At 40.6% G+C, this 72,089-nt stretch overlaps 2 protein-coding genes across 4 annotated transcripts in view; one reads left to right on the top strand and one right to left on the bottom strand.

Moving 5' to 3' along the window:
- LOC142159136 (cytochrome P450 2D20-like) overlaps window positions 1-30,888 on the top strand; it is a 32,131-nt gene extending 1,243 nt beyond the window's left edge. Inside the window, exons 2-10 of one of the 3 annotated variants that reach the window (XM_075213761.1) lie at window positions 481-698; window positions 11,615-11,777; window positions 16,987-17,139; window positions 22,241-22,401; window positions 24,286-24,459; window positions 25,563-25,704; window positions 27,967-28,154; window positions 29,975-30,116; window positions 30,482-30,888. In XM_075213761.1, coding sequence (XP_075069862.1) covers window positions 516-698; window positions 11,615-11,777; window positions 16,987-17,139; window positions 22,241-22,401; window positions 24,286-24,459; window positions 25,563-25,704; window positions 27,967-28,154; window positions 29,975-30,116; window positions 30,482-30,660 — 1,485 coding nt within the window. In that variant the 5' untranslated portion in view covers window positions 481-515 and the 3' untranslated portion in view covers window positions 30,661-30,888. Of the gene's footprint in view, window positions 1-352; window positions 699-9,001; window positions 9,096-11,614; window positions 11,778-16,986; window positions 17,140-22,240; window positions 22,402-24,285; window positions 24,460-25,562; window positions 25,705-27,966; window positions 28,155-29,974; window positions 30,117-30,481 lie in introns of those variants that run through there. The other 2 variants (XM_075213760.1, XM_075213762.1) reach the window with 2 other exon arrangements.
- Window positions 30,889-35,087: 4,199 nt separating this feature from the next.
- On the bottom strand, window positions 35,088-70,498 carry LOC142159135 (Y+L amino acid transporter 2-like). The gene is made up of 10 exons (XM_075213759.1): window positions 70,348-70,498; window positions 63,496-64,033; window positions 56,195-56,320; window positions 53,738-53,882; window positions 51,592-51,715; window positions 50,375-50,478; window positions 48,935-49,031; window positions 47,227-47,376; window positions 40,416-40,599; window positions 35,088-38,809 (listed from the first exon to the last, which is right to left on the bottom strand). Exons 2-10 carry the CDS (start codon window positions 64,007-64,009, stop codon window positions 38,736-38,738), a joined length of 1,518 nt encoding a protein of 505 aa, XP_075069860.1. The 5' UTR covers window positions 64,010-64,033; window positions 70,348-70,498; the 3' UTR covers window positions 35,088-38,735.
- Window positions 70,499-72,089: the final 1,591 nt, after the last annotated feature.

Raw genomic sequence — 72,089 nt, 5'->3', positions numbered from 1 at the left:
ATCCTTCACTTTCCCATTGAAAATCACCCATGTCTACATGTCAGTAAGTTTAATGTTATTATACTTTATAATTGTAAACGTCCCGTGCTCGGTTTACCTTTCCTTATTAACTAAACAGTCAATTGGACAAATAGTTCTGATTTGGTTCATTTCAAACTGTTTCTATTAACAGCCTTCAACTTCTGGATATTTCACAATGTAAACATATCCCCAGCATTTGGCAGAGATTTGTAATACAGCTGGAAACAGGGCTGGAAAGTGGCCAATTAGAAGAAAATATTTTACTGTTTAGCAGTCTGCACGTCATCGTGTGCTGCTGATAAATGTGAGACTGCGCAGGGCAGGGTGTGTATCTGACTGGGAGTATAATGTAGTATTGTTTCCTAGTATTGAGCAGCATTATTTTGGGGAAATAAGGGCACATACATTGTATATTTGAGGAGGTGCATCTTACAGGAGTTCTATTTTGCCATATTACAGTGAAAACCAGCACCAGAGGGAGGTCAGACTGAGACATGGAGCTTCTGTCAGTCTGGAATACAACTTTTATAGGACTCGTCGTTACTGCCATTGCTCTGCTTATTCATTGGGTGAAGAACAAAAGAAGAGTTAACTACCCCCCGGGACCCTTCCCGCTGCCTTTGGTTGGAAATATATTCCTTCTGGATTTCAACAACTTTCCTGAAACTTTATCAAAGGTAAACCTACTTATAATGCTGTAATCTGTATTTATTAGGGATGTGCACCGGCCACTTTTGGTGTCTCGTGTTTTGTGTTTTGGATTCGGATTTGCCTGAGGTTTTGGGTTCGGATTTGTTTCGCAAAACACCTGACGAAAGGTTTTGGATTCGGATTTATTTTGAAAAAAGCATAAAAAGTGCTAAAAACCACAGCACAGCACAGCACGAGATATAGCAGGACAGAGGACCACCTAACACAACCTCCCTCTACCCTGATCAATGCCCGAGTGAAGATGGCGGCGGCTAGCGGGGAATTTATAGAATACGAGTATCGCGAGATCCGACAGCGGTTTTATGACTCGAGCCTCGGTTTCAGTTTTGCAATTGGCGGGAATACCCGGATCTGTCTCGGATCCGGCTCGGATCGGCAATGTTCGGGTGGGCTCGGATTTCAGATATCCGAGCCCGCTCATCTCTAGTATTTATACAAAGAACATTTAAGCTTTAAATTGTACTTGTGGCTTACAAAGTGGCCAGACATTTGTGGGCTGAACTTGTAATCATGAGAAAGATGTCTATCCATTCACCTTGAGTCAGAGATGGACCTAGCGAGCTGTGGGCCCCGATGCAGGGAGGAGGGAACCAGGGCCCTGACCCACTGTACCTGCCATGCAGTGGGACCCATTATCTCCATGGGCCCCCGAGGCAAGGAGGTGGGAACCGGGGCCCCCGACCTTCTGTATGTGCCATGCAGTGGGCCCCATTATCTCCATGGGCCCTGAGGCAAGGAGGAGGGAACCGGGGCCTCCGACCCTCTGTATCTGCCATGCAGTGGGCCCCATTATCTCCATGGGTCCCGGTGCACGGCACCTACCGCACTAATGGTAGTTCCGCCACTGCCTTGAGTGGAACGATTATGACATACGTTGGGAAGGAATGATATATCATTAAACATCAAAGAGTAAGGGGCCAACAGAAGGGCAGGGTACTGCCTCCCTGTGCCTTCCAGGACAAATAAGGCTCTGTCTATGCCCCAGAGAAGTCACGTGTGCCTATCGATAGGCTAAATATTGCTACAGCTCATTAAATGTACTCGTTCCCTAAAAGGTGTCACTAACAGCTACATTGGCAAGCGCAAAATTGGAAAATCTTCCCAGGTACCTCTGTTACTGATTAATAATAGTATACATTTACTACACTTGCACAGAAAAGGAATTAAACACGAGCACATCCGCATTTCCACAGTTTAGGTGTTTAGTTAATCCTAATGTGTAGATTTGTTGTTGTACTTTGGTGTTATGTATATAATTATACTGTAACTCTGTTAGTAGGAGCAGAACATTACATTGGAGCATTAAAACAATATGTTGATGTATTGTAGAGAAGATTGAAGTTAATGTCTTGCCTCCTACAAGAATGTCAGAACTGCTGTGTTAAAGAAAAATCATTCAGCAGTTGCTCATTGCTTGCTGCCATATTTCCTTGAAAATTCCTCCCACTTGCAAGTGTTTTGGCTTAGACTAATAAATAAATTAGCCTATTAGCAGTGAATGCAACTGAAGACTTTGGTGCTTATGAAGTGTTGGACGTATGTCTGTTTCTTTGTTTTTTTTTAATATAATCTGTTTTTATTGAAGTTTAACATCGTATACAAGTATATGCAATAACATTAGCTCAAAATTCCAATACTTCAAACTTTACATTGCACTTCAGCAGATTGCGTTTTCACCCATGGTGAGGTGCATTCGCTTAATTTTTCTCAAAGGAGAAAATACGATAAGTCTGTTTTTGTTTTTGCATAAAATATAAATTGTTTATTTGCTGCACATGAACAATATGGAAAACACATACATACATTTTGTTTCATCTTACATTTACATCTCTGATTGGAGAGGCAGAATTGGGGAGGGAAGGGACAGGTGAATATAGGCCGCGTACAGTAAGTGGGTGTTCATGCAGATACAGAGACACCTGGCAGGAGCTGTATCTCTGGTGTGTGCTGTAGGGCTGGTGCGACAAAGTGATGATGATGATGATGACTATCAGGGGCACTAACTAGCCGCTTATGATAGGCTGATTGCGGACTGACGACTCCAGCTAATTTAATTTATTAGTGTGCCTACTATACTATATGAAATAACTATTGGCAGAACATATAGGCCGATGTCTGGAATAGGTGCCAGCGGAAGGTGAGAAGGATATTAGGCCACATTGGTGTGTTTGTAATACAGGATACACTGGATAGAGAAGTATATGTAACTTTGAGTGTACATGATACACAGGGAAGCAGGATACATAGGGACTTCCGGGCCCTAGACCACCAGGGGCCATGGAGACGGAGCATAGTGTTCCCTATTTAACAGTCTGACTGCCATTTATTCACATTACTTAATTGATATTTCCACTTGGACTGCAGCAAGAAAGATGATTACTACTTGATTTTTAATTTGTATTTTAATTATATTTTATATGGTAAACACAACTTTCCAGTTTATTAGTAACAGGGAAAAAACTTTTCTCTCTTTTGTATATAACCCTTCATTACATTATTAGATTGTGTAAAAATTTGCATCATGTGAAAGTCACATTTACTATTAATGATGTACTGCTTGATACATCCTGAATTGCGTATAAGTCTGCCAAACTCTCAGGAGCGCAAGCCATTCTCTCGCAGCCTGCTCACTTCCTTGTGACGCTCCATGATGTGATTAGTCATAAATCACATCATTTTTGCCCCAAAGGAGAAATGAAGATATTGCTGCAGTTCGTATCAGGGAATGGGGCAAATGACACAACAGACAATGCCCTGCCTCCTTCTGCCTTTGTACTTCTGCTGATCCCGGAGGGGAGGAAAGAAAAGTTGACGTAAATGCGCTTTTTCATGCGTCCGACTCTTCCTGTTTGTGTTCAGGGTGCAAATACGTCCAACTCTACGTGAGACACTTCATAATCCTCTTATGTATAAGAAGAGATGGCTCTTCCACTCAGCATGAAATGAGTTGTACACTACTAGGACAGATATGTATTAAAAATATTAAACTTTATTGCGTTTAAATAAAGAAACAACTAAAGCATCAGAAGAGTTAAACTAAGTAAGGAAGTGTTGCAGTTAAACGGACCACATCAAAAATTGGAGATATCCCAGCGAATTTTGTATTAATTTTTTTTTTTGTACCAATTCACTGAACTGGTTGGAGAGACGATACACGGCATCTTCAAGCATTTCTAGGGATGAACGTGTGCCATTTCAGTTGCCAACGTAGATACAAAACATAAGATCATCAGTCATTAAAGAGTTTCACTTTAAGACAACTGCTTTCTCCATAAAACGTGCACCTCCTGTACAGCTAATGGGGTACCCCTCATTACCTGAAGCTGATGAATGCTACACATTTATCTGCAGCACGTTGCAGTATGGGTTCATCCAGAATTCTCCAGTTGAGTTCTATGGAACCGCGAGTCCGCTCTCCGCTTCAGGTAAGGTTTGTGTACCCCATTTGGGGAACCCTCTGTTTGCTGGAGGAAGTGTCATGTTTTATTGAATAGGAGTTTTCCAAAAGTGACAACCCCTTTATCTGTAGGCATGACATCAACCCAAGGTCCCATACATTAGCAAATCTGTCCAGACAAGGTAAGTTTATGTTGAAATATGTACAACAGACTATGGGTTTATTTATATGCATGTAGTTACCATGGAGGGTCAGCAGATGGCGCTGTAGTCATACAGAGGTGTATTGTTTGTCTGCTGTATATGCACGTACTTGTTTGTTTTTTTTCTGTCTCAACTCTCTGTGTTCTAGAAGAGACTCTCCGGGAAAAGGAGGTGAGCTGAGCAGCTCATGTTACTGATATGTTATGTTAAGAAGCTATTACTGAAAGCTGTTGTTATACTGATCCTGGTACTTAGTACTATATAAAGAAGACCTACATCTCAAGACTCGTTCTGTCTGAATATAAGGTAACTCCTGAGGTGATTCTTTATCTATGAGACCTCCTGCTGCACACCTATGGTATCATCCATCGCAGAATGCCAATAGGTTATGGGCCCAGACTGGAGTCTATACAAGATAAAGTTATCAGGAGTGCATCCTAAGCAGCATCCAGATCACGAGCTGCACTGCAAGTCCCAGCAGGCACAGACAGCAGACTGTGTAACGTACACAAGAAACACCCAGGAGAACCTTGGAGAGAAAACTGTGAGTAAAACAAGTTTAATACCACAGAAGAATAGAGAGATTCATACAAGGAAGGGTTATGGCCAATTACACAGATCTCAGACTAGCTGCTAGCAAGCTTTCTAATGAGAACTATCAGACATGGAAGTTTAAAGTAGAAATGCTATTAACCAGAGATGATTTATGGGAAGTCATAAGTGCAGACAGACCTGAAGGAGAGGATCAGCAGTGGATTAAGAAGGACAAACAGGCAAGAGCCACCATAAGTTTACTGGTGGAAGATGATCAGCTTATATACATAAGACAAGAGAGTACAGCTAAAAACATGTGGATTGCATTACAGAGGGTGCATGAAGGATCAAGTTTGAACAGCAAACTATTCCTATTAAGAAAACTATACCAAATGAGATTTAACAAAGGCAAGACAATGCAAGAACACATCAGTGCACTACTAGAGATAACCATACAGCTCCGGTCAATGGGAGAAGAAATCAAAAGCAACCACATAGTAGCTATCCTCCTGTGCAGCTTACCAGATACATACAGTGCACTAATAAATGCACTAGAAATGAGACCTGAAGCAGAAATCACACTAGACTTTGTGAAGAACAGGCTTATAGAGGAGTATCAATGCAGAAAGGAGCTTGCAGAGTGCAATACTGAGAGTGACATAGAGAAAGCACTTAAAATGGTGGACACTAAGCCACACACCAGGGAAACAAGAGCATGTTTCAGATGCAAGAAAGTGGGTCACCTGAAAAAAGATTGCACCATATGGAAGACAGAGCAGCACAAACCACCAGAAAGATTACACAAACAAAGAGCCAAAGCCACACTTACAGATACAGGAGCACACAATTGGAATGGAACATTTAAAGCGACAGTAACCCAATTGTTGGAAAAGTGGTATGTCGACTCAGGAGTGACTAGTCATATGACAAACAACAAGGACTTCTTTACTGAACTTGATTTGAACCATAAAGAAACAATCTACCTGGCAGATGGAACAAATATCATTGCAGAAGGGAAAGGGAATGGTCAATTCCTATGCTCCAAGGGTAATGGCAGCTATGCAGAGATACCCGTAACAGATGTGCTATATGTTCCTAAGCTTGAAGGAGCACTGCTGTCAGTAAAGAATCTAGTAGAAAAAGGACTTACTGTAAAGTTTCAAAATAATAAGTGTTTTATCCAAAATGAAAGAGAAACGCTAGCTACAGCCAGAATAAGAGAACATTTATACTGTCTGGATATCGCAGAACAGCAGGCAAAGCTGAGCGCACAGAAAACACGCTGACTGTATTCACAAGTGGCATAGAAGATTAGGACATAGACACCCAGATTGCATAAAGGAAATGCAGAGGAGAGACCTAGCCAGGGATCTCAGTGTCAGACTGTTCGGAAATGATGAAATGCCAATGCTGCATAAAAGCAAAAGCAACAAGGATGACAATTCCTAAGAAAAGTGAAAACAGAGCTTCCAGACCACTAGACCTGGTACATAGTGATGTATGTGGACCTATGAAAACGCGAACCGTAGGAGACAAAAGGTATATGCTGACATTCATTGACGACTATTCCAGGTTCACAGTCACTTATCTAATACAAAGTAAAGATGAAGTCTTAGAAAAGCTGCAAGACTATGTGACCATGACCGGAAACAGGTTCAAGAGGAATATGCTAACTCTTCGCAGTGACAATAGAGGCGAGTTCACAGGCCAGAAAATAGAACAGTACTTAAGAGGACTCGGTATTGAGCATCAGAAGACAGTACCATATACACCAGAGCAAAATGGTGTATCTGAGAGGAAAAACAGATCACTAACAGAAATGATAAGGTGCATGCTTACAGATTCAGGACTACCTGACAAATATTGGGGTGAAGCAGCAGCGACAGCCACCTATCTTCAAAATAGACTACTTTCCAAGGCAGTAAGGAAAACACCATACGAGCTGTGGCGTGGTAAGAAACCCAGCTTAAAGCACATTAGAGTTTTTGGATGCAGAGCCTTCGCCTACATTCCCGCTGAAAAACGAAGCAATGCAGAACCGAGCAGTAGAGGGTGTTCTAGTTGGCTACAGTGAACATTCAAAAGGCTACAGAATCTTAAATCCAAAAACTGGAAAAGTAATTATAAGCAACAGTGTGACATTTATAGAAGAAACGCGAAATGATGTCATAATTCCAGTAGACTCTACTGAAGAAGAAGGTACAGAACCCAAAGAAACAGATGAAGTAGAGATCACTCAAGAAGTTGAAGTACAACACAAGACAGATACCAGCGACACTCGGGAGAGTACATCTGAGGGGGTGAGACGCTCTTCAAGAGAAAATAAGGGAAAACCACCTGCACGTTTATCTTACAAAGCAAAAGCTATTAACATACAAGAACCTACATCATGGGAAGAAATTGCCAATTTTTCAGAAAGAGAAGCACAGAAATGGTTAAGAGCCGCAAAGGAAGAAATGGAATCAATGGAAGACAACCAGACATGGACATTGACCAGACTACCAGTAGACAAAAAGGCCATAGGATGTAAATGGACTTTTAAGGTCAAGTATGATTCTGAAGGAAAAATAGAAAGATACAAGGCAAGATTGGTCGCTAAAGGATATTCACAGAAATTTGGAGAAGATTATGATGAAACGTTTGCTCCAGTTGTGAAGCACACTACCATTAGAACCTTACTCCTAACAGCAGCCATAAAAGGTTTGCAAGTGAAACATTTTGATGTAAAGACGGCTTTCCTACATGGTGAACTAAAGGAAGATATATACATGGAACAACCACCAGGCTTTGTGAATTCTCAAAACCCAGATCATGTATGTAAGCTTAACAAGAGTATATATGGTCTTAAACAAGCAGCAAGAGCATGGAATACAAAGATAAATGGAGTTCTGACAGAGAAGGGATTCATCAGAAGTAAAGCAGACCCATGTCTCTATACAAAGTTGGCAGAGGAAAGATGGTTCTATGTATTGATCTATGTGGACGATTTGCTAGTTTGTTTCGAACAAGAAGGGGACGAAATTGAATTGCTACAAGAACTAAACCGTCAGTTTGAAACAAAAGACCTCGGCCACATAACACATTACTTGGGAATGCAAATCTCAAGAGAAGATGATGGAACATTCACACTAAGTCAGAAATACAAGATTCAGGAAACCATTGAGGAATTTGGTATACAGGAAGCAAAGACAGCAAGCACTCCTATGGAGACAAGTTATGTAAAGGAACCAAATGATCAGAGCAACCTGTTACAGGATAACCATCTATACAGAAAGGCCATAGGAAAATTGCTATATATTGCAAACGTCACTAGACCAGATATCTCCACAGCAGTCGGGATTTTAAGCAGAAAAGTTTCTAAACCAACCAAGATGGATTGGAATGCAGTAAAGAGGGTAATTCGTTACTTAAAGGGAACGATTAACAAGAAGCTTAAGCTCTCAGCAAGCACAAGTCACAAGTTAGCAGGATATGTTGACGCAGATTGGGCTGGAGACACAAGTGACAGAAAATCCACAAGTGGATATCTATTCTCTATCGGAGAAGGATTAATCAGCTGGACAAGCAAGAAGCAGTCTTCCGTGGCACTATGTTCTACAGAGGCTGAATATATCGCGGCAGCTCACACCAAATAAAGAAGTGGTATGGTTAATGCAACTACTATCAGACCTAGGAATGCCTCAAGAAGAACCTATCAAGATATATGGGGATAATCAAGGATGCCTTGCATTAGCGCAAACAGAAAGAGTGAACCCAAGAACCAAGCACATTGATGTCAAGCATCACTTCCTGAGGGATCTACAGGAACAAGGTCTTATAGAGTTGAACTATTGCCCAACAGTCAGAGAGAGACATTGGAGACTTACGTCAAAGATGGGTCTAACTGAAGAAACCCAGTCTGTTGAGAAGGGGTGTTGAAATATGTACAACAGACTATGGGTTTGTTTATATGCATGTAGTACCCATGGAGGGTCAGCAGATGGCGCTGTATTCATACAGAGGTGTATTGTTTGTCTGCTGTATATGCACGTACTTGTTTGTTTTTTTCTGTCTCAACTCTCTGTGTTCTAGAAGAGACTCTCCGGGAAAAGGAGGTGAGCTGAGCAGCTCATGTTACTGATATGTTATGTTAAGAAGCTATTACTGAAAGCTGTTGTTATACTGATCCTGGTACTTAGTACTATATAAGGAAGACCTACATCTCAAGACTCGTTCTGTCTGAATATAAGGTAACTCCTGAGGTGATTCTTTATCTGAGACCTCCTGCTGCACACCTATGGTATCATCCATCGCAGAATGCCAATAGTTTATAGGGTGGTAAGGCCACATTCACTAGCTTTACCAATAGCCTAGAGATGGTAAGTTTGGTTCTTTTTTTTTCAAAGCATTGCTGGCATAAAATAAAGATATATCAGAAGACAATGACTTGTAACTTCGAGGCTTCCAGTAAGCATATACAGTACGCAGATCCAGAAAATTAGAAAGACACAACGTAATGTCTTGCAGAAAATCTCTCGCCCACAATCTTGGCCTTTAGGGCAGTTTAGATGGCAAACGTTGAGACATCGCCCTTTTTTTTTATACAGCTTTACTTATGAGTTGATATAATTGAGTCTCTATTTGAGTTGACTATTTGAGGTTCAGATGTGCTCTTTGTGCTTGATCAATAACACCTATTTCACTTTTTCATTTAAACAAAAACCTCTGCCTATTCTGCCATATTTTAAAAATGTTCATAAAATCTTCTCAGTTGCTACTTTTGCTAATATTTCAGATTTGTATAAAGTATTCGCATTTGGATCAATTGGCTATTTTCAGTAATAGTCTTGAGTCCTACTAAACTAGTATCACTATGTAATAAATAGAGATACTCACTGACCCCTGTGAACTGGTTTTGGTTTTAGATCTGGATTAGCTTTGTGTTTTGGTTTTGGTTTTGGCAAAACCACCCTCGTGTGTTTTTGTTTTGGATTTTTTAGAAATAATCCTTAAATATGATAAAATCACATATTTGTGCTCTTTTTTTTTTGTTCTTACATTATTATTAACCTCAATAACACGAATTTCAAGTCATTTGCAGTCCACTTTGACCACCTCACAGATCACAATATTATTTTCATACACTTTCGCACAAAGACTGCAGCGACCTGGCTGAATGGTATGACAGAGCAATGACACAAACACACGGCAGTTCATAGCACATCTAGGAAACATTGGCACACAGCAGTGGCAGAAAACAAAAATGATGCAAGACAGAATTGTCCTTGGGCCCTCCCTCCCACCCACCGTTTTGTTGGATCTTCAAAAGGAATCCAAAAATCGCGAGATCCGACGGAGTAACGATGACGTTTTGCCTCGTTTTCAATTTCGAGGCAAGGGGATCCGAGTACCGAGCCGGCTCGGTACTCTGATCCCCTAAGTTCGACTGTGTTCGGTTCTTGAGGAACCGAGCCTGAGCATCTCTAGTAATAAAGTGATATACAATACTTTATACATACTAGGTATTGTGACTTTATCACACCTGTGTCGATTCTGTGGACAGAGAGGTTCATAGGGCTATTTTCTATCTAATTCTAACAGTTACTTTTCCCCATTGTTACAAGCCTCTTCTTCAAAATTAGTACCTGTTTCATTAAGAGGGTTTTGCTGTAAAAAATGTTTTGGTTCAGAACCGGTTATTGTACAGATGCTACAAGGATTAGGAGTAGAGTAGAAGTAATAGTGGATTGTAACTGCTAGGTCCAAAACAAACAAAGCAAGTGTGCATTTGATGCAGACTTGCCAGAAATGTTGAACTTGGGTTGCAGGTTTTGAGGGTTGTTATACATTTCAAATGTTAATGTTGCAGCGCATCACAGAGAGCTTGAGTTATGGGCTGTGTGGGTTGTGTTCGTAGGCTTTTAAAAATGTCAATGTGGCTGAAATATGATAAAGAAATAAGTAGGACAAAAGCACTCGTCCCTCTAAGATTTCCTGGAAACAATAGTATTAAAACAGTACTTGTTAACACAAATCCATTTTACTGGGTTACAACTGATTCTCAAGGCCGTAGCTCATTTCTTGTAGCTCCTTCATTAGGTGCCCATGCCTCGTAGCAGAATTGTATTGCATATTCCAATGCTGTCATAATCTCATGATGACATTCCTGCGCCACACTTCATAATGCAGCCTCCTGTAGTTGTGTGTAGAAATGTGTTGTGACAAAGGGAGTGGTTTGCCACAGTCTTCTAAGAGAGGAGTTGGGTATTAAGCTGGCAATCTGCAGAACAAGGCTGTAAACAGAGTTACACATTTGTACAGTAGTGCACCTAGGTTAAAGAGATACAGGTGGAGGACATATGTGTGACAAAATTAATAGTAAAGAGTCTGATTTAACTTACATATTTTTAAGTGGTTTAAAAGCATCTTTTTCCACAGCTAGTAGCAAGCTGACAGGATGTGTCTGCAATCAAACAGAACACCTGCATATAACACCCTTTTAAAGGCAAAGTGTGATTGTCATCTGTCCATCAAGTTAGGGCTGTGGGAGGAGTGGAAAGCAGTTAAATCTGTCTTTTTCTTTTGCTGCGAGATGGTGGCTGGTGTCTAGGGAGCTAGTCTCTGCTACTTTTGCGTTAGGGTGACAAGAAAGTGTGTGCAGCTTTTTGCTATGAATTACTTTGTCATCCTGATAATAAAAGCAAAGTAAAAAGCAAGAAGTTGTTTGTGTGTGCCCGTGCCATGTAAATAATATCTCTTCTGATTCCAGTTAAGGAAACAGTATGGAGACGTGTTCAGCCTGCAGATTTTCCAAGAGAATGCAGTTGTATTGAATGGGTATAATGCTATAAAAGAGGGACTGGTCGTGAAATCAGAGGACACTGCTGACAGACCCTCTATACCCATGTTCGAACATCAAGGACTTCATAATGGTAGGTGAATTTTGTAATTTTGTGTGTATTGTTGCCTATGTAATTTTGATATTATGATATTTGAGTAGCAGTTCTGAAGCCCACAAAGCACACGATTTCATATAGCTTTCGAAGCATTTACCCCCTGAACATTAGCAGGGTAAGATACATACATGAAATATCACATCTACAACATCCTTTCCTGCCACAATCTAAATAAAAACTTCAATTAATTAATGTGAATAGATGGTCATGACTTCATATAAGGTAGCAGCTACACTAATGAATAAGGTACTGAACAGGTGCTAGTTAGTGCTGCCAATCGACATCATCATCATTGTGTCTTGTTCCACCAGCTCTCCTGGACCCGCAAAAGATGTGTTATGATTTCTCTTCTGTGATCTGTTTCTGGTGCTGTTTCCCTGTGTATGATAGCTGTTTGGTTTCAAATAGTTTGAGCTGTAATACAGGTTTGCTACCTGCATGTATTAGAATTCTATTGTTAGATGCTGCTGTATTTCCCTGTGTATGAGAGCTCTCTGCTTTCAATTAAACTGAGTTGTATTGCAGGAGAAATACTAATTTCAGGTATGCTTCTGTTGCGTGGGTGGGAATATTTACTCTATTTTAGAAAGAGTGAGTTTGAGTTGGTGAGAGGACATCCAAGATGAAATGGCAACACAAATGATCCGCTACGTGCACAAGCAGCTTTGAACCCTTGATTTGCACAAGTGCGATTTGGTTTCAACCAATGTCCTTGGGTTTATGGAGCCAAATGTCAGATGGAGTAGAAGTTTGCCCAGCCAGAGGGGAGGAGTTGGGCAAAGTGGAGGTGGACTCCGCTAAGTATGGAGTAGGCGCTTCAATGTGACTCAATCAGCAGAACAGAGCAGAAATGAGCTTTCCTTTGTGGCTTAAGACTATTGGGATGAGATAAATGGGTGGAGTGGATTTATTTCTAGATATGTAGAAGGGTGCACAGCCGTTACCAGTATGCAAGATGATTTCAGTTTTGCACCAGCGCTGCTTGAGGTCTCAATCTAGACTTTTAATAGTACCTGTTTTGCAACTCCATGTTGCCTTTGGCAGAGATGCGCATTTTCAAACACACTGTGCAAAGTAGTAAATACTTTTAACACTCACAATTGCGATAAGTAATCAAGACAAACCTGATATCCCGTCACTCTTATTGATTAAAACCGAGCAGGATTTGAGGTGTAAAACAGAATTTTTCTTTTATTGAAAGGGGTGGTACCAAAGTGTTAAAAGATTGGACTCCGATGTGACCATTACACTTTAATTTGCCCAGTCCGCCTCTGGAGAATTTATTCCACCTTTCCGCACACCTTGGCGAACTTCTATGTTGCGGAGGCATCTCTCGAGAAAGGACAGTAGGCGTGCACCTTCCTGTGGGCTAGGCCGATTTATCCAGGGGCACTGGTGCAAAACCAAGGCTTTTTGCAGTGTGTATCAGCTAGGTCTAGTAAATAACCTCCAGTCAATTTGCATAGGTTATTCATTTTAATTGGCACAGCCACCTATACATTAAATTTAAAGGTCTGAATTTCATCTTACTGATGTATTTTTCACAAACGCCTTATATAAAACTATTATTCGGCAAACTCTGCAATTGCAGAGTGAGATCTAACATGACGTCACTTTGTGAGTATGATTCATCCCATGTTTCAGGGTTACAGAACTGTATTCCAGTCAAGCTTTTGAAATCTAAATCTATTTAACCTTGTATTTCTCAAAGTGCTGAGACCAAGTCAATTGATGGATTTTGTTATTCCCTTATCTAGTTTTTTATTGTTGTCTCATATTTGATCAATATTTAAGATATATACCAATCCAATCCTTGCATTACACGTAGGTTCTACATAATGTGCATTTAATGGTTGGTTACTATGTGAAAATGCAGCATTCACAGTAATGTAATTTGTGTAAGGATGGACACTTTAGCCAGGAAATAGTGAACATTATATCAGCCTCATATTTTATAAGCTGAGTAATCACAGTTCAAAGTACAGTAACACACAAATATAAGAACAGGTCTGATTGTCTAGGAACAGCCGATTGCTTAACTAAGCAAACATTTATATATTACATCACTTGTATGCTCTGATTATCACTTGAGAAATTAGACAAACATGACCTGCGTCTACTGTTTTTAAAATCATTATATTTGTAATGTCTTTTCACATTACCAACATTGCAAGAAGTGTTTTGGATTTTTTTTAAAAGTTTTTAAAAGGGCGCCCCCATTGGAGGGACACATGTCAGGAGGCATGTAATGCCAGGGGCCTGGTGACTATTACTGTAATCTTTTGAAGCTGATTGCATTCAATCGTGCTGCTCCCAAACTGCCATGCATCACAATGGTGCCATGGAGTTGGTCATGTGACGGCCATGAGGCTGACGGTGTGCCCATGCAGTCTAATTATTATTATTATTATTTTTTCATGTATTTTTTGAGTGAGAAGATCACTGCACTGCCCCACCACTGATATACAGTTATGCTACTTTATATACTTCCTGTAAATTTGTATTTGTTAGTACAATAAAAGTTACAGTACAGCAGATGTGCTAAAACTCAGTCCTCAAGAGCTACCAGCAGTTCATGTTTTCAGGATTTCTTTAATTGAGCACAGGTAAGTTTTTTTTTTTTTCTATTTTTCTGGGTCACTTATTGTCCCACCTGTTTCTTTAGCCAGAAGTCCTAAAAGACATGACCTGTTGGTAACTATTGTGGATTGGTTTTGAGCACCTCTGATCCATAGTCTACAACTGATCTGCAGTAACTGGGAATGCATAGTTTAAAGGTTACCACCCACTTGTCAGAAAATCACCACAGTAAAACAGGTATAGGTGTTTACTATAAAAGTTATATCTGTGCCCACAGTAATTTTAAAGTGACTGGAAGGGAATATACCAAGGGCGTACATTTGACCTACAACCAGAGAGTCTGATGGACGGAGCCAAAGAAACTCTAAATCATTGATATTAACCACCGTAACTCTTTGATCCCAGTCTGCATGTGGCTCATAGGGTAATAAAGTACATACCAGTGAACCTCCACTTGACATTTTGGAGGCACATAAACTCATGTCTCAAGGAGAGGTGAGTCCAGGATCAAAATTTGTCAGGGGGCCCATAATTCTTATGGACAGCCCTCCTCTCTGATCTCTGTTGCCCCTAAGACTTCTGCCTGGAGTTATTGGTGTTAATCACTCAAGTATAGAGAATAGAAAATACACAGGGAAGACGAGTGTAAAAATAACTGGGCAGAAGACCAGCATCAGTACAAAATCATCAGGCTAAGGCAAGGTCAAATGAACCAATCAAAGTGAGAGCTCCGGGAGTTCAATGAAGGTCCAAAGTTTAGGTAAAGCCGATACACAGACCAACTAGAGCACATATTCTGACCACTGTCTCTAGAGGAATTAATGGTATACCTAACCTTCAGCTAAAGAATAAACAAGGAATTTGCCAGCGGCACCACAACGCAGAAAGACAGAACACTGAGAGGAGAATTCACATATAATTTTAACCTAAATTAAAAATGTGTCAAGTTTAGGAGAAAATACCAGGTCACATACATAAGATTCCCTGGGCACAACTGGGCGCTGACGTTTCCTTAATTTGGACAGTTCTTGGTAAGAGGACATTCTTTACCACAGTATAAACAATGCCTAGAGAGCATCAGTATTGTTTATCCTTGGGTGTTAATGTTAAAGCCCCAGATGGAATATGGAGAGAATTTGATGACAGATGGAGCAGATGCAGTGGGACGTACCATCCTGTGTTCCTGTGTTTCTCCTGATCTTCTATCTATTTTAATAAGTAACTACATAATAATGAATGACACGTTAATCACACAATCTTGGATGAAGTTAAAAAGTCCTAATGACTGCAAAGGGCCAGATCACCTCTTCTGTTGCCCAGTTATGGATTATACAGCATTATATTCTTCAATAGTCTTGCAGAATTGTTTGAGTAAAAGCAAATTAACGTCTGTAGATGATTTTCTATCTGGATTGTTATGCTAATAGCTTAAGGCTCAATAAATGTAAAATCAGGCTCTAAGGATCTAAATGTCCAAACTTGAGGATCACCTTATAGGAGTGATATGATAACTCCCGCCCCTTGTTCCCCTGAAGTGCTCAGTCTTTATTTAAATTACAGCTTACAATAGTCTGGAAAGGAGGTGAGATTAATTTAAGTCCATAGAGAAGTTGGTGCTCGTTACAGGGGTGCAAGGAAAAGGAAAAACACTACATGATAGGCATGATGTCACTTATTCAGTGGTTTAGGTGCCCACAAAATCCTGGTGCCCTAGGAGACCTCCATATGTTGCTAAAAGCATCGCTGGCCCTGTGCGCATGCTTAAAAAAAAATTTGGGCAGGTACGACAACTTTTCCGAGACTGTACGATATAATTTAAAATGTTGTAAATAGTATTTAAAGTATTGGTAGGAGATGTATGGACTACAAATTGTGTTGATTTACAGATAAATAATACCGAAATAATAATTACCAGGGTACCCGATGTATTTCAGGATTTTCTTTTCATTTTCAATATTGTTTTCATTTGTCTCATATGCCATTTTTTTAACTAAATAAAATGTGAAATATATTGGTTGTCTCCACAGTATATTTTTTGATCCTCCATGACTTTCACTACACTCTGCACAATAAGTTTTTTTGCTTTAAGTCTTTATGGACTTTCATGATTAAATTCATCTTGTTAGAAGAGTGGTAACACACAGACAGTCATTGTGTTATTTGCAAGGCTGAACATAGTGTGTTAATAGGCAGCAGATAATGGGATTTCACACAGTAAAACTTTGGAGCACTATACAGCACATAATCTGCTGCACACTGGCAGTTATCAGTTATGGGGGTACAAGCTGGCAGTTATGTGGGTACAAGCTGGCAGTTATGGGGGTACAAGCTGGCAGTTATGGGGGTACACACTGGCAGTTATGGGGGTTCACAATGGGGCCCCAGCTTAAACCATTTATTAAGATACGAGAGCCTGTAGCTACATCACTCTGGACGTAGCTCACTACTCGCTAGATGTGGACTAAACTAGGAAGGTTTACCTGGCACCCAACACTAAGAAGATGGCATGTAGTGCCATTAATAGGTAATTTCTAACCTATGAGATTTGTTTTCTTATTCATGTCCATTTCTCAAGAGCTCCTGAAATACCATTGTTGTTCTTTAGGTATCGCATTCACAAGATATGGCCAACATTGGAAAGAGCAAAGACGATTTGCTCTTTCAACCTTAAAAAACTTTGGGATGGGGAAGAGATCTATAGAAGAGTATGTGCGTGAGGAGGCCGGTTACCTCTGCTCAGCCTTTCAGGCTGAAGAAGGTAAGACAACATTATTTTATTGTTTTCACAAATGCAGGTTTATTTTGGTGGTAGAATCTGATGGCTTTTCCATATAGTATAGACATATGGTTCATGATTTTGGTGTCTGAATCATTATGTCTATTTATGTGAATATGATGGAAGGAGCGCTGCTTTGATGAATAAACACAGTTTTCACTGAAAGGGACATCAATCTTTTATACAGATTCCTTTGAACAAGTCATCTGGATAAAGATGTGAAAAGTGGATTATTACTATTATAGACTGAAAAAAATTGCATAAAGTGTCTTATGGTTATTTGTATGGTAATTAAAATAATTTGAAGTACAAATATATTTGAAAACAATCATTCTATGATTTTATCACACACACACACACACACACACACACACACACACACTATAATTGTTACACTTTAGGAAAACATATCAGACATACTGTGCATCAAGCACAGGCTATCTGTGGCTTTCATGCTGCTGTGGATTCACAAGATCCACCATGCCCGCCTACCAATGCTGTGCATGGACCAAGCAATAATAATAATATATATATATATATATATATATATATATATATATATATATATATATATATATATATATATATATATATATATATATATATATATATATATATATTATTATATTTGAAGCAGCAATCTGGAATTTGTGGTATGGAATATGTAAGTGAAGAAGGCAGTAGGAGAAGCGGCAGTATGGCATATACAACCGTATAACAGCCCACGTCACCAAATATATAGGAGATTGATATAACTATAGATATATTATGCTACAGTTCACCTGGAGTCTAATCTGTTATGAGGAGTGTGTATGTAGAACTGCTGGGAGAGGATTTGTGAACTCTCCTATGTCTGTTAGTGACCAGTGTTTGTAGAACACAGAAAGCAGCTAAACCCCCACACTGTGTTAGGTACTTGTAGATTCCTGGGTGAGCCAAATCTTAAGGTAACATTGGTGTTTGACAATCAAATATAACCAATATAATGCTCTCAATTACCTAGGACACACCAATGTATAAGTGAATGCTATAAATGTAAAATCTTACATAAGATGAATAGTACAAAACAATGTAATGAAGCGATTGATTTAATTAACCAATGAACAATCAATAAAATTGGATTAAAGATAGACAATGGTACAACAATCAACAATAATAGAGTTGAAATACCGATAAAAACAATGCCCAGAGAATGGTGTTTCAACACTTGCCCTTCATCGGGATTTTAACTACTGTGAACATTTGGACTGTTTTTTTTTTTTTTTATCCACCCAGATAATGGTTGCCTGATTAGCCTCCATTGTTGTAGATTTACCTTGAATTGTTTTGTACTATTCATGTTATGTAAGATTTTACATTTATAGCATTCACTTATACATTGGTGTGTCCTAGGTAATTGAGCGCATTATATTGGTTATATTTGGGATTCCTGATTTTTTTGCTGCTCTTGCCGATTTGGAGTTGAGCGCAGTTCCTTTCCTTTTATTGAACATTGGTGTTTGACTCTGCTTAATTTTTCCCTGGCCTTTTATCTGCCTGCCCAAACCTTAGCCTTGATTGGGCTGTTCTTCTGGAACACTGTTTTTATATGTCTTTTACTGAAATGTTGCTGACCTTTGATTGCTAGTGGATTCTATTTTAGTACTGTATCTTCCAGTCTATTGCTAAACCTGTCTTGACTTCGACCTTAAATTTTGTGTCTCTGACCTCACATCATATTTTATCCATATAGTTTGTTACCCTTGTACCCTGCATCCTGTGCCAATAAACACCTGTCACTTATGTATAAGTCCTGGAGGGAACTGAGTATCTGTGAGCACAATTTGCCTTAAGGTAAAGGGAGATGTTATAGGTGAAGAGCACGCTAGCATGTTTACTAAGATGGAGTGGGGCTAGATGTGGAATACCCATAGCAGATTGGTACATAACAAAGTACTGGGACCAGGAAAATATGTACACAGGTAGCTGACTGACTGATGTAAAAAAGCAGAGTTTTTTTTTTTTTTCTAAATGAAACCTATTTAGATTGGGTTACTGCTTTGGCCGACAATACTAATCTCATATTTGCCTTTTTTCATACCAGAGAAGTATTAAAATGAGAGTTGGGAGTGATTTGACGACTGCATTAATATCATTGCTTGGGCGGGGCAAGGCATATGATTACGCTAATTGCATCATTACACCCCTACACACTCAGTGTGTGGGACATTACTGTTCACCTAGCGGGCAGGTAAGGGCCCTTGCGGGAGAATTGCTTGCGCTCTCTGGCGTCATCTGGACACTACAGGAAAACAAGCAATTTTGACGAAGCATAGAAAGGCTATTAACAAAGAGCAGGATATTAAGGGCCTGATTCAAGTCCGAACGCGACTTGTATGTCAGTTACGCTTTATAAAAGCGCAAGGAACTTATATGTAGTTTTGATCGTATTGAAATCCAAACGGATCTCAAGATGCATTTTCATTTGAATCTCAGTGTAAATAGGTTCTGCCTAAATGGTCACATAAATAAAAAAGTAACAAAATAAACGAACTCTTAACAGTATAATCAGTTCTATAAATATGTATTTAAAAATGTTTATTTGTTTACTTTTTTTTAAAAAAATGCTTGCAATGCAAACTGTGCTTACAGTGCATTTGTATAGTCTATCTTGCTTGTATACCTGTTCTGTGCTAGCTAGTGGCACTCAGATAGGTTTTATTTTTCAAAGACTATGTCATGTCTGTCATTAGTCTGCGTTTACACCTGACCGTGAAGAGCCCACAGCTGTGTCGGAACGCCCTTACTGTGCATTGCCTCTGTACGTCCACCTCTTCCCACCCCAGTTCCACCCTTCAAGTTGTAGACAGTCATAAGTGTCATTTGCGTTTGGACATGATTTGCATGTAATTGCGTTCATTGGTGTTTGTTTTGGAGCATGAGCAGAGCTATGTCACACAAGATACGCTGCACAAATGAGCGTATCTTGCGTCAATTTCAAGAAGTCAACTGAGGAATTTAAGGACTCTTTTACATCTATACATATTTAATGATATGTTGTTTTTAAGATATTGTTGATTTTTAGATTTATTGATGTGCAATAAATTTGTATTGGTTAGTTCGACTCCTCTAGCATCGTGTACGTCTTGACTAGTCCCAGCGCTGTCATTTTCTTTCTTTTTTTGTTTGCTAGGCAATCTTAGGGTTCCACGACCCTAGACAGCGGCGCTACTAGCCAAGTGGTCTATATACCAATTTTGGTCTGATCGTATATATTATATATCATTGTTTTATACATTTTTTTTTTTTATGATCTTTTGTGAGGGAAACCTAAATATAAGTATATTATTTATATGGTTATTGATTATGTTGTGCCTATACAGTGCGCCACTTAGATCATTTGATTGCTAGTTTTTAATATGAATGAGATCCTAAATCTCTACAGAAGGACTTAGAGCAGATGACGAGTTGGACAGAGAAATGGCAGACATGGTTTCCTATAGCACAATATAAGGAAATGAATGAAGGTTGTAGTAATACTTGCCCTAACTATACATTGAATAACATACAATTGGGCAGATCTGAGAGGTAAAAGGATGCAGGTTAATTTATAAGAAATAAACAGAGTAGCAGCACCAGGGGTCAGGCAGCTGCTGCAAGAGCTAATAAAATCCTGGGATTTATAAATCAAGGCATAGATCCATGAGACATAAGTGTAATTTTACCATTGTGTATATCACTTGCTAATTTTCAACTTGAATCTGTGTCGCTGTTTTGGTATAAGAAAGACATAGAAGAATATGAGTGTCGGAGAGAGACTACGTTATCAATAAAAGTAATGGAGGGAAGAAATTATAGTTTAAAGCCTTGGAAAACTGTGGTTGTTTAATTTGGACAAAGGTGATCTAAAATGTGACCTAATTAATGTCTACAAATGTCAGTGACAAGGCATAAATGTGACAAGGGGACTGCGACAGAAGGAAAGACATTTTCGCTGCCAACATAACCGGATAGTTAGACTACGTAGTTGAATGGCAAAGGGGGAGGTAATGGGAGAGTCACTAGATAGAGTTTATAATTGATTGGATGTCTTTCTTGCAAAGGATTGTATCAATATTTGCAATAAGCTGATTAAGCAGTGGTGGTGATTGATCTAGCGAATTATTAACCTGATTGCCATGTATGGGGACAGGAAGGATTTTGATTCTCACGTCAGGTTAAATCAGCAGATGCTTCTGGGATATTTGTTTTTCCTTTCTCTGGATCAGCAAAGCAAGAACTTACAGTGTGAAAGGTTGGATTTGTGAATTTTTTTAACTTTCCTAACTATAAAAATAACATAAAGCAAATAATGTTTATAAATCTACATATAAAACTAACAACTTTTTAGATGGAAAAAATTTATTTTAACAACAGCAAACCTTTTGCAATATTTACAATTAACTGTAAAATGCAATATGGCAAAATATCTTCTGTTAAACATTTTTATGATGTGGAATCAAAACTGATGGTTTATATATGGGAACTAGAAAGGAGAAAGAAAGGAGATTCCACCAAATCAAGTAATGAAAACCTTATATCCGCTACTTTCATGCTTTATGTCTTCGTTACCTGCACAGTTAATATTCAGTATCCCTCTTCTGTAATCAGTTTCTGTATGAAATCTTTGACAGCTTTTAAGACATAGGGGTCTATTTATTAAAACAGTGTGGTGGCGATCATCATTCATCACTAAAAATCGCAGCCATGCATAATGAAGCCCTGCCGTAATTTATAATGCCGGGGCGGCTCTGGGAGCCTTGGTGAACCCCCCCAGCACCTGCACCAGCCGGAGAGGAGCAGAGCTTTTCGCAACTTAATGAATTACAGAACTTCGCAGTCCCCATATTAATATATGGGGACTGCTTTAAGAAACGTGAAATGGGTTAGGCCAGGAGAAAACTTTGACTGCTTGTGCCATAAACCCATCATAAATTGTGTGATGGCCATTTTTACATTCGCTAATTCACAAAGACTGGTCTCAATGTTCCTTATTTTACATATGCCAATAGGGTTATTTATTTGTAAAGAGATCCCCATAACCTTGATGCCTGTATCTCTTCAGGACGTCCGTTTGACCCATTTATGGTGATTAATAATGCAGTCAGCAATGTCATCTGCTCCATTATTTTCGGAGAACGATTCGATTACAACGACCCCTCATACCAGAAGATGATTTGCTTGTTAAGAGAAATGTTTGAGCTTGCAGCTGAACCCATTACTCAGGTGATTACTACATTATTCTGATATCTATCTTTATTTATAGGTGCCTTCAGCTATGATCAAATAACCTATTTAATTATTACTTTACATCTCATGCTCATGTGAGTAACCAGTGGGTAGGACTAGGCCAACATATAGTCATTGACATAGCCGGGAATAGCCAAAGCAGTCGTATTATTTATCAATATATATTTATATAGCCCCAGCATACTCGGTAAACAAAAATAAATAAAAAACCTCAGTATTTCCTGCTCACAATCTGTAGGACAATAGGTGTTTGGTACATGTGGTTAAGTGCCACATATTGCATACTGGTCCAGCCAGAAAGCAATGAAATAAAGTGCTTAGTAACCAGGGGAGGGCTGGCAAATTTTAGCCCGGAGGGCAAGACTTGACTCAGCAGCCTATAAGGAACAGTTTAAAGGAACAAAAATGCAGGTGGCCCAGTGACCCAGCTCAAGGAAGTCCACTATGGGCCCAGCCCGGAGGGCAGATGCCCCCTTCCCCCCCCCAAGTCCATCCTGCCCCTGTTAGTGAGGCTATATGATCCACTCACACAACAATGTTGGGTTGGCTGAACAAAGAAAGAGAATAAATACAAGTTTTGTGTGAACTGTATAAAGGTATGGCAATGGGGTAGAAAAGCCTAGGGAGATTAAGTAGGGGGTTTGGGAATTTTATAAGCTTGCATAAAGAGGTGAGCTTTCAGGGAACGCTCCAAGGTTTGGAGGCTCATAGTATGAGAGAGGGAATTCCACAGAGAGCTGCAGCCTAAACAGTCCTGTAGCCGATGACAGGTGCAGATCATGGGCGGACTGGAGGGGTAGAGTTAGGAGATGGAAGATATTTTGAGACCAGTAAAGAGATGTATGTTGCTGTTTCATTAATGGCTTTTTATGTTAGTAGAAGTTTTTTATATTAAATTCTGTAAAGTACATGCAGCCAATCTAGGGACTGTTAGACAGAAGCAGCACATGGAAGAACGTTTTGCAAGGAAAATTAAATCAATAGTCAATCTGGAGGAAATATTAGTGCAATGGGAAACAAAGGAAAGTGTTGAGTGAAAGATGACCTCAAGGCAGATTGAGAGATGGGTTTTAATGTTATGTTGGCAACAGAAATAGAGATGTCAGGTTGGTAGCTTGTGTTGATTGGTGGGAAGATTATTAGCTCACTTTTTAAAAGATTGTTTTGGAGGTGGCAAGATGAAATGGGAGAAAGACATTCAGTACCACCAGCACAGATGGTGAGAGATCCAGAGAGGATAGAAACAATTGGGTGTCATTCACTTAGAGGTGATACTGAAATCCAAAGGAGCCTATTACTTATCTTAGAAAAGTGTCAGGATCCCAAGAAACAAACACTATTAGCAGAGTTTACTAAGTAGGATGAGAGCCAGTATAGGACAGTCCTAAGGACCTAAGGCATGCAGCATTTGTATCAGTATAAGTGAGTGATCAACAGTGAGAAGTCTAGAACAATTACAAATCAAGTAGTTACTGTCCACTCATGTGATTCTGTAAGTGAGGACAGAGCAGTGTTTTAATGTGGGGATAAAAATGGAAACATGCAGGAAGCCACAGAAGGAGAGTTCGATAACAAAAGGAGCATGGTCCTCTAACAGCACACAGTAGTAGTGTGAGGCTCCTATCAAACTGATCAGTGAAGTTATTTGTGTCCAAAAAGTTCACACATCCAACATGTTTAAATAACTCCATCTCATGAGAATTTCATCTTGCCTCACTACCCGTATGTATATGTATGTATATATGTGTATATATATATATATATATATATATATATATATATATATATATATATATATATATATATATATATATATATATATATATATATATATATTTCTATTTCTGTTTTTCCCTACAGTTCTACAAAGTCTTCCCCTGGCTCATGAAGATGCCTGGACCCCATCAGAAGCTTTTCAGAATTCAACGTACTTATCTAGACTTCCTAAGGGAAATCATTCAGAAACACAGAGAAACTTGGGATCCTGCCGTCACGAGGGATTTCATCGATGCGTATTTTGAGGAAATGGAAAAAGTAAGGAAACTTTCTCTGTGTATTGCTAGATCAGATGATAAGAGAGATACTTTAATGTGATTCCATAGGGAGAACAGACCTCTGGGAAATTTCATTTGTGTTCATTACTAACGCTCTTACCTTAGTGGTGGAGAATCAGATGCTATTGTAGTAGGTGCTGATTTATCTTTATTTCTGTAAACTTTAAATTGGGGCATTTATGTAAAGCACAACTTACATGTTGCAGCTTTAAATGTGGGACTCGAAAGCAATGTCACCACTGAGCAAAGCCTACGATCACATTTGTTCCGTCCCTAACAATTTAAACTTTTCTGTGTTTTTCTTTTCTTTTCTTCTTTTTGTGTTGCTAAAATATGACCTGTCCTTTGTATCTCCACTGCCAACATGTGTATTTAGACTCTTGTACTTGCTGATCTACTATAATCTCCTGCTTGCTGGCCTTCCAGAGTCTAAATGGAGGAGTCAAATCAAGACGACTCCAGTCAATTTAGCTGTATTTAGTTCATTCTAAATACAGCTGATATATTTAGTAACGTATCCATCACTCCTTTACTCCAATCTCTCATCTGACTTCCTGTCAAATTCCATATTTCATTCATAATCCTAAACCTATCCTTTAAGGCTCTTCAAACCCTCGCTTACACTGACATTTCTGACTTAATCTCCTGCTATACCCTTACGCACTTCTGTGGATGGCCTACTTTTTACTCTTCATACATAAGGCTGCTTCTCGCCCAGAATCCTTTACCTGCGCAGCTCCATACTTTTGGAACTCCCTACCTTCATACCTCTGGCTATCATGCTCTTTCCACACCTTCAACCCCTGCTTAAGTAACATTTTTACTGAGTAACAAAGTCAGATTAACTCTATGATGCCATGACTCCTGCTGCACACATGTACCTTTGCGTTTTGCATTAATATATGATCTAAATTGTCACATACTAGGTATGTTTATTTACTACCTAATTACTGTAATGTTTCTTCAATTCCTGCACTTTACCAGTATTGTACATTGGTAGGTGGTACATTATGCTATAAAGATGTGTACTGTCATATAGGTTGGACTAAGTATCACTTCTGTCTCCTCTTGTCTGTGCCTCAGACTAAAGACGATCCCAGCAGCAGTTTCAGTGAGAAGACGCTTCACATCATAATGGCTGATCTCTTTATAGCTGGTACAGATACAACATCCAACACCTTACGCTGGTCCCTGTTAATGATGCTGCTCCATCCTCACATCCAGAGTGAGTATCGCCCAGGGATTCTACACTGCTTGTAGCTGCTGTGCTAGATGTCAGTCTGGATGGGAAGCAAAATGGTCAGATTTAATAGTTAAACCATTAAACATTTTGTTTACACTTGAATACATTTTAATTAAGACATAAACTTTCTATTATAACAGTTCTTAAAGTTGTTCGCTAGGCTAATTCTGCATACATTCCCCTATTTACTGTTTCAGAAGGGGTTTCTCTCTTTGTATTGATGTCCAGCAGTGCTAACAGCTCTCTAACCTCCCGACAGCTAGAGGATCTGCGGCTGGAATAAAATAACATTGTGGATCTGTTGGATGGGAAGTACATGGGGGAGGTCTGTCCAACTAGCAGGAGTTGTAGAAATGTGCACAGAGCCTGCAGCAGCCATCAGAAGTATAATAGCAAAAATATGTCCGGCTGGACCAGGCCTCAAACTATTTTGCCGCCTATGTGCCAAATAATACAAAACACGTTCTATCCTGAAACTATTAAATTGATTACTGTATCGGCCATATGATTACATTTAATGCACCTGTTCCTTGAACCTTGTGTCTGTAATAATGTATATCATGCACTGTTTCTCCTCCTCTATTCAGAAGTCCTTGGTCTTTTTTCTCTTTCAGACTTTGCTTCCTAGTGACCCAATCAGCATGCTGATACTCCCTATAGTCATCTGTTGACGTCAGAACTGTCAATCATGTCTGCCTTACATTATCTATTAGCAGTGGGAATTCTGTGCAGAAGGCACCATGCCTCCCACCTGCTGTCATACGCCGGGTCTTCAGTATTGCTAAACCGAGACCCGGCTAAGTTACTTCTCCGCCGGCGTCCTCTATCTCCGGCGGCCGGGCGCAATCTTCTCTTTAAACCTTGCCTGACGTGCTATTGGTCCTCAATATCCCTCCTACTATTTAAGGTACCTTCCTCCTTTCCTCAGTGCCTGTTCTTTTGGTCATTTACCTGTCCAGAGTAGGCCGTGTATCTCTCCATTCTTGTGCAATATCCTGCAGTCCGCAGATCATCACTATCTACCATTCCAGTGGTAATATCCTGCGGTCAGCAGATGTATCGCTATCTACCATTCCCGTGGTATTCTCTGCTGTCCACGGATCATCTCCTCCACCATTCCAGTGGTAATATTCTGCAGTCCGCAGATCATCTTCTCCACCATTCCAGTGGTAATATCATGCAGTCTGCAGATCATCTCCTCCACCATTCCAGTGGTAATATTTTGCAGTCCGCAGATCATCGCTATCTACCATTCCAGTGGTAATATCCTGTAGTCAGCAGATCATCATCTCTACCATTCCAGTGGTTATATCCTGCAGTCAGCAGATCATCATCTCTACCATTCCAGTGGTAATATCCTGCAGTCAACAGATCATCATCTCTACCATTCCAGTGGTATTCTCTGCAGTCCGCAGATCATCACCCAAACCTCACCTTTCCAGTGATAATACTCTGCTGTCGCAGAGCCACTGTGTATTTACCTTCCTGCCATCTGCCATCTTGTTGCCTGTTTCCCGCTGATCTCGCCAAATACTCCTTAGAGGAAGCAGCTAAACCCTTACCTTTTTGCAAGGGTCCCTGGAAGAAATCAAATTTGGCAGATCAAGGTTCAAGAATCCTAGGCGCCCACGACCCCTGCCTTATATCAGGAAGTCTTTCCACCAATCACCAGCATTCTTTCTTCTTCCTGGTGCTGATTATGGGTATCAGGCTTAGAAGGCTGTTCTTGTGATTGGTGGAGTTAACTGACCGCTCTGACATGAAGCGACATCAGTAGGCGGTTCTATGGAGTGTCAGCATGCTAATCCGCTTCCTGATAAGCGGAACACGAAGTAAGTAATGAGTGTATATTCCTGAAGGAAGAGAAATGCAGTAAATAATATACATTATATGCAAGCACCATGGTGTTGGAAAGGCACATTAAATTCACTGAATTGGACAAAACATTACAATAGCTTAATTTACTTTTTGTATGGTACAATCCCATTGTATTGCTCCATGACTGATGTACATTTGTTTACACTGAATACATATGGTAAACTAGATTTCCCAAACTTCTGAAAGAACCTTTAGAAATGTCAGCAGTTGTTGGTCCCCAACACCGGCCACATCTATATTTATCTATATATAGTCCATTATATCTGTAGTTCTGCTATGACACTTGCACAGTGGTGTATATAGTAACTCATTTCTGGATCACGTTTCTTTTGTTCGGTAAATTGAATTCACTGTATTATTACACAGAGAAGGTTCATGAAGAAATAGACCGTGTGATTGGCAGAGATAAGTTACCCACAATAGAGGACCGAGGGAACATGCCGTTTACCAACGCTGTCGTCCATGAAGTGCAACGTTATGGAAACATTTTGCCCATGGCCTTGCTCCATATGACCTACAGAGACACCAATATCCAAGGCTTTGATATCCCTAAGGTAATAACCGTTTCTGTCCAAGTGGTTTCAGTTGATGTCCTCAGTCAGGCTAATTTTCACTAATGAGAATTAGGAGGGTGCTCGAGTGTTACAGGGATGTAATATATAAAATGGAAGCCCTCTGTATAGCGGAGAGGCACAGATATAAATTTTCGATCTATGTCGGTGTGAACGTTAAAGGCAGGGCCGGTGCTACCACTAGGCAACCTAAGATGGCTGCCTAGGGCATCTAAAACAAGGAATGTGAAGTGATGGTCTGGGAGTGTGGTGCTGGATTATGAGGTCACAAGCCAGCGCCACACTCAGCTGACACAGAGCCATGGAAAATCACACACACTTGACAGGCGGGAACAAGGGAAGGATCACCTTAGGTGGGAGACTGCACCTAATGCACCCTGAAAACTTTAACCAGCTCTGGTTAAAGGACAACACAGAAGCATTAATGTAAACTAAACTATCCAGTCTTACCCTAACTGTACACTGCAGAGTTTGTAAAAGTAGAGTGCAAAAGTAAGAGAATGCAATAGCATGCCATACATCTGACTTAAATCTTGCAGTTGCATCAACGGTGAATTATGAAAGTGAAATGTTTTAAGTACATAAAGGGTTCCACAAGGCTGAGGAAGGGAGTGTTTTCCAAATTAAGTTACATTTTACAACAAATGGATCTGCCAGAATTAATGGGTGAATCTTGGGAGTAGGAGCACTAAAAATAAACATTTTACTGAATTAATAGTATGTTCTTGGAACAGTGCCCGGTAAATGTTGTTGGGTAAACAGGAAAGGAAAGTAAGATGCTTGTGTATTATATTGTGAGAGTATTTTTATATTATTATACGGGACTAAAATACCATAACGTGTGTCCTTTATAATCTTTATTGAAGCATACACAATTAGTATGTAACAGGATCAAATTGGAGTACCTTTTATGAAATAAGCAAATATGAATCATCAAAAAGTCTTGTTATATGATTATTAGATGACAAAATCAACATATCTAAGTTGAGAACAAAATCTTATACATTTATGTAGATATATAGCTTAGTTGTTTCAGCCATCACACTCTGGGAGGTTGTGGGCACCCGGGTTACGTTTTTGGAACTGGTTTAGGATACAATTCTTTTGGTGAAAAATGTAAAATATATTGGCGTATTTTGCAGGGAGTGTTTCATATCAAACCGTGCAGCTAAAGTATTTATAAACTTGCTGCTTTGTCGGGGAACAGATAGTGTTTATAAATCTCTTACATATTTCAAAGAGATCTTTTTGAAGGTATACATCCAACCAATCCAAACAAAATATATAAATAACTTTTACCAAAATAGTGCAAAGGTTAAGTCGCTCTGGATCCACATGTGAGGAATACTTCTTCTAGCCGACGAGATGCCTTAAGAGTGCATAATAAAAGGGTATTAAATGGGTTTGCCCATTATGCTGGTGACATTGATTTTGATACACTACTGGGATATTATTGTACCTGAAGAAAGACAAAGCTACTCAGTTCAAGCACTTTGTATTTATGACTAAGCTGCCTGGGTTGAAGTGGTCTTTTGGAGGATATGTCTAGCAGTTGGCCTACCAATCTACCAATATGTGTCCTCCTTTCTCCCCGAAGTAGTGAAGGGGTGGGCAGCCCTACCAGCTGCTCAAAGCAATTCTGCACAAGTATCCTTTTTTTTTTTTTAACTGTGACGCCTCCGTTTTCCAAGTATGGGAACAGTGAATACACCCATTCCTTACTGGGACATGTATGTTTTATAAAAGTATAAAGATAAGGCAATAAAAGGTACTTATGTATTTCTGTTTCTTTAATAATTAAGGGTACCACAATCATACCCAACTTGACCTCCGTTTTAAAAGACGAAACCATTTGGAAGAAGCCCTATCAGTTTTACCCCGAACATTTCCTGGATGCAGAAGGAAAATTTGTGAAAAAAGAAGCATTCATTCCATTTTCCGCAGGTAGGTTGATTGACAGATTGTTGAAGGGTGTTTTAAGGAGATTTGGCTATAGGACTATAGTATACGATCCCTACCCTGTACGCGGTGGATTTATAGGGATGGAACTGGAAAGTCTGGGAGAAAGTCACCGTCATTCTGACTTTATTTGTATGCACTCCTCTTTTTATTTTTGCAACCATGACTGTTTGTTGTGTGTGTTGCTAGTACATAAACATTGTGAGCCACTGATTAATACATATGCCCTATAGAGAACATTCTGCAGTTTTGGCGGATTGGGTGACTGTGAACAATGATGACCTTCAGAATACTAGTTGGTTGGTTTGAGCTTTGTTTTTCCCTCTCTCATTCGTCTCCTCTTGTTCTAGGCCGCCGTATATGTGTGGGGGAGCAGCTGGCAAGAATGGATCTATTCATCTTCTTTACATCTCTGCTGCAACGTTTTGAATTCCACATCCCAGATGATCAGCCACATCCCCGGGATGACCCCTTGTTCACGTTCAACTTCAGCCCTCGTCCGTTCCAAGTCTGTGCGCAAGTTCGCTAACACCAGAGAGAGGGCTAATTACCCATGTATGTAGATATAAGCATTTGGGTCTACAAGCACACTGCGTGTTCAGTATGAATATCAATCATACTGCCCTAACTAATAACATTTTATATACCTTTTTATAATAGATTCGTTTTTCATTTTATCACTCTGCACGCAAGAAATAACCACACAATGAACACAGTTGTGACCTAATAAGGTGAATAAAGTATTTGTGCATCTAAATGTTTTTGGGGGTTTTCTTTAAGTATAAAAAAATTACAACAAAACTATTTGTAGCACAGGTAACCCGTTATAAGGTCTACATTAGGTGTTTCATGTAATATAGACAAACATTTATCATTTTAAAGATACACTAGCGTAGGAATGTGACTCACAAATTTGGTTATTTGTCTGTTTGGTAGATGACGAGGGTGTATTTCTCCATTGCACGGACCTCTGTGGCCAGGGCCATCTTAACAGCATTCTAGGCCCCCGGGCAAAGCAATGCACTGGGGCACTATCTACACAACCACTCACAGGAATAGAAATGTAAATTATTACTACAATTAAGCTTTTATTTATTGGTACCTCCAACAAAGTCAGTGTTTAAACATTAAAATCATTATAGAGATTAATCCACACAGACATTCGGACAATATAACATGAGCCTTAAAGTTGAAAAACAAGAAATTCAACATAAAAATGGTACTCAGTAAATCATACAGAAATGGCACAATATGAAATTACTATTATTTACTAAAGTGTTCAATACAAACATTTGCGAAATCTCTTTGCAGAGAATTGCTTTATAATTGGCTTGAAGTCAGTGGTCTTCAGGATGTAGTTAAAGCCAGTTCAAATGCTGCTGCCCCATTGTGCTGCGAAGCTGATTTTTGTAAATCAGTTTAAGTCTTGAAAATGAACGTTCTCCTGCACAGTTGGTCACAGTCATGTACATGAACACTGAGTGCAATTTCCGGAATAATATACTGATATGTTTGCAAGCCTATGGGGTCCCTATGCTCGTGGGGCCCTCGAGCAACTGTCCAGCGTGCCCAGCATGTCCATATGTTAAGACTCCAACTCAACCTCTCTCACTTCTGGCTTCGGTGAGTGGATCAGCAAACGGATGTATTCGCACATGCAGGTATAATAATAACATGTACATGTAGTACACGTGCAGCAATGTAGAGTTACCAGTGTTGTAATGTATGGCCATCTTTCTTGATGACAATAAATGAGGAATTTATTTATAAATTCTAACTTCGTACTCCAGCACAGTTCACCTAATTTTGTGCTTTACACAAACTGAAGTTCTCAAGTAACATAGTAACATAGTTGATGAGGTTGAAAAAAGACACCAATCCATCAAGTTCAACCTATTATGGATCTCCTGGGATCCCTCACTTATATTTGAAATTGATCCAGATTAAGCAACCGCCAACCTGTTTCAATTGTGAAAATACCCCCAGACCCAATATCACCTCCTTCATTTTAATTAACGGTCGTATCCCTGGATACACTTTTCTGCAAGAAATTGTCTAACACTTTCTTAAACATATCTATTGAATCTGCCATCACAGCCTTCCCTGGCAGTGAATTCCATATCTTGACTGCCCTTACTGTAAAGAACCCCTTCCTTTGCTGGTTGTGAAATTTCCTCTACTCTAACCTTAGGGAGTGACCACGTGTCCTGTGTATAATGCTTGGGGTAAAAAATTCACATGAAGGCTTTCTGTATTGACCCTTAATGTATTTGTACATAGTAATCATATCTCCTCTTAGACAACTCTTTTCTAAAGTAAACATGCCTAAACTGGCTAACCTTTCCTCATAACTTAATGACTTCATACCCTTCATCAATTTTGGAGCCCTTCTCTGAACCCTTTCTAGTTCCAAATTATCTTTTTTATAGAGTGGTGCCCAGAACTGTACTGCATATTCAAGATGAGGTCTTGTCAACAATTTATACAGTGGCAAAATTCCCTTGCATCTATACCCCTTTTTATGCATGCTAATACTTTATTTGCCCTTGCAGCTGCTGCTTGACATTGAGCACTATTGCTAAATCTACTGCCTAAAAGCACTCCCAAATCCTTTTCCATTATAGAGTCTCCTAAATTAATTCCATTTAATTTATGGATTGTGTTTGATTGTTTTTGATCCCTTAATGCATAACCTTACATTTATCTGTGTTTAACCTCATATTCCATTTGGCTGCCCAATCCTCCAGTCTCTCTGTAGAGAAGCTACATCTTGCTCTGATATTATTACCTTACAGAGTTTAGTGTCATCTGCAAAAATAGAAACTTTACTCTCTAAACCATCATCAAGGTCATTAATATATACATTAAAAAGGAGTGGCCACTGCACGGAACCTTGAGGTACTCCACTTAAAACTTTTGACCAATTAGAAAATGTTCCATTTATCACAACTCTCTGTTCCCTTTTCTCTAACCAGTTTTTGATCCAAGTACAAATGTTGTTTCCTAAACCTAGTTCCCTTATTTTGTAAATCAACCTCTTGTGAGACACTGTATCAAAAGCCTTTGAAAAATCTAAGTAGACCACATCTACTGTGCTGCCCTGGTCTAAGTTCCCACTAACTTCCTCGTAGAAACTGATAAGTTTAGTTTGACTTGACCTATCTCTCACAAATCCATGTTGATTCCCACTAATAATCTTATTGTGCACCAAGTAATCCTGAATACTATCCCTTAATATACTTTACAGTAGTTTCCCCACTATTGATGTCAGGCTTACAGGTCTATAATTTCATGGTTGTGATCTCATCCCCTTTTTAAACAACGGCACCATATCTGCTATTCTCCAGTCCCTTGGTACTGAGCCTGATGAGATTGGACCTATGAAAATTAAGAATAACGGTCTAGCTATTTCTGAATTGAGCTCCATAAGAACCCTTGGGTGTATGCCATCTTGACCTGAGCTTTATTTATCTTAATATTCTTCAGCCGCCTTTTGACGTCTTCCTCTGTCAACCAAGTATTAATTAATGGTACGGTTTAATTTCCATTTTTATGTATCATTCCTACCATGTGTTCCTCTCTAGTAAATACTGAAGAAAAGAAAGTGTTTAATACCTCTGCTTTTTCTTAGTATCATTTATCAATTCACCCATCTCACTTCTTAGGAGTTCTATATTATCTTTCTTAATCATTTTGGCATTTATATACTTAAAAAAACTTTTTGGGGTTTGTCTTACTTTCTTTTGCAACTTGTTTTTAATTTTCTAATTTAGCCAATCTAATTTCCTTTTTGCATGTTTTATTACATTCCTTGTACCTATGGAAGGACTCCTCATTCCCTTCAGAATTAAACAATTTAAATGCACGCTTCTTACTTTGCATTTCTTCCCTTACCTTTTTATTTAGCCACACTGGTTTAGACTTAATTCTTACATTTATTTCCCATAGGAATGAACTTATACGTGTATGTTTCCAACAACATTTTACAGTATTTTTTCCCTCAAAAACTTTGTCCCAGTCTATGCACTTTATAGACTCCTTTAGCATATTAAAATTTGCCTTTCTAAAGTTTAAAGTCTTATATGATCCCTTATACTGTTGCTTCTGGAAACTAATTTCAAATGAAACCATATTATGATCACTATTTCCCAAATGTTCCCTTACTTAAATATTTGATATTACGTCTACATTGTTTGTCATTACTAGGTCCAGTATAGTCTGGTTCCTAGTTGGTTCCTCTACTAATTAGGACATGTAATGGTCTTTTAGCGTGCTCAGAAACCTATTTCCCCTAGCTGTACCGCAGGTCTCAGTACTCCAATCAATATCCGGATAATTAAAATCCCCATAATTAAAACTTGACCTAGTTGTGTAGCCTTTTCAATTTGCTGTAGAAGTTGGGCTTCCTCACTCATACTAATATCTGGCGGTTTATAGCATATCCCTATCAGCAACTTCCCTGAACTTTTTCCTCCGTTGGATCTTTCCACCCACAATGCCTCTATATTATCACCAATATTCTCGTAAATGACTTCCTGCATACTTGGTTTTATCTCTGGCTTAATATAAAGACATACTCCTCGTCCCCTTTTTTTAACCCTATCTCTCCTGAAGAGAGTATAGCCTTCCAAGTTGACTGCCCAGTCATGTGTATCATCCCACCAGGTCTCCGTAATACCTATAATATCATACTGTTCATTCATTGCTACCAGTTCTGACTCCCCCATTTTACCTGTCAGGCTTCTTGCATTTGCAAGCATACACTTAAGTCTATTGCCTCCCTTAGGTATTTCTTTTTGCTTTAAAAAGGGCCGCTCCTTATCAGCTATGCTTCCCTTTCCCCCCTCTCCACCCCCTTGACTCTTGTTAAATTCCTCCTTACTACTCTCAATGTCTATCCCATAAATACTTGCTTGCCCCTCCCCCCCGGAGCCTAGTTTAAAATCTCCTCCAACCTTCTAACCATCCTCTCCCCTAGCACTGCAGCCCCCTCCTCATTCAGGTGCAATCCATCTCGACAATAAAGATGGCAACTGACCGAGAAATCAGCCCAGTGCTCTAAGAATCCAAAACCCTCCTTCCTACACCAATCTTTTAGCCACGCATTAACCTCCCTAATATCCCACTGCCTCCCTGGACTAGCGCGTGGCACAGGTAGTATTTCCGAAAATACTACCTTGGATGTCCTTGCCTTAAGTTTGCGACCTATGTCCCTAAAATCATTCTTTAGGACACCCCTTCTTCCTCTAACTTGGGCATTGGTGCCAACATGTACCAAAACCGCTGGGTCATTCCCAGCCCCTCCCAACAATCTGTCCACCCAATCCGCAATATGCCAAGCCCAAGCACCCAGTAGACAACACACTGTTTGGCATGTATGGTCCTGGTAACAGATTGCCCTGTCTGCCTTCCTAATAATTGAATCCCCTACTAACACAGTCTGCCTGGGTCCCTGAGTAACTTTGGTCCCCTCTATGTCGAAGAGACCGTTCCCCTGGTTGCTAGAGGAAGCAGTCTCACCCAACTCTACCAATTCTGAACTGCCTTCCACAGTATCTTCATCCAATCTGTCTCTTCCTCCCTCTGCTACCCCTAGTAACTGTTACCCAGCTGCCTACCTGTGCATCCTCCTTTGTCTCTGCTCAGCTAACGCATCAACGGTGAGCTGTAAATTCTGCTCCAGGTTGGCAATGTCTCTCAATGTTGCAATGGTCTGCTTTAGATCAGTTACCTGGGCTTCCAAAGAGACCAGTAGCTCACATTTCTCACAGAGGTGTAAACCTTGGAACAATTGCTCCAAGTGTGCATACATATGACAAGATATGCATTGAGTGAGATCATCAAGCCTGCTACTACTCATCTTATTATGGCTAATCTAACTTCTTATAGCCTACAGTGAACTTGAGAGTACTAACCTTTCCTAGCCACTTTTCAGATTAAACCCCTTCCTGGATTCAACTCCTTACTGGATCTAACTCCACACTTTAAACAAACAGCACCTGAAATCAAACAGCAGTTGGGCTGTCACTCTTACTCTCACTTATCGGTCACATCAACTTACTCACTCGCTCTGGATAACAATTCACCTCTTTCTGTCCTCATCTGAGCGCAGGACCCTCGCAATGTATAGTCAGAAGCCTCACAAATATTTCTAAGTGAACACCCATACTCACACTACTCACAGACAGGACAATTTAGAAATCTTCTGACCTGGTGGTAGTCTTTATTTCACATTCCTGACTCTGCATCATCACAGGGTTCTCTGTGTTCATTGAGTTTTGCTCTCAAACCCAGTCATACATGAAGATTGACAACAGTTTGAGCTCACACAGCAGTTGGGTTCACTCAGGATTACTCAAGCAAGTCAGAGTTGAAAGGGATACATGACTTGAATTAGCATGGCACAAAAGTTGGCCCATAACTCAAGGTCTCCAAGTCAGATTTAATGATGGCATCCTCACTTTTGAGTCAAGGGGGTATATTTACTAAACTGTGGGTTTGAAAAAGTGGAGATGTTGCCTATGGCAACCAATTAGTTATCATTTATTTAATACATTCTACAAAATGACAGCTAGAATCTGATTGGTTGCTATAGGCAACATCTCCACTTTTTCAAACCCCCAGTTTAGTAAATATACCCCAAAATGTTTTAAGCCCTTGGTTTCTCCAAACACGCCCATCAAGGCATTATATTGTCTTGCATATCATAAGGGATAAGACATTTGCACACATACACTACAGGGGGTGTTGCATGTACAGTGGCTGGATTAATAGAGAGAACCTCTTATTTCCTTTTGGGCTTGTACATGAATTTTAACTTTTTTTAATACATTTTATTTCATTCACAATTAAACTGTCGAACCAAGGTTTTATATACAAACAATCTCCATTAAATTGTTAACCAGGGTTTTCTTTAAGTAGAGAAAGGAAGGACGGGGCATCAGAAAAAGGGAGGGGGGAGGGCAAAGGAGGGGCTATTGATGGTAATAGTAATCCTTCAGTCTACCAGCATAAGGTTAGTGTCACACCGGAGATATTTTCACATTGATTATGTCAGTAGGAATCAAATTATAATAGCTACAAATGTTCTCCCACAGACATCTATTAAATGTTACTGAAGGATGACACACTAGCGATTTGCCTATATCAATCTGCTGGCTGCTGCTGCTAACAGTGATTAAACCGCATTTGGAAAATACAGCTCTACTGAAATCAATGCTATATGACAATTACCTGGCACACAGAGCGTATTCACTACAGTTAAGCAGCATATTTTAGCAGCTTTATACCTCCGCATGTCAAATCTGGAAAGGGCCAGAGAAATTATCAACATTTGGAGTAGTGATTTTCAGCTCATGAAAATAAGCTCAGTGATTTCCGACTGTGGAAATCTGCAGGTAAAACACTGTCGGTGTGGGAGAGCACTCTACCTGTGACACCGGGAAGGAAGGTTTGTTTGCAGCTTTAACTATATTGTGTTCTGGGTGCACAGGGCCACCATCAGGGGGGTACAGAGGGTACTGTTGTACTGGGCCCGGGCTCACCAGGGGTCCCGGTACAACAGCGCAACACAAACTTAGTTTTCTGTTTTGCACATAAGTTAAATACTGACTTTTTTCATGTAGCACACAAATACTTGATAGCTTATTTGTACACTGACATTTAAAGTTGCTATCTGTGTGCTACATGAAAAACAGACAGTATTTAACTTATGTGCAAAATAGAAAACTAATCTGCACCCCTTGCATTGTAACATGGTTTTGTCCAGGAGACTACTTACTCAATTGATTTACTTAACTTCCCTTAATGAAACAGGCCCATAGTGATTATACTTACTTCATAGTGATTATTACTACATAGTGATTATACTTTCTACATAGTGATTATACTTACTACACCATGGAAGTGGTGACTGCTGTCTGATGAAGAGATACCTGGGAACGAGGGGAAGTGAAGGGGCTCAATGGTCTTCAAGTGACATTGCTGTCTTTGTGGATGCACTAAATAATGTTTTAGGTTCCGAAATGGACTAGGGGAATGTTTTGCAGATATTTAGAACTAAGCTAATACCCCACAAATTACGAATTAAAAACGAAAAGAGACTGTATGTAAACGTGGACCTCAGCAATTCTGGATTTCCACTCAGTTCCTATAAAGAAGAAGATCTTTGACAACTAATTTGATCTCAATAACAATAGCACAAATTACAAAGTAATAAGCGAATACAATAAAAAGAAAAAAACACCGTACACAGCAAAATTGGGTTATTGCATACTTCAGGGAACACAGAAATCATAAAACAATTATTAATAATATCATACAAGTTTATACAGTGCAATCTGTGAGGGCATTAAAGCTGTACAAATACAGAAGTATTTATATAGATAGTAATATAATGTATTCCCACCTGTAAGTTATGTGGATATTGACTTCTGATATCCTTAATAATTTACAGTAAGTGATGTATTATTCCTTCTAATATAATACTTTAATACACATCAGAACTCACCTAGTATAAGTGATGATTTCAGAACTTATTGTTTATACAGATATTATTTACAGGAGTTTATACATAGATAAACGTCACTTGTGCACTATTGGACCTTATATTTTCTTCTCTTCATCCAGGTCTGTCAAGCAGCAGTTGCATAAGATTTGTATGTATTTTGTTGTCCATGCTGAAAAAGTAATGTAAAAATGTCACTATATATTGACACATTTAAGAGCTCAATATAAACGTTGTGAATTTTATCGCTGTATAAAACATAAAACAAAATATTTATTTTTATGAGGTTTTTTTTGCACTCAGTAATCAAATCAGACTCAATCTGTTCAACGGAATCAAACATATTGAGGTTTAGCTTATTTGTTGGTGAGATTTTACTACCCTGAAAACTCAGCTCTTCACACAAATTCCCAAAGCACCCTCTTAAGCTCTCTAGACTATTCTACCCAGACTTGCCAACTCTCCCGGAATGTCCGGGAGTCTCCCGGACGAGTGTGGCAATCTCCCTGATAGGAAGTGGGCAGAATTCGGTTTAAACGCCGCGATTCACCCGGAATCAAAATGACGCGATTTCGGCGCCCCGCTCCCTGCACGCCCACGCCCCAGCCGGCATCTCCCGGAAAAAGAAAAACAAATGTTGGCAAGTATGATTCTACCTGATTACCACCTCTCTACACAGTTCAATCAAAACTTACATTTATTCTCGTTCTATACTCAAACAACTCGCTGACCCTCTGACCAGCGTCACTGAGTGACTGGACACTACAGCCCCACGTCACACTCTTATATACTGAAAACTGTCTGGTCCAATGTGGCACTATGTGGCACTTAGGGTTTTTATTAAAGATTCTAAAAAAAAAAGGTGGAGGTATTGTCCATAACAACCAATCAGAGGCAGATTCAAGTCAGAAAATATCCACCTCCAGACCGGCCGTGAGACACCTCTCGTGGATATTTTCTGACAGAAGTAACACTGATTTCTGCTTGCGCCCCATAGAGGTGCGAGCAAAAAGGCGCGTTACTTTTTATTGTAGTAACGGTAATAAGGTGCAGCTGCGATGTGCTCCTCAGAGGAACATCGCAGCCAATTCAATCTGCCCCTAACTATCATTTTCTAGAATGTACTAGATACATGATAGCAGGAATCTGACTGGATGCTTTGGGCAATACTTCCATGTTTCCTTTTTAGAAGCTTTAGAATATCTACTCCTAACCTCACGTACGAGACTCTTTTCCAATGGATTGTAACCTTTCAAGCAGGGCACTTTTACTTCTTTGTCTGTCTGTTAATTCCCAGGGATAGATTTACTAAGCTGCGGCTTTGAAAAAGTGGGGATGTTGCCTATAGCATCCAATCAGATTCTAGCTTGCATTTATTTAGTACATTCTACAAAATGACAGCTAGAATCTGATTGGTTGCTATAGGCAACATCCCCACTTTTTCAAACCCGCAGCTTAGTAAATCTAGCACCAGTCTTGTTTTATTATCATCATCATCATCATCACCACCATTTATTTATATAGTGCCACTAATTCTGCAGTGCTGTACAGAGAACTCACATCATTACTGTGTTTAAAGCACTTTGGAGTATTATAGTGCTATATAAATAATTGTTATTAATAATAATAATAATAATAATAATAATAGTCACAACAATGTAGTCTCTGATATAATATAGCTCCAGCTCCAATGTTGTTATAGAACTGTAGTAAACCTGCTAGGCTGATGTTACACCTTTGTTTCACACTAGTCTTACAGTTGATAAAGTAATACTCACAACAAATGTATGAAAGGAATCTTGGTCTCTTCTCAACTGGTAAATAAACACCTAAGAAATAGGCCGGAATTCCAGAGAGTGCTATTCCGATGCCAATTAGTGAATTAATGGCATCACTGTACAGTGGAACGATAACGAGGAATAAGCTGCAGAGGCAATACACCACAGGGAAGAACAGATTGACCTAGAATGAAACAATAACAAAAAATACATTTACGTGTCTGCCCAGATACACATACACATACACACCACAAAACAAGAGGAATACATATACAATAATGTAAAATACTAATTCTACCACCATTCTCTGTATTATACAAAACTCAAAGAAAATGTTTAAGAAAGGGATGTGTTACAACCAATTTAGATATGTTGCCTGTTGCATTGAGATCACTGTTGTATATGTCAGTGTATTGCAGTTATCATCATCAGTTCTTCATTTAGATATTTATTTAGATATCAATCTTTTGAAGCAATCATGTCCCATGGCCCACCTGGTCATACCTGCTGGATGACACTGTTATAACTGGTAATCTGAGCAGTCTCACTCATTTATTAACCAAATTCCCTGCTTGCGTTAGGTAACTCCTGCCTGGACTACTGCAACCTCCTCCTCACTGACCTCCCCCACTCTCATCTCGATCCCCTTCGATCCGTCCTTAACGCTGCAGCTAGGCTTATTTTCCTCTCTCGCCGCTCCTCTTTTGTCTCCCCCCTCTACCTAGCTCTTCACTGGCTCCCATTCCCCTTCAGAATCCTCTTTAAGCTCCTCACACTCACCTACAAGGCCCTCGCCAACTCCACTGCGCCCTACATCTCCACCCCCCTCTCTATTCATGCTCCATCCCGCCCTCTCCGTTCTGCCTCTGACCGTCGCCTCTCTTCCCCCCTTATAACCTCCTCCCACGCGCGTATCCAAGACTTCGCCCGCGCTGCCCCCCTCCACTGGAACAAGCTCCCTCCCTCCATCAGAACTTCCCCTAATCTGTCCAGCTTCAAACGGGCCCTAAAAACCCACCTTTTTCTTAAAGCCTTTCTGTCTCCCACTTAACTTCCTACCTTATCTTCTGCCTCTGTCCCCCTACTCTCCCTCTCTCCCCTGCGTCTCTCTGTCTGTTCACCCCTCCCCTTAGATTGTACGCTCCTCTGAGCAGAGCCATCTCTCCTCCTGTTTCCACCACTTCTAACTCTGCTCTCCAGCTACTTAGCCCTCCTCCTCGAGGGTCCTCCACCCCACGTCCACTCTCGCTCCCTCCTCCCCCCTGGAAGTCTCCCTGTCTTACGCGCCCTCCTTCTTGGGCCCCGTCGTTTGCGGATGCTCCCTCCCCCTTCCCCGCCCTCTCTAGCTGTGCATTGAGCGTACTGAGTTGCTGTGTTTACTGTACTGTGCTGTCTCCCATTGTATTGTGATTTTGTTTGTCTCTGTACGGCGCTGCGGATGCCTTGTGGCGCCTTATAAATAAATATTAATAATAATAATAATAATAATAATAATAGTGGGTTCATTGGCTAAATTCACTGGTGATTGCATTTGTGCAACAAACATTCATAAATTAAATTTCAGGGCTACCTCTCTATAGCTTCTCAATACTAACAAGGCATTCTAATCCCCTATCGAGGTGGGGAGAGCAGCAATCACCATTGCAAGAGAGAAAATAATGTAAGGCAGGGGCTGGCAAGCTTTGGCTCGGGGTGGGCGAGACTTGCCTCAGTAGCCTATTACAGGAAAATAATGCAGGTGGCCCAGTGACTCAGCTCAAGGCAGCTCACTATGGGACCGGCCCGGGCCAGACCCTGGGCAGGGAGACTACGGGCATGACTGGTCTGTTTTGTTTTGCACTGGTCTTTGTAACATAATATCAGGCACTTTGGTTGGCATAAGGGTTAAATGCAGAGTATTGTAGGTGGCGGGATTGCACAGTATGGGCATGAGGTTGTTATGTTTGGTGCTCTGTGGCTAAGATTATTGCTTTACAGAGCTGGGGGACTACACTATATGGACAAAAGTATTTGGCCACACCTGTTAATTATTGAATTGAGGTGTTTCAATCAGACCCGTTGCCAGAGGTGTATAAAATCAAGCATCCAGCCAGGCAGTCTCCATTTGCAAACATTTGTGATACAAAATGGGTCGTTCTGAAGAGCTCAAAGATTTCAAGCGTGGTACTGTTATACGATGCCACCTTTGCAATAAGATGGTTCGTGAGATTTCATCCCTTCCGGATATTCAATGGTCAACTGTAAGTGATATTATTAGAAAGTGGAAGTGTTTAGGAACAACAGCAAATCAGCCATGAAGCGGAAGACCACGTAAAATCACAGAGCAGGGTCAACGACTGCTAAGGCGCATGGTGGGTAAAAGTCGCCATCGCTCTGATGTTTCATAGCTGAAGAGTTCCGAGCTTCCACTGGCATTAATGTAAACACAAAAACTGTGTGTTGGGAGCTTAATGAAATGGGTTTCCATGGCTGAGCAGCTGCATGCCAGCCTCACATCACCAAGACTGATGCCAAGAGTCGGATTGAGTGGTGTAAAACACAGATACTGGACTGTGGAGCAGTGGAAACGTGTTCTGTGGAGTGACGAATCACGCTTCTCTGTTTGGCAGTCAGATGGGCGAGACTGGATGTGGCAGATGCCGGGAGAACATTACCTGCCTGACTGCATTATGCCAACGGTGAAGTTTGGTGGAGGAGGGATAATGGTATGGGGCTGTTTTTCAGAGTTTGGGCTAGACCCCTTATCTCCAGTGACGACAATCTTAATGCTTCAGCATACCAAGTCATTTTGGACAATACTATGCTTCCAACTTTGTGGCAGTTTGGGGAAGGTCCTTTTCTATTCCAACATGACTGTGCCCCAGTGCACAAAGCAAGGACTACAAAGACCTGGTTTGATGAGTTTGGTGTGGAAGAACTTGAATAGCCCACACAGAGCCCTGACCTCAACCCCATCGAACACCTTTGCTATGAACTAGAATGGAAATAGCGAGCCAGGACTTCTCATCCAACATCAGTGCCTGACCTCATAAATGCTCTACAGAATGAATGGGCACAAATTCCCATAAAAACACTCCAACATCTTGTGTAAAGCCGTCCAAGAAGAGTGGAAGATGTTATTCCTGCAAAAGGGGGACCAACTCCATATTAAAGTATATGTATTTGAATACAATGTCATTACAGTCCCTGTTGGTGTAATGGTGAAGCGTCCGAATACTTTTGTCCATATAGTGTATCTGTGCGGAGTTTGTATGTTATCTCCATGTTTACATGGGCTTCTTCCAGATGCTTTAGTTCAGTTCAATAACATAATTAATACTTACTTGGTTTCAGACAAAAATGCACATGCTTGTGAGTTGGGAACTTATATGCTAATCCATTGTTATATAATTCATTTACTAAAGGAAGAAAAGACCTACTGTCAGCGAAAACGGTTCCTGTGTGTTCACCGGCAATAGGGTTATTCCTTGTTTTGCCCTAAACAACAAAGGATAACCACTGGCGATAACACTGCTGTTGCCGACAGTACGATGTGCCGGCTTCCTCTGGCTTTCAGCCAGTGTTAGCTTCATCGTGCCTTTGCATGGGGAAGATTATCTAACAAGTATTGTTATGGTACTTATGACGGCTACAGCAGATGTAAATAATTAAAACTAAAAAAAATTGAATATATATTTTTTTTAATCTTTAAAGAGTTTGAATATTTTTTTTTTTATTTGTAAAAAACATTTTTTTTACCTATTTTTTTTAACTTTTTTAGCTAGCCGGCTCACACAAGCGCATATCATATTTACATACACTCACTAGCCCAGTGAAACGGTAATTTAATGCTTCCTCTCTGGGCCAGTATTGCTGGTGGCAGCTGAATTTCACTCTTTATCAATGGGCCCCTTTCTCCGGCAAGTTTTTTTTTCATATATCACCATGATATTCCCCTGTTGCCGCAAATTATCAAAAAAAGTTTTAACGGGGCAGCTTAGATTGTAATTTGTATTATTTTTCGTCATACCATGTGAGCCAACCATCTGTCAATGTATCATGTAGAGTCAAAATAATGTGACCCTTCGTATCTGGGAATTTAGAACACACTGCCTAAGGGATCTACCCACTATTAGTCAGAGTGGGAAAAAAGTATTGTATGAAAACTAGTATGCAGAAAACAAAGTGATGTAACCCATGTCATGCAATCAGATGTTTGCATTCAGTTAATTAACTGCTGTAAAAAAATGACATAATCTGATTGGTTGCTATGCAGTCCAATAGGTTTTCATAAATGTCACCTGCTATGTACAAGCTGATCATAGGTGTGATAAGAGTAAACATATGGCAATTTGCTGACCAAATTATGCATTGATTTAATTACAAAATACGGCAAATTAAACCTAAATGTAGTGTTTCATTTGACTAATTCAATACCAATACAAAATAAACAATTCAATTGCTTTAACAACTTTAATACTATGGAATGGTTATTAATTGTAAGAGCTTGAAAGCAAAATCCATACAAAGTCTAATCAATTTGCTCAGCTTTAGAGGGTGGAATATTACTTGTCTGTTTTAATCACACAGGCTCACAATATTAGTCTTTTTTTATCAGTAAAAGAGTAGTAAGAAAATCACTTTCCACATGACAACGCTCTGTTCGTACATATGTTGTATTAATCCTCTATGGTCTTGAAACGTGATGTTGTTAGGCACAGAGAAGCATTATTAATCCTACTCCCTGCCATACACATCAGTATACACAATAGAATATTTCACCCTTGGCTTTCGTTCTTTCAGCCCAGTTTTGCACACTAAAGCTGGTCATTCAAGATGCTTTACTCAACTACCAACTGTGTGGTCAAATGTAACACATTCAGCACTGCCAGGATCATTAGACAGGTTGGACGATGACCACATCTGCGGTCATGTACAATCATTGTCTTAAAACATATACTATTCAACCCAACCGGAATCTGATAGATCCAGATTAGGGGCCTGATTCATTAAGGATCTTAAATTAAGAAGTTTCTGTTTTTTCATGTAGCACACAAATACTTGATAGCTTATTTGTACACTGAAATTTAAAGTTGATATTTGTGTGTTACATGAAAAAACAGTCAGTGTTTAACTTATGTGCAAAACAGAATACTAATTTGCACCCCTTGCACTGTAACATGGTTTTGTCCAGGAGACTTAAATAAGAAACTTCTTAATTTATGATCCTTAATGAATCAGGCCCTAGATGTTGGGATCGGTAATCTTTTCTCCATATTTGCCGAGGTCTAAAACAACCAGCAGAATTGCAGTGCATAGGCACTTTAAGAGTTAAATACAAAAGTGCAGAAATCTGGACACACAATTCACTCTTATGTGGAAATACCTGTTATACCCCCTGGCACATGAAAAGGTGAAAGCTCAGATTACATTTTAGGGAACTGCCCCTGTAAAATGGATATGCATCTACTTTATAAGAATTCCTTTCAGGCTACTCCCTACTAATATTACTAAACATTCTGCTTCATTTATTACATTTCCTTTCTTTCTTTTTTTTTCATTAACTACTGCTTATTCCAGCCTCATTTGTGTTTTAAATCATGACCAAGAGCCGGACATCAGGGGGTGAGTGTATTAAACTCCGATTCCAGAAAATCTACGATAATCGGCAACTTTTCCAACAAAATTTAAAACAGCAATGTTTTTAAAGGCAACACTTGCTTTTAAACACATCGCCGCTTTAAATTTTGCCGGCATAGTCGCCGAATAGTGGCAATTTGCTAGAATTGGAGCGTAATACATTTACCCCAGGACTGTTTTTTACTGTCACTTTGTAAATTTTATTATATGGGTATTTGTGTGTATGTAAATCTTATTACCTGCATCACACATGCCTGGATGGTTAAAAATCCATCCTATTAAAACTATATGACAACTCCCAATTACTGTCACCTCTTGAGCACCTATGAGAATCCAGTCCATTTGCAGCTAACCAGGGAACACATCTCACAATATAGCTTAATGTATCCTAATTCAGAACATTGTGATGTAAACAGACAAATATAAATACAAATGTTCACATGTACAATGATTACAGACGCAAAGCAACAGATCGTCAAGTCTGTAAAACTATATGAGCTATTTGCAGCTACTGTATAACATACTTGCTAACTTTTTCTCGTTGGCTTTAGGGAGATCCCGGGGGAGGTGAGTGTGTGGGGCGGAACTTGACAAATCGCATCATTTTGGCCCCGTTCCCTAAACGATTGTCACAATTTTGGCCAATTACAGCAGGGGGCGGGGTTAAGATGATGCAATATCTGCATCATTAAACCCCGCCCCCGTTACTTCTCTATTACGGGGATGAGAACTGGGAGGTTGCCCTGCTCTCCCCGAAGGTCTCCCAGAAATGCGGAAGTCTCCTGGACATTCCGGGAGAGTAGGCAACTATGCATTAAAGAAAAGCAGCTAATGAATCTCTAAAGACTGAAGTGACTTTTACATTTCTGTCTCCATTACTGAAGTCATGTTGTCTTACCTGTCAGTCTTTGATTAAATCTTGGTCTCCATGAAACTGACCACCTCCATAGGCATCAATACATGGACATAGGACACAATTTCTGAACTGTGTCATCATACCACAGATGGTGAAGCCAACCACGTCTTGTACTGGCTCAGCATCAGGGAGAATGCCAGACTCTTCAGGGAGTGAGGGAGATCACCCCTATTTCAGGGAGTCTCCCTGACATTCAGGGAGAGTTGGCAAGTATGCTGTATAATGGCTATTTCAGCTTAGTAATTTTTTTCCATATTGATGAAATGCAAATTTTACCTTCACAGGACGTGACCTTTCAGGTTGGGTGATTCGCAAAACTATTAATCCAGCAACAGACAGTCCGACAAACAACCAATAACTGAAGCTGTAGTAGTTTATAAGCAGGAATATGTCCTCCACAAGTAGATAGAGTATGGCCATCAATCCCTAAAAAATACAAACATAAACCTTTCACTGCATCAGAAATAATGTTTTATTTTCTGTCTCTTTTAAAAAACATTTAAATCTTTAAGAACAAAATATGACTATACCTATTGATTGACATTTGTCTGCTTGTTCAGAGTTTGACTACAAAGTACAGTAATGCCTGCATGAACACTGTTATGTCCTATTTATGTCTTAGCACCACTAGATGGCAGCAGTGTGCTAGTTTTGGAATCCTGTTTATTGCTAGTACTGTACTTGAACACACCTGTGCTCTGTGTCTCCAGCAGTAAGATGACTTTATTGCAGGGTGATCTGCACATGTTCTCCTTTACCTGTCACTTCTTTTCCCAGATTATAAATTGGGCCTAGCATTATGTAATGATTACTGTAAAGAAACCAGTCATAAAAAAATATAGAAAACCAGGACTGAGCAGAGCAAAATAGAGTTGCACCTGGGTACAGTAATAAGAATATTGTATTAAACTTTTTGGTGACAGGGGCAGTACAGTGCATCACTGGTCCCCATAGCAAAATTTGGGTAGAGACCCAATAATGCCGTTCCCAATAGACCAGAATAAGGGCCTCTACTGGTCCTGTCCGGTCCGGGCACCCGCACTAAGTGAACATTCTCAGAAGAGGGCTCAGCTCTGCTCTTTTAAGAACAGAGTGGGAGCCTCAGGGGTAGAGCGGCATGGAATTCAGGAGTCTCCTGGACATTCCAGTATGAATAAAGGCTGTAAAAAAAAATATTAGTGTTGGATATGAGCGAAGTTTCAGTGAAATTTCAAGTGAATAGCGTTTCCAGTTGGACCAGAATATTTTGCAGGAGTGTGAAGTTCCAGCAATACAAGTATCAGTTTTTCTACACCATTCCACACTCTATTTGTAGATTTGCATTTAGCAGAATTTATCATTTATGATGTGAGCTGGGATGATGGATTATTCACTCTGTTGTGTGGTGTGTTTGGGGTAGAACTGGGGCCCCTATATATACATATATATATATAAAAAAAAATAAAAAAATATTATGCCCGTCGGAGGCAGCAGAAAAAAAACAAAAAACCTGGAAAAAAAAAAAAGACAATACTTACCTTGCTGTCAGCTGGCGATCCGGCTCCCTCCATGGTCTTCTCCTCTGTCGCGCTCCGCAATGGATGTCGGGCGGGCGTGATGACGTCACGCCCGACATGCACTGCGAGCGCCGCACGGAGGAGGAGACCATGGTGGGAGCCGGATCGCCAGCTGACCGCAAGGTAAGTATTGTCTTTTTTTTTCCAGTTTTTTTTTTTTTTTGCTGCCTCCGATGGGCCCCCCTGGGCTGCAGGGCCCCCGGGCACCTGCCCATTATGCCCAATGGGAAAGACGGCCCTGTATTACCCATTCTTGCACTGAATAGTTTAAGATTGCTGTATAAACACATATTATTCTCCACCAGTACTGGCATTGAGGTCATTTATAGTAATATATATTTCAATTAGGATCTCTTTAAACAATACAATGAAAACGTCTATATACGAAAGAAAAAAATGTGATCATGTCTCCTATTGGGTCTACTTACATTGAAGAGAAGAGCGGGCACAGGGGTGAAATTCTGCATGTGAATCAGGCTCAGACTTGCAGGTAGATGGCCTTCCCTTGCTCCAACGTAAAATAGTCTAGGGGTAGTAAAACATGTTCTTAGTTAACAAGGAAACTGTTGACATTAATCCCTTGCATCCTTTACTTTCCAGTAGTTCATATGTCTAAGCAGGGACACAAACTGCCCAACTTACAACTCCTCTAAACGGGATGGAAGGGGGAGTGGCTATGTTAAAGCAGGGGCTTGGTCACATTACAATGGGGGTGTTGCCACAACCACAGGCGTGCTAGACTGTCCATAACCCCCCCCCCCCCCCCCCCTTCCCCAAGAATCTCACATGCATTGCACATGCAGCAGTGGCAGGTGTTTGGGGAACCCATTCACTGGTGGATAGAGATGAGCAAATCTTTGCAAGTTTCTCAAGTGGAATTTGGCCTTAAGTGTTTTGTGCAGAATCCGTCCTATCATTTATGTTCCACCCCGACTTCTCCTTTATTATTCACCAACCACAGAGCAGAATTAATTGTGTCCATCATCCCAGCTTTTATGAACAATACATTCAGTGAGGAATGACATTTCCCAGAATGCTGATGTAAAGCGGAGCACAAACATTATGTTGTCGGAATGACACATCACTGCGAAATAGCGCGTTTTACTGCAAAATTCTATTCATAAGTAAATCTGCTGAAACTGGATGCATCTTTATTGGTTGGTGTATATTTATATCAAGTGTATACTTTGACACCCCCCCCCCATATGAGGCTTTCTGACACTAGCTAGCATAAAAACGTGGATTACTCTATACACAAAAAAACAGATTATGTTTAATTTAGGAACCTGATAATCAGAGTTAATAAAGAGAAAAAGGGATTTTACAAGGTATATAGAATAAATCCCTTGTAAGAAACATTTAGCCACATTTCCACATCAAACATATTCCACTATTTTATTGTTATTTAAGTAATTGTTTTTAAAAGTAGAGCGCTTATCTCAGGTCGTCCCTATTCCCAGCACTGCCAGGTTCATTGTAACTTGGATTTGACAACAGATGACTTCATTCTAAATATACCATGATGACATTAATACCCATATGGAATTCTCAATTATACCTCAGACACGCAGGAGTTATAACCAGTGCATGGGACACTAGCTGAGCAAAATACAGAGATTAAATGATCCTAGTAGCAAAACTTATAGTCGGAACACATATACATTGTGTAAAAACAGGCCACGGACCATGGACTCAACTACCAAGTCCTTGTCCATCTAACACTCATACTTATTGTTATGACTAGTTATACACTAGGGATCAATAATCTCTGTGTTTAGCACAGTTTACTGCACAGGGAGAGGGGAACATGGCTTGGATGCATGGAATAGCACTGAGGTGTCTAATACTTTACCCAGATATTGTCTTACCTCGAAGCTGCAATTATAGATGAGTTTAATCCACCATAACAAGACATTGCCACTGCTATTGGTATAAGCCATTTGGCATGACCAAGAACTTCATTTCCAAATGTCTGATGAAAAATAAAATCGGATTAACAGCCATGAAGCAGCAAGTACATATTATAAAAATACTAATGTTACTAATTATGCATGTGCTTACTATATATGTGCATTTAGCCAAATGTATGTATTCTGTCTGTATATCTATCTATCTATCTATCTATCTATCTATCTATCTATCTATCTATCTATCACATATCTATCTATCTATCTATCTATCTATCTATCTATCTATCTATCTATCTATCTATCTGTCTATCTCATATATATCTCACATCTATCTATCTATCTCATATCTATCTATCTATCTATCTATCTATCTATCTATCTATCTATCTATCTATCTATCTCACATCTATCTATCTCATATCTATCTATCTATCTATCTATCTATCTATCTATCTATCTATCTCATATCTATCTGTCTATCTATCTATCTATCTATCTATCTATCTCACATCGATCTCATATCTATCTCACATCGATCTCACATCTATCTATCTATCTCACATCTATCTCATATCTATCTATCTATCTATCTCATATCTATCTATCTATCTATCTATCTATCTATCTATCTATCTGTCTATCTCATATCTATCTATCTATCTATCTTATATCTATCTATTTATCTATCTATCTATCTATCTATCTATCTATCTATCTATCTATCTATCTGTCTATCTCATATCTATCTCATATCTATCTCATATCTATCTATTTCATATCTATCTATCTATCTATCTATCTATCTCATATCTTACTGTGTACGGCACTGCGGAAACCTTGTGGCGCCCAACAAATAAATGATAATAATAATAATAATAATAATAATAATAATAATAATATCTATCTCATATCTATCTATCTATCTATCTATCTATCTATCTATCTATCTATCTATCTATCTATCTATCTCATATCTATCTCACATCTATCTATCTATCTATCTATCTATCTCATATCTATCTATCTATCTATCTATCTCATATCTATCTATCTCATATCTATCTATCTATCTATCTATCTATCTATCTATCTATCTATCTCATATCTATCTATCTATCTATCTATCTATCTCATATCTATCTATCAAACATTTTCTAAACCATTAAATTACTCACCACAGCAACGGCATCACTGGTGAGGACAGCTGACATATCCAGGACCACATAGTAGGCTACATTAGTCAGTAGATATATTAAGGTAACTATTGGCATCGATATAGCGATGGCAAGAGGGAGGTTCCTGTGGGGGAAAAACAACAATAAGGCTACATAAGAAAATAATCAATGTTTATGCATTACATACACACAAGTAGCATTAAACGGGCATCTAAACTGACAGCACGTAACTAAACACACAGTAAATAAGCTGTTGGTGAGGGCTGATGATCAGGGCCGATGCTGGGATCTCCAGCTCCCCCTCCGCCTTGAGATGGCACATGTGCCGTGAAGTCTCTTCAGTGCAGATAGGCTGGCGGGGCTTCCCGACAAGTGGGGTGCTCTCCTGCCACGCTTACCGTGTACGGCCAGTCCTGCCGATGATCCTGTGAAACATGTGATCATTCAGAGCCAATGTGCTGATAGCTGGCAGACTTAGAGATATATAAACTAAAGGGCGGTTCATTAAAAACCACAAATAAAGCTCAAAGAGCAAGTACTTTGAGATAACCACCACAAACATTGGCGGAGGTTTTCCATTATGGCCTCAAACTGTCTTATAGTAAATGCTGGAGCAATAAACCACTAGCGATGTGCGGTGGTTTCAAACCATCCAAATAATTGCCCTTATGTAATGATAGACCTTACGGTTTCCTCTGAAAGGTTCTCCAGAGCAGCAGTCATGCCTCTGCCAGTACATCATCATCATCAGCTATTTATATAGCACCACTAATTCCGCAGCGCTGTACAGAGAACTCACATCAGTCTCTGCCCCATTGGAGCTTACAGTCTAAATTCTTTAACATACACACACCCAGACAGAGAGAGAGAGACAGAGAGAGAGAGAGAGAGGGAGAGAGAGAGAGAGAGAGACCAAGGTTAATTTGATTGCAGCCAAATGTTTTTGGAGTGTGGGATGAAACCGGAGCACCCGGAGGAAACCCATGCAAACACAGGGAGAACATACAAACTCCACACAGATAAGGCCATGGTCAGGAATCAAAGTCATGACCCCAGCGCTGTGAGGCAGAAGTGCTAACCACTAATACATAGAATGCTCACTCTCTAATACTCATTCACGTATAGACCATCCAGATAATGGTTACATTTTATTTAGACAGAAGGGAAATTTAGAAGAAGCTATATGACTGTAAAACATAGTAAGAGTTACATATGTTTCATTATATGTTGTCTGTTGAGATATTTGCTACATATATGCCAAAATTACTGCTGGGAAAATAGACCTGGGTATGGGTGATGGATACTATTTATATAGTGTCTAAGGCAGTGATGGGCAAACTACGGCCCGCGGGCCAGATCCGGCCCACTTAGAGGGTCTATCCGGCCCGCCAATATTTCAAAAAACGTCATTGAAATATGCATAAAATTATTAGGGCCGACCCTGTGTGTCAGAACCTTCATTTTTATGCCTTCCCAGCTATTACCTCCATTTCACTTCATCCTCCTTCCTAAAAGGACACTTCGTATGTCAATCACTCAAACACCTGCCCACCCCCTAATGGCTGAAAGTCATGTGAGAAGAGATGGGCTGGGCCATATACTAAGGCGGATTTCGATTGGCTGCTGTGTTGTCAGTTAGTGGCTCACCAGAAAGACGGATCTGCAACAACCTGCTGAAATAAGTGCTGTGTCTGTACGATCGCTGCACTTATAGAGGTAACACTGCTATATAACACCCTCCCGTCCCTCTCAAAAAATTTATATTATATATTTCGATATTTGAGTTTTTTAATAAATTATATTGGCCCGCCTAAAGTTTTTCTTTTTTATTTGGCCCGCTCCTGAAAACGTTTGCCCATCACTGGTCTAAGGCATTATAGAGAAAACTACTATACAGAGCGAGAGGGCGCAGTTTAATGGTAGTTTTGCTCATTAATGACGTCTATTTGTTCTCAGGTTGTTCTATTAATATTCCGTGTTTTAAAACTGTGTGACAGGTTCATTTACATATTGTAACTTTAATTCACTTTGGTTCTTTCTACCATGACAATCGCAAGTTCTTTTCTTTTGTCTATTACAGCGTTAAACCTCAAATGAGGAAGTGAGAACGGATGTAATATTGTAATTCTCCTTCCACATTGCAAACCTTTTCGGGTTCTTCATTTCTTCTGTGACAAAGTTCAGTGTGTCCCATCCAGAATAAGAATAAAGTGCGGAATATAGAGCAAGGGCCATAAATCCCACATTGCTGGTGGAGCCTTCAAATGGAGCCTGCAGATTAATGGTTTCACCTGAGGAAATACAAGTAAGACACAATAGTGTCACATGTTACAGAGCACTTGTTACTTTATATATACAAATATCAGGGGGATATTTATAATTAAGCAGCCACATCATTCTCTAGATGCTTATAAATAAAACCTTTCTTCAAGTATTCTCCCCTAATATTGCCATAATAGTTGCCGATAGTGATAGGAAGACAGTGGCAGTAATTGTAATTAACCCACCTCTTCAGACAGGCTTATAATATTCCTCAACCATCATCTTAATCTCCATAGGTTACCCTATTACCACCCTCTATACAGCTAACACAAGACAACAACCCTCTGACCAACATTGCTACACACACAGCCTACTCAATACTTTTACCTTTGCATTCTAGCTGGTCCAGTGTGCAATATGATGTAGCACATGTCCTTGTGTTTTAAACGGCCATTGTCCCATAGATTGTAAGCTTGCGAACAGGGTTCTCTTACCTCTCTGTCTGTATGTATTACCCAGTATCGTCTTATCAATGTTTGTTCTCCATTGTAAAGCGCTACGGAATTTGCTGGCGCTATGTAAATAAATGTTGATGATGATGATGATTGTTAAATAAGCTTCTACATGCTTTGCTGGGGAACCTTTCGCCAGAGACCCCCGGTGAAAGCTATCTCCAACAATATACGGTAATAACCAGCATTATCAAAGCAGTGGGCTTTGATAAATAGGGAAAAGTCCTAAATGATAGTTTTCACCGGAGAAAAACTTTTTCTCCCTATAATAAATCGGCCCCTACATGACATATCACGTCACAAAATGTTAAAGGGGCCAAGTGCAGGGCGTTGGCAAGTGTTCCGCATTCATCATGCATTCCTGACTTTGACTGATCATATTAACTGGTAAATCCTCCAGGCAGCAAAGCTCAGCGAATGCTGAGAATGGGAGCTGTTATCAGGGAACCGTACAGTAAGCAGGAAAGAGTCCACATCAGTAACTGACTACCCATTTTCGTGATTACTGATGTCTTTTCAGCAGACCCTCTCATGGAGGTATTAACAACTCTACCAATGCCCTGGAGTGAGGTAATTGGTACCTGAGGTGAGTAGGCAGAGATTACATCCAGCTGTGCTGCAATGTATTAATGCACTCATTTGTTTCAATACTTATTACACAGTTGACCAACACATGCACTTTGAAAGGGCTCTCCATTTATTTTATTTTTATGTATATTTCCATATGCATCCTCTCCAGAAAAGTTATTTTACAATACAGCAGTAACTACAGTCAGCTGTAATGTTTTTCCCTTACTGTTTTGATTCCAGCTGCTGTTAAAGGTTTGAGTTTAAGTGTGGTACAATTGCTATGGCAACCACAGTAACATGACATATGGGGTAGATTCAACTTGACGCGTTAAATGGATTTTTACGAGTATGTGGAAATAGAGCTCTTTTACGCACCCAAAATTCCACCTATCACAGTAGCAGTATCCTCTATTTTCTGCTCACTGGACCTCAAATGAAATGTTGGCAAGCGGGAAAGTTTGACACATAACTAAAAGTTATGCATGCAACTTTGTAAAGCTCCCCAGCTGTTTTCTTCAGACCTGACTGCAGTACTAGTGGGATTCAAGCTGTACAAATTTAAAAAAAAATGGGGCAACATGTGCCCCCCCCCCAAATTCTCGGCCAGCACCAGCAGCAGAAAGCTTGGACTGGTTTTCGTTAAAACAGGAGGACCCACAAGAATGGTGTCCCCCTGTCATAGTATAAAACAGTCCTAGGCTGGTCAGTGCAGGGCTGTGTCTTTATGGAGATCAGTGGCCAAAAAACAAAGGCTTGCTCCCCTTTCTGGGCTGAAAATCACTTTGGCTCTTTCCAGCCACTCTGAGATGGAAATAAATAAGATTTGGATGTCTGGAGTGGCAACTTTCAATCATAAGATATGTACAACTGAAAGTAAACAGATACATTTTGCACAAAGTAATTTCCGCTTTCGCTTTTCACATAAGTTCATTCACTCTACCAGAAGTGTTAGTCATTCACTGGAGTAGGAATGATTTGGGGAACAGAAAATCCATTGATTGGATTTTCCGTTCCCCAAATCATTTGTATAATTACATTGCACGGGTGAAGGGTTAATGACCCAAATAGTTTGGTCAAGAGATAATACCCAGGATCAAGTGGCGTGACACAATGAGTGACTCCGCTATAGATGTAGCATGTTGAAGAATTCTGTGGTAGAATAAATTGGGAAAAGGGTAGTTGGCTTTATCTTTATTTATATTTAAGATCTCTATATGAGCCCCTATGGAAATAGAATAATTGAAAAACGATGGCCTTACCTTGGCCTATCTTCACAAGACCCACCGAAATAATCATGAGGAGGGCCATAACCTTTGCGTAGGTGAAGACATCCTGAACCCTTGTCCCCCATTTGACATGGACACAATTAATAAACGTTAAGGTGCCTGCAGAAAACGTGAAAGCGACATGAGATAAAATGAGTCACAAGTGTATAGTTGTGATATTACTCTAGTTATCTGTTCTATGTACAAACAGTGCATTACTAATATAATCACATCACCAGCATAATTATGGTAATACATCTTAAATGTAACTGATTTTCAATTCACTGCCCTAACATAGCTGATCATCTGCAAATATAATATTTACTGTATAATATTAGTCAGGAGTGATCTTCAGGATAGTAGTGAGTATGGATTCCGTCCCCATCACTACTGATCTCCATAGACCCAACCTCCTATATATATATATATATATATATATATATATATATTCATTATATATATATATATATATATATATATATATATATATGGAGTGTTCAATGTAACTAAATATGCTCATCATGCTCTTTTTCACTCCTCTGCAGCAGGTTGCCATGTTAAAAAGTAGATGCTTCTCTCACAGAACAGACTAAGGGCTAGATTTACTAAGCTGCGGGTTTGAAAAAGTGAGGATGTTGCCTATAGCAACCAATCAGATTCTAGCTGTCATTTTGTAGAATGTACTAAATAAATGAAAGCTAGAATCTGATTGGTTGCTATAGGCAACATCCTCACTTTTTCAAACCGCAGCTTAGTAAATCTAGCCCTAAGTGTGACTGACAGCTTTGCAGGCATGCTTCGCATTGTGTGGATTGGTTGAAGTATATATACACAGTGGCAAGACCAATGATGTCACAGTAGCTCAAATCAGTGCTGTCTCTGATTTTTTACTTGAATCAGATTCCATTGGGCACTGCCCTAAAGATGTGAGAGCAGCTTAAGCTTTTCTTAATGGAAGTTACATTTTAACAGAGCTGCAGAGTACTGTCAGGTTACACCTGAACAATGTACTACTGTGATAATATAAACAAATTAGATAATTAATTCTAAAGGTGTAATGTTATTCTTACTTTTTAATTGGCAGATATCCATATTATGAGCAAAATATAACTGTATAGGAATGTTTCTTTTTAGTAATTGAATTTGCATTGTATTTCTACCTAAATATTGGCCGTTCATGCCTAGGTTTATTAGAAATAAATCTGGCCCATATTTAATTTATTGCACCCCTAGACTTCTTTTCCTGTAGTGCCCCTGCACGCCGTTGCTGTATAGATCCATGCCGTCAAACTACCCCATATCCCATCTGTCTAAAAAAATCTATTCTGCTAATAGTTAGGAATGAGTATGTATGTAAATGCTGGAAGGGATTTTTACTCTACTACACTTGCTTCTCCACCTTCAGCATAACTACAGCGACATATACAAAAAAAAAGCTAATTAAAAAAATATACATTTTGAATTAGATACTGCCAGAAAGTACTAACTCTAGTTCTCCAACTCTGTGCGGCACTCTCCTAGCTCTGACTACCTGGTGCTCCTGCTGGTGCCTAAAGCTCACTTGCTCCTTGACTGGATCTTGGAATGTTGGGATTCTAGTTGGAAAAGAGATAATTAATATTCATCTCCTGGAAAGCCGAGCAGCAAGTGAACAATCTAGACCTCCCCCCCCCCCCAAACAGCCGGACATTAATTCAGTACCTTTATTTTTTTTAATAAACTGGCCTCCTTCCACCCCAACAGCCCCAACATTAAATAAATAGCCTCCACGTTTAATTATTAGCCATCCTTACTCCAATGCAGCCTGACATTAAATTAATAAAATTACCATTTATTATGTAGATTAATTTCCTCCCACCACCCTGGACATTAAATTAATAGCATTCCCATTTAACAAAAAGGCCTATTTTCCCCACCAGCCCCAAAATCAAATAGCTTATATATTTCACCACATTTAATAGACTATCATTGCTAATAAAAACATCATTACCCTTTTGAATATATTACTGATTATATTTTAATAATTATACTTAATTACTGATTTTGTTTTATAGTATGGAAATCCGCTCTTCTCTCCAACCCCCAACCCTCTTAAAAAAAACCTGTACAGCCCCTTTATCTTCACTGTCCTCTCCATCCCCCTCTCCTTCACTGTCCTCTCCATCCCCCTTTCCTCCACTGTCCTCTCCATCCCCCTCTCCTCCACTGTCCTCTCCATCCCCCTTTCCTCCACTGCCCTCTCCATCCCCCTCTCCTCCACTGTCCTCTCCATCCCCCTCTCCTCCACTGTCCTCTCCATCCCCCTCTCCTCCCCTATCCTCTCCATCCCCCTCTCCTCCACTGTTCTCTCCATCCACCTCTCCATCCCCCTCTCCTTCACTGTCCTCTCCATCCCCCTCTCCTCCACTGTCCTCTCCATCCCCCTCTCCTTCACTGTCCTCTCCATCCCCCTCTCCTCCACTGTCCTCTCCACCCCCCTCTCCTTCACTGTCCTCTCCATCCCCATTTCCTCCACTGTCCTCTCCATCCCCCTCTCCTCCACTGTCCTCTCCATCCACCTCTCCATCCCCTTCTCCTCCACTGTCCTCTCCATCCCCCTCTCCTTCACTGTCCTCTCCATCCCCCTCTCCTTCACTGTCCTCTCCATCCCCCTCTCCTCCACTGTCCTCTCCATCCCCCTCTCCTTCACTGTCCTCTCCATCCCCCTTTCCTCCACTGTCCTCTCCATCCCCCTCTCCACCACTGTCCTCTCCATCCCCCTTTCCTCCACTGCCCTCTCAATCCCCCTCTCCTCCACTGTCCTCTCCATCCCCCTCTCCTCCACTGTCCTCTCCATCCCCCTCTCCTCCCCTATCCTCTCCATCCCCCTCTCCTCCACTGTTCTCTCCATCCACCTCTCCATCCCCCTCTCCTTCACTGTCCTCTCCATCCCCCTATCCTCCACTGTCCTCTCCATCCCCCCTCCTTCACTGTCCTCTCCATCCCCCTCTCCTTCACTGTCCTCTCCATCCCCCTTTCCTTCACTGTCCTCTCCATCCCCCTCTCCTCCACTGTCCTCTCCATCCACCTCTCCATCCCCTTCTCCTCCACTGTCCTCTCCATCCCCCTCTCCTTCACTGTCCTCTCCATCCCCCTCTCCTTCACTGTCCTCTCCATCCCCCTCTCCTCCACTGTCCTCTCCATCCCCCTCTCCTTTACTGTCCTCTCCATCCCCCTCTCCTCCACTGTCCTCTCCATCCACCTCTCCATCCCCCTCTCCTCCACTGTCCTCTCCATCCCCCTCTCCTCCACTGTCCTCTCCATCCCCCTCTCCTTCACTGTCCTCTCCATCCCCCTTTCCTCCACTGTCCTCTCCATCCATCTCTCCATCCCCTTCTCCTCCACTGTCCTCTCCATCCCCCTCTCCTTCACTGTCCTCTACATCCCCCTCTCCTTCACTGTCCTCTCCATCCCCCTCTCCTCCACTGTCCTCTCCATCCCCCTCTCCTTCACTGTCCTCTCCATCCCCCTCTTCTCCACTGTCCTCTCCATCCACCTCTCCATCCCCCTCTCCTCCACTGTCCTCTCCACCCCCCTCTCCTCCACTGTCCTCTCCATCCCCCTCTCCTCCACTGTCCTTTCCATCCCCCTCTCCTCCACTGTCCTCTCCATCCCCCTCTCCTTCACTGTCTTCTCCATCCCCTTCTCCTCCACTGTCCTCTCCACTTTCCTCTCCATCCACCTCTCCATCCCCCTCTCCTCCACTGTCCTCTCCATCCCCCTCTCCTCCACTGTCCTCTCCATCCCCCTCTCCTCCACTGTCCTCTCCATCCACCTCTCCTCCACTGTCCTCTCTGAAGTAATATAATTAAGTTTTTCTTTTCTCTTCTTGCCTGCTTCTTTGCTTTTTCGTTCTTCTTTGCTTTATTTCTGGCTTCCTAGCTCCTCTCGGCTGGGGACCCTTTCCTCTGTTGCCAGGCAGGTGCTGAAATGCGGTGCTGTCCTGTGGCAAATAGCCGAAGGTCGCTGCGCCATTGGTATGACCATGCCTATACCTACACTTATGTGGCTTTTCCCACATCCATTATTATTATTATTATTATTATTATTGTAGATTTGTAAGGCGCCACAGTGCTCCACAGCGCCATACAATAGGGAAAACAGGACATAAATAGAACAGGGACATACAAGGTAGACAAAATAAACAGAGGCATGAAGACAAAGGGTATGGAGGATCCTGCTCATTAGAGAGCTTACATTCTAAGTGGAAGACGGCACAGCTGGAACAAGAGGAACAAATGTGGCTCAGAGTGGAGACTGGGATAATTGTGATGGTGCATTAGTGTGAATAGTGTTATCGGAGGTAAGGTCATCTCTAAAATAGAGATGGGTTTTCAAAGAGGGTCTAAAGATTTGAAGGCTGAGGGGAAGTCTTATCGAGCGTTGTAGGGAATTCCATAGGTGGAGAGCAGCTCAGAAAAAGTCTGGTAGGCGGGAATGAGAGGTGGTCACCAGAGATGAGACAAGGCGCAGGTCAGAAGTGGATCTAAAAGGGCTGGAGGGGGATTATTTTGATATGAGATTTGAGATATATGCAGGGGTGGTGTTGTTGAGGGCTTTGTAGGTAAGGGTGAGTAATTTGAATTTGATTCTGGAGGACACAGGAAGCCAGTGTAGGAATTTGCAAAGCGGTGAGAGAGGAAAATCAGTCTTGCAGCAGCATTTAGGATGGATTGAAGTGTGGGAAAATGGGTGTCAGGAATGCCAGTTAGGAGGAGGATGCAATAGTCAAGATGGGAAATGATGAGAGAATGGATAAGAGTTTTGGTAGCATGTTGAGTAAAAAAAGGGCGTATACATTCATGCCTGGGAGGAGTCATAGTATTATACCCCTGAAAATCCTTACCAAGCAATACCTACTAATCTATTGGCAATTGGGTCACATGCAATAAATAAAGTGAAGTTGTCCCCTCACTCTCATGGTTAACTTAAGACATTCCTTTCAACTAAATAATGGCATGCACACAACAGTTAGAAATGGCTGCACTTTAGATCAGCTTGGAGCGTACCTCCCTCACTATCAACTTCACACAAATATAAAGCAATTTACAATTTGTGAAGGCAGTGGGATGTTAAAGAGCAATGCCAAGGAGTGTCATCACACAGGGTTGTTTTGAAGATCTAATGTATTCCATTTCAGTTCAGCTGCTGGAACCATTGACTTCAACTGTCATTGATGCTGCAATCTCTGTTCATCCCTTGTTGATCTCTGCTGCCTATCTGGTGGCAGTAGCTGTCCCCACAGCTACTGTGAACATGTGCAATAAGTGTCCTGGCTCTGTGTCCAGCATTATGCCTCAGGCCAAACAAATATAACAGGCATACAGCTAATCAGCTGAAAGTTAACCACAAGCGGGGCTATAACTATCGTGGGTACAGGGGGTGCAGTGACTACTGGCCATGGAGGTGAGGATGCCCATCATTGCCTCTGCCCCCATTCCTCCTGATTACCTGTCTCTGTGCTGATGCCGTAGAGACAGGTAATCTCCAGTACGGCGCATGCGCACTGGGCGCATGCGCTGGACCGTGCCTACTCAGCAGATGCCCCTCACAATACAGTAGAGGGGGCCCAGGAGGTGAAAAGTGCATCACCGTTCCCCTGTCCAAACTTTGCTATGGTGCCCAGTGGTGCACCACTCCTCTACTGACCACAAGACTACCCACCCAGCACAAAAGTAAAAGTCTTATCCAGAACGGGAAGGAGTTTCAGCCATGGTTGCCAGCAGCTGTAGACTTTCACAAAGACTAATTCATCTTTCATGTCTCCACCTTCCCACGTCTCTCCTCATTCCAACCGCACCACACAACTGGAAACTGCACCAAAAGTAGAGCTGCCAAAAGCTATTAGTAGCTGTTAATTCTTCTGCTTTACAGTAGCCACACACTTTCCCGCAAACTGCTACAATTGTTATTCTGCTACATTATGTATGAAGTGTGCCCTCATAGATTGAAAGTTCATTTGGGCAGGAACATAATTACCTTCTGGTGCATGTCATTGTAGGCAAATTATTTGCATACAGTGTTGTGTAACATGCTTTATAAATAAATAATAATAACTAAACTGAGCAGTATATTAGGAGAAACTTGTAAAATATCTACTTGAAAAAGGGGCTGGATATATAGTAGTGCTAGATTAGACATCGAAGTGACATTTCACTCTTTCCACCATGCACATTTTCCTGGCAGTCTGTAAATCCAACAAGCTAGGTGCAGATTGACTTTCTGTGGGCAGTTCTAATGAGCATGAAATGGGCATGCCCATTAAGTAGTCACTGGGCTGCAGGGCCGGATTAACCCGAGGTCTAACTGGGCTACAGGCCTCGGGCATCCAGGGGGCCCTTGACAGTGCTCAGCAGCATTATTGATCGGTGCGAGGGTGGGGGCGCCCCCAGCCCGATCAATGCTGCTGAGCCTGTCAATGTAGTCTTTCCGCGGCTCTCAGTAGTCTCCTTACTGAGGAGATCTCGTGAGTCTCACTCTCACGACATCTCCTTAGTAAGGAGCTTACAGCGTGCTGCAGAAGGACTACAGTGACAGGAGACTGAAAGAGGTAAGTGCTTGGGGCGGGGGGCTAAAGGGGCCTCACAGGGGAATGGAGGCCCCCTTAGCCCAGGGGCCTCCATTCCTTTAATACGGCCCTGCTGGGCTGACAACTATACATACTTTTCCACATACAGAGGCATTGCAGGTCTGCACTTTTTGCGGTTTGTAAGTGACTTATCGACGTTATCATATGTAGTCCATACTAATATAATGACATAAGTGGACACCGCTGCCTGCAAGAGCTCACATTCATAGCCTGAAATAATCTGTGCTGCTGTGAATATTCTGAGGATCTATTTGGGTTCAAGTTGCTTTATCCCCAACCCATTGAAAGTGCGGACACACAGATGAGTAATTTAGTTGAGGAGTGAAAAAGGTCTTCTGAGTCCAATCAAAGTCACAATAAATTGCTCTAAGACAATGAGGCCAGGCAAAGTCTGTTATTACTAATGGGAAGTCGCAGACAGTTAAAAAAAAGTTGCTTTTATGTTTGTTTGTTTCCTTAATTAAATGCAGTCTATCTTTATTCATTTTTTTTTTCTTTATAATAAATTAAATAAGTTAAGAATTTAGTGGAGTTGGAGTAGAGTGTATTCTCTGATTTAGCTTAATAAAATGATGAGGTCTCATGTTTTCAGTTTTAGAAAAAAAGTAGACGTAAAGTACATAAAAAGTGTAACATGACAAAAATATCATTATAAATCTATACTTACAAACACACGCTGCAGCAATCAATCTAACGGCTGCATAGGGCGGCTCACAGAATGGAAAGATTGGTTGTACAATATAGTTAGCAAATGTAATTGCAATAATTGCCTGTGTGGTAGGTTCTATGATGAGTAATGATGACCAGAGTCTGATGAAGGCAATAAATCCTCCAAAGGCTTCCAGTATATAAGCATAGCTTGCGCCAGACTTTATGACCGATGTCCCTAGTTCTGCATAACACAGCGCTCCAAACATGGAAAAAACTCCCCCTAGTGTCCAGATCAAGAGGGACAGTCCAAAAGATTCACTATACATTAGAACACCCTTAGGAGACACGAAAATCCCAGATCCAATCATATTGCCAACTATTAAGGAAACTCCATTAAATAATGTAATTTCTTGCTTCATCTTCATTTTATCATTTAGATTTTTCACCGTTTTTTTCTGGGAATCTAGTTTGTTGATTTCATTTTTCCCATCATTTTGCTTAGAGCAAATTAAAGTCCAAGGTAGCGACATGTTCGGTGATTTTCACGGCCTAAGCTGGAGGAGAAAAGGAATATTAGTAATATTCATAGGACATTGCATATCAGTATTCCATATGTAACATGACCCTAGATGAGAACAGACAAGATAGTTGAAAGCCATGCTTTATACTATATTACATTAGCAACTGAGTCTGATTCCTGGGGGTATATATTCTAAACTGCAGGTTTGAAAAAGTGGAGATGTTGCCTATAGCAACCAACCAGATTCTAGTTATCATTTATTTAGTACATTCTACAAAATGACAGCTAGAATCTGATTGGTTGCTATAGGCAACATCTCCACTTTTTCATACCCGCACTTTAGTAAATATATCTCCTGGTATTTATTATTGACTAAATAAAGATGATGTCACAAAGGATAAAAAGAAAAATATTTAGTGGAAATAATTTTAATATTCAACACCTTTTTGCAGCCACATAATTACAATAATATTAGATTGTTCTCTTGGTCTACAAGAGACGTGGATATTGCTGCAGACTGTGTAGTCCTTGGAAAACAGGAAACATTGAGCCGTTTCCATTCCTTCATTTGCCCCACCCACTGGCCAAATCTGTTCAATCTGGTCCTCTATGTGTGGGCAATGTTGTAAACAGGTTTGGTTGCACAATAGTCATTCTGAACAGCTGGATTGCAGTATGTATATGGAGCTCTATGGTAAAATAATATTATGGCCCATTTTTAATTGTAGCCACCAAATTAATTTAAATGCCTCATATGAATAATCCATAGAAACAGGAATAAATATGCCTTAGGATTGCCAATGTAAATTGTGAAATGTAAAATGATTCACAATTTGTGTAATAGTCTCAATCTTCCTGCCAGTAGCCTAGTACCCAGATTATACCACTCTAAATCAGGGTTACTAATCCTCTGATACCAATTAGACTTTACCTTTAGTACCTAAGGTCTCTCTCAGCCTCAAAACCCTATTCATTAAGCAATGGTATCTAACCTAGCCAATGGTATCTAACCTAGCATTTCTGACTGCTTATTTGTTGTTTGTGGTGCCAGGGTCGCTACTATTATCTACCCTCCAACCCAAATATATACCATATTTTTTACAGCATAAAATGCTTAAGTGCATAATACACACCAGAATTTAGGGTGCAAAATATGGAAGTAAAACGTCCTCTTCTCTCTCTGAGTCCTGGTAAAAAAAAATAATAATAAAAAAAATGTTGCCAGTAAAAGATGAGGCATGACATCAGGGGCACAGCTGTAAAATAGTGCAACTTTGACAATGGGGATGAAAGAGCCAATATTAAATAAAGAAGCTGCAGCCTAGTTGATACCGTTATGCTTGCACAATATGGTAGTGGCGTTTTTGAGCACTATCATGTGATTTGAGCATGGAGGGGTTTCTGGGCAGCGGAAATCCCCCTCTATGGGGGAGAATTATTTCAGTGTGATCTGTCTCCGGATCATCCACAGAGACACATTGTGCCAATGTTGTGGTAGGAATCTCCGTTCATTTTTCCTCGCACTACATGTTGGAGATTCCTACTGCAATGGCTGGCAATGTGCGCCGCCGTGCGGTGATGTCTGTGCGGCACATAGCTTGCCATTGAATCTCCCCCTAAGTGTTCTTCTGGAACCTTTGCCTATTTCAGACCAGGTCACAAGAAGATTTGTTAATGTATGTATTTTGCCTGGTTTATATTGGTTAAAAAAGCGAAATACAGCTTAAATCATAGTTGCCAACCTTTGAAGATTGACCTCCGTGAGTCTCGGTGTGGAGGTGGGTGTAAGGGGGCGGGGCTCTGTAAATCATGTCATTTTATGGCGCAATAATGCAAACTCATCATTTTACCCGGGGGGGGGGGGCAAAATGATGCGATTCCCGGAGAATAGCATCATGGAGGCTTGAAATCTGCCCACTTCACTAGGAAGTGAACAGATGTGGGAGAATTACCAGCTCTACCGGGAGACCTACCCGACATTCCAGGAGAGTTGGAAAGTATGGCTTAAATATTGTTTATTTTCAGTCTGTGACAGAAATTATGTAGTTTATATATGAGTCTTCACAAGCAGGGTCGGGCTGGCCTGCCAGGGAGCCCAGATATCCCCCGATAGGCCCCGACACTGCTCGCTCTTCTCTTCCTAGGTGGGGGGAGCAGACACTTTAAAAAACAAACAAACAAACAAGAAAACCCATGGTCAAGTGATCACACCACCGGTGCCCCTCCTTCCTCCTCTCTGCTCCGCCCGCACTGAATGTCGAGCATGATGACGACAGTGAAGAACAGCGCAGAGAGGAGTCGCAAGATTAAAGAAGACAGAAGAAGGGAAGAAAATAAAAGAAAGATGCCGATAGATAAGGTAAGTGATGAAATGGAAGCAAGGGGCAAGCAAAGACAGCATAGCCAGAGTGTGAAGGGGGGAGCAAAGGCAGCATGGCAGAGTGTGAAGGGGGGCCAAAGCAGCATGGCAGAGTGTGAAGAAGGGCAAAGGCAGCATGGCAGGGTGTGAAGAGGGGCAAAGGCAGCATGGCAGGGTGTGAAGAGGGGCAAAGGCAGCATGGCAGAGAGTGAAGGGGGAGCAAAGGCAGCATGGCACAGTGTGAAGGGGGGCAAAGGCAGCATGGCACAGTGTGAAGGGGGGCAAAGGCAGCATGGCAGAATGTGAAGAGGGGCAAAGGCAGCATGGCAGAGAGTGAAGGGGGAGCAAAGGCAGCATGGCAGAGTGTGAAGGGAGGCCAAAGGCAGCATGGCAGAGTGTGAAGGGAGGCCAAAGGCAGCATGGCAGAGAGTGAAGGGAGGCCAATGGCAGCATGGCAGAGAGTGATGGCACAGTGTGAAGGGGGAGCAAAGGCAGCATGGCAGAGTGTGTAGGGAGGCCAAAGGCAGCATGGCAGAGTGTGAAGGGAAGCCAAAGGCAGCATGGCAGAGTATGAAGGGAGGCCAAAGGCAGCATGGCAGAGAGTGAAGGGAGGCCAATGGCAGCATGGCAGAGAGTGATGGCACAGTGTGAAGGGGGAGCAAAGGCAGCATGGCAGAGTGTGTAGGGAGGCCAAAGCAGCAGGGCAGAGTGTGAAGGAGGGCCAAAGCAGCATGGCACAAGATGATAAAGGGGGGCCAAATCAGCATGACACAGGGTGATGAAGGGGGGCCAAAGCAGCATGGCACAGGGTGGTGAAGGGGGGCCAAAGCAGCATGGCACAGGGTGATGAAGGGGAGGCTAGGAGAAGGGGGGGGGGAAGCAGCATGGCAGCAGAGTGATAAAGGGGGGTGGCAGGAGAAGGGGGAAGCTTAAGCAGCATTGAGGGCGCAGTGTGATCATAAGGGGGCACAGCATGGTGATGAAGGGGCACAGTAATGTGTGTGTGATAGCACAGCGGGCTTGTGGAAATGTAATGTGTGTTAGGTGGTGGCTAACTAATGGGTGCTATTTTGTTTGTGGGGTGATGGTGGGGCAATTTAAATTTATAGTGGGGACTATTAATTTAAAATGAGGCTGAGTTTGAGGAGTATGAGGTCTATTTATTAAATATAAACATGAATTATTTAATGGCAGTGACAGTTGCGGAAAATAGATATATTTATTATACGCAAATGCTAATAATCTATTGCTGGGGCTGTTTTGAGGGAGGGAAATAGGTTTATTTATTAAATGGGAATACTATTACTTTAATGTTGGGGCTGGAGGAAGGCCTAAGTATTAATGGTGTTTCCTATTGGTTTAACACTGGGGCTGGTTGAAATTTTCTAAATGCACCCATTTTTTTATAAAAAAAAAAGCCCCGAACATTCTGGGATCCAGACAAGCCGCAACTAAAGAAACCAGCAGGCTCAGGTGGTGAAAATGACAAGAACAGGTAGGACAGTCTGTCAAATGTTCTGAGTCTAGTGGGACAATCCCAATTTTTGGTGACTGTTCTGCCCAATCAAAGGGGCAGCTCAAGACTGTGTACTCTTTATATACACACTGCATTCTTTATATACTACACTATGGTGCTAGCTGTCCTTTGTGGGCTGACCACTCCCACTCTAGTGTCTCGCCTCTATGATGGCCGGCCACACCCCCACTGGTGGGCCCCTTGTGTTGCAGTCCCCCGATGGGCCCTTCATGCCACAGTCTGGCACTTTTCACAGAGACTTGTTCACACCTCTCTGCTGTTAGTGCACTCTTCATCCACTAACTAACACAGGAAAAAGCACATTAAAAATAGGATGAATAGTTCCTTAAGGACTTGCTCCTATCGTTGCATACTAACATTTTTATATCACATTTAAAATTTTAAAACTCGGCATGGCCTTTTCCCTATGCATTACTGCACGCTACCAGTGCTATCCATTGTCATAGTAAAAGAGCAACGAATGAAAGGAACATGAAAATGTATAAAAAGGTGTTTCCACAATGTGTCTAAAGAACACTTTTTTCATGTATTTTTTTTACAAATATACTACGCATTTGTGTGAACAAGCCCTGTATGGAATGTACTGGCAAATCCATTAGAGCTGTATGGAAAAAGAAGTTATTCAGATATACATTTTTCTCGCTAGCAATTAACTAGATGAATTTAGCTTTGGAAACCCTCTTCCTATAATGACTATGGGCGCATGCTTCAATATTATTGTCATTTTGACACATTACTCAATGACCTTGTGACCTCTCAAATGGAGAAAGCTTTGTTAAAAATGATCCAAAAGCTATGTTAAAAATTCACACAATACTATTACTGAAGAAAAAAATGATCTTTAACTCCAAACAATGTGTTGTATATGTTGTGAGTTGAACCAATGGAGTATTATACAAAATGCAAAATATATATTACTTTTTTCAGTACTGTGCTCAGGAAAAAGCATCATAAACGTTATTTCAGCTGCGACATGTTTTTGTGTTTTTCTCACTGTACATTAGTACTTGGCATGTAACATGAGAGTTGCTTCACGTGCTTGGCTAACTTCCTCCCCCAAGTGTAAACAGGTCTACAGTACTTCTAGACTCTGCTCATGTTAGGAGGATTTGACACTAGAGTATATCAATGCTTTCTAATATATCAGTATTTGCTACAGTATATTGGTGCTTTCTTAGGTATCAGCAGTTGTTAGAAACCAAACCTACCCCCAAAAAAACTAATTTCTAATCTCTCCCTTGTTATCCGGTTTCATTTTGTTTTACTGGCAAAAGGCAAATCACCTACAAAGTAAAGCTGGGTACACACTACACGGTTTTCATCCAATAACCGGCTGAATCAGCCGACATACGACCGCTCGTTCAAAAGTCGGGTCAGTGTGTGCAGTGACACGATGGTCGAAAGTCTGCCCAAATGGACGATTATCGCCTCATTTGGTTGGTCGTACCATTTAATATTTTCGTTCCAATCTTGTTTCCGCTGTGTAGTGTGTATAAACTTCCGACCGATCCACAACAGTGAATTACAGTCATTGCTCACGACAACACGGCTGTAAAAAGTCGCTAAAGGGACGTCCGCTCTTCCCTTTATCGTCCTAAACAAGGCTAGTGTGTATGCAGTCCATGGACCGAGTGATCGGAACATCGATCACATGTAAAATCGCTCGGCATAAAATGTTGGTCGAAATTTCTGTAGTGTGTACCCAGCTTTACTATTTGCTTGTTTTTTGGGGTATTAGATGCAGGACTTTAGAGTGGAAGTGAAGGAGTGAGATCACTTTGAACTACAGGTCTTGTTTACACTGTATCAGTCTAATTGGCTAAATCACAGCAGGAAACAACATCTTACAACCAACTTACTATAAAGAACAGGGATGTTTTCCGATCATTAATGTAGTGATTAATAACAGTCACCATCAAAGTTAAATATCTTCAAAAGGCACAATATAAACAAAACAAGATAAATAATAGTGAATATAAATAAATAACATAAAACATTGAATAAACAAGTTGTGTAGGCACAGTTATAAAATAAGTAATATAAGATATAGAGTATAATTTATCCTCTATTGTAATTTACAGTGTATTATAAGTCATTAACATATTCAGTAACCATATACAGCCAGGAGGCCATTATAAATTATACAAGGCTGTTATAAAAGTCAAACTATTTGAAAAAGTTTTCCTAATACTAAGTACAGTCATCACTGCTTAATAGTTACATTTAGTATTTATTTTATTTCAGTACTTAGCAGATGTAGCAATATAGCCTACAATAAATGATTACAGTATTATTGTTACTCATGTATTCTGCTGTTATTTTATACAAATAAAATAGCATATCTGTTTATAAAGAGCTTACTTTGCCTCAATAAAACACATCCACTTACTTGCTATATGCTCACATTACTGAAGACAGATGATATTTTATACAAGCTTCACCCAAAGCTTACCTTTGTGGTTATTCAATCAGGAACGTTTTTGTTCTACTGGAAATTTATAAAACAAATAACCAGACAAAGCATCAGAGAAAATGACAGAGAGAGTTTGCTGAACTTGCAGCTTAACTAACAGGGAACATGTACTGAAACAAGCAGCCCAAGTTTTTCTTGGTAAATGATACGGACATTGCTTTCTTGTCAAGAAGCCACAAGTCCTCTGGTTTATTTTAGTCACGCAGAATGTACAGTATGATCAACACAACAACACAAGTCAATGCGGCAGACTCCCAATTCTCTTGGGACCATGTGTAGAAAAACAATACATATTATTAATCTAAAGATGAGCAATGTTTCAAAAACTGTTCTGCGAAATATTCCCGTCACACCACACGTGATTGTGCAATTTAGTGCGTTTCACCAGCAGAATTTGGCTTTACATGATCCCAATCCTTACCCAACCAGACCTCAAATCAAAATGAATCAACTGTCATCTTCTCAACTTTATTCATAGACGGTAGATACCACGGAATGCACAAATTACAAATATAGTGGGAATTTAATTCTGTGTAATGGTGCAGCTAAAGTGGAATTCAAAGATTGAACCATTGGATGTCACATCTCTGTGAAACATCCTGTTCTGCCACAAAACTTAATTTGCGCAAATATTTACACAATTTCTCTCATATCTAATTTATCCTATTGTTTTTATAATTACATGTTATTTAAATTCCAGTAATTGACAATTTTGAGGTCCAAAGACTTTGAGTAGGCTGTGAAATCTCAAAATTATTTTTTACCACCTCTAACATTATGTTAGGACTCTGATCCTAATTTGTATCTGACCTGCAGTACCTCTATCCTACCAGAGGTGCTACTGTTTTAGGTTGGGACACTGATCCTTGTTTGCATCTGACTTGCCTGTCACGGAGCCTGAGTTTGGAGTAGACCTCAAAGCCCCGCTCTAGATAGAATTACCCCCAGAGAGGTGCAGAGACACCGGGGCTCTGAGAGAGAGGGGAGGGGAAGGGGGAGAGAAGGGAGGGAGGGGGGACGGATCGGAAGGATCCGCGGCCAATAATAGTAGGTGGCTGGTCCCGGACAAGCAATAGAGACTTGGGCCGGTCATTGAACGGGCCCAAAATAAACTTCTTCTGTCTGGCCCAGCCCAACCCTGTCTGTTTTATAGTAAATTGATAGGCTGCATTCTCACACATGGCATTGATTCACGGTGAATTGACGGGTGGCATTCTCACTGATGTCAGTTCAGGACAAGGGCCCAGCTTTTCTGAACACTCACAGGTCCATGAAAGACATGTATGTGTTTCTCACCTGACAAGTATGTAAAAAGGCAAATTAAGCAGTAAAACACCAAAGACAGGTCTAACATACATAGGGCTAGATTTACTAAGCTGCGGGTTTGAAAAAGTGGGGATGTTGCCTATAGCAACCAATCAGATTCTAGTTGTCATTTTGTAGAATGTACTAAATAAATGAAAGCTAGAATCTGATTGGTTGCTATAGGCAACATCCCCACTTTTTCAAACCTGCAGCTTAGTAAATCTAGCCCATAGTGTGTGGACAAGTGAAAGGACATGTTGAATTTTGATTGACTGGAGAAATTAAATGAATTAATCACTCATAATTGCATGCCAAGTGGAGGTGGGTTATAGATGTATAAAATTCACAATAATGCTACATCTTCTCTTTTGTTGTTACCTTTTCACCCATTATACATTGTTATCTTTCCTTTAACT

Source organism: Mixophyes fleayi, chromosome 5 (genome assembly GCF_038048845.1).
Source record: "Mixophyes fleayi isolate aMixFle1 chromosome 5, aMixFle1.hap1, whole genome shotgun sequence".
NCBI lineage: Eukaryota > Metazoa > Chordata > Amphibia > Anura > Limnodynastidae > Mixophyes > Mixophyes fleayi.
The sequence above is the reverse complement of the archived record's forward strand: the minus strand, read 5'-3'. Positions and strand labels throughout refer to the sequence as shown.

Bases quoted from the DNA above. Each gene is read 5' to 3' on its own strand.
- LOC142159135 (XM_075213759.1), bottom strand. From the start codon at position 64,009: ATGTCGCTACCTTGGACTTTAATTTGCTCTAAGCAAAATGATGGGAAA. The intron at 53,883-56,194 runs GTAAGGCCATCG...GTATTTCCTCAG, and splicing joins TCTTGTGAAGATAGGCCAAG to GTGAAACCATTAATCTGCAG. The intron at 49,032-50,374 runs GTAAGACAATAT...TACTACCCCTAG, and splicing joins TCTATAATTGCAGCTTCGAG to ACTATTTTACGTTGGAGCAA.